We start from the raw sequence: 72089 nt of genomic DNA, 5'->3' as shown, positions 1-72089 counted from the left end.
ACGTGGCGGGGGCACCGGACATGTCCGGTGTGCACCGGACTGTCCGGTGCGCCATCGAACAGACAGCCTCCCAACGGCCACTTTTGGTGGTTGGGGCTATAAATACCCCAACCACCCCACCATTCATTGCATCCAAGTTTTCACTTCTCAACCACTTACAAGAGCTAGGCATTCAATTCTAGACACACCAAAGAGATCAAATCCTCTCCAACTCCACAAAAGGCTTTAGTGATTAGCGAGAGAGATTTGCCGTGTTCTTTTGAGCTCTTGCGCTTGGATTGCTTCTTTTCTTTCTCACTTGTTCTTGTGATCAAAACTCCATTGTAATCAAGGCAAGAGGCACCAATTGTGTGGTGACCCTTGCGGGGAAGTTTTGTTCCCGGCTTTGATTTGAGAAGAGAAGCTCACACGGTCGGAAGGACCGTTTGAGAGAGGGAAGGGTTGAAAGAGACCTGGCCTTTGTGGCCTCCTCAACGGGGAGTAGGTTTGCGAGAACCGAACCTCGGTAAAACAAATCCACGTGTCACACTCTTTATTTGCTTGCGATTTGTTTTGCACCCTCTCTCGCGGACTCGCTTATATTTCTAACTCTAACTCGGCTTGTAGTTGTGTTTATATTTGTAAATTTCAGTTTCGCCCTATTCACCCCCCTCTAGGCGACTATCAATCATGCCTTTTTATTACTGTTGAATGTTTATGACTTATTTATGATACATGTTAATATCATTTTGTTAATTGGAACATGGAGCTCAACTTGAGACAACAGTGCTACCACAAGTGATGAGGACATCACTTCTATACATACAATGAATGGACCGATAACACGATCGCGTGCACGACAGCTAAATCTCCAGGTACATTCTACCCTAGTCAATTGTGTTTTAGAGCTTACGCTTGGGGCCATGGATGTTTTGAGGATTAGGAACCTTGTAGAGGACCATCAAGGACTTGGGAAAGGCCTAGGTGTTGAGGAGGAGCAGCAAGGGCGTCCACAACAGGAAGGAGATCAAGTTCGAGTCAGCTGTGACTCCATCTCGGGTTTCAGGACCAGTCTGCACTAAAATGGACGCCCAAGATGCATCCGGACTCCGATTGCGACGGACTAGATATGGTTGGAAAGATAACGAGATTATCTAACCAACCCAATTGGTTCCACCCTAAAATTCATCCGGAGTCAACAGGAATCGTCGAAACAAGTCAGCATCCAGATTCTGTTTTGGTGCTGCGACACCGTCTGTTGGGCCGTTGGGCCGTGTATCGCGTCGGAGCCCATTAGGGGCGAGTCCAGGGGTCACGCACGCCCTAATACTCTATTTATTCAGTAGCCGCCGCCGCATTTAGGTTCGGGTTTTGCTTAGATCAATTCTTTCATCGAACAGTGTCGCTGTCATCGGCTTGTGAGACCCCATCCCGTAATAAATACAATTTTGGGTTGCGTTTCTTTCCTGTTCTTGCTTGTGTTCTTGATTGCGCTTGCAGGGATAAGCCTTCATGGCGAGGTCATTCGTGTGTCACGGGTGATAACCAACGGAGCCGTGGTGTAGTGATTGCGAGAAACCGTTCGCTCGGAGCCTTGGATCATCAACGTCGAGATCTCCACTCAATCAAGTTATCATATCTCACGGAAGATCGGGCCACGTCTACTATCAATTGGTATCAGAGCTCCAGGTTGCCCGTGAGGTATAATTCTACCTTTAGATTAGTTTTGTTTCGTCCCATAGTCCACAAAAAGCCAAAAAAATTTACGATCAGTTTATTCCGACCTAAAACCATCGCCTTAGCCTTTGCACAATTCAGTTTTAGAGTCCGCAGTTTAGAGTTTGTGTTCTAGTTGAGTTTGGTTGCTGGATTACATTTGTTTTGGGCCAGTTTGATTGTGTCCATCCGCTTCCATCCTACAAAACCGACTCTATCCACAAAACAGATCCTATCTCAAAAACCGACCCTATCCACAAAATAGATTATATCTCTAAAACCGACCATATCCACAAAACAGATCCTATCTCTAAAACCGACCATATCCACAAACCAAATCCTATCTCTAAAACCGACCATATCCACAAAATAGATCCTATCTCTACAACCGACCTTATCCACAAAACAAATCCTATCTCTAAAACCGACCCTATCCACAAAACCGAACTCTCACCCTTCCAACACCTCGCCAGAAACCCTGATTTGGAGTCCAAACTTAAAACAGCCGTAACTTTCGCCTCGGAACTCGAATCGGTCCCATTTTTTTTCAAATCGCACAGAATTAAATTTTGCATCCGATTCTTTCCGGCTATGCCGGATTTGCTGTTTTTAAAATTCCCAAATTCGGCTGGGAAATAGGACTTTTCATTTTTCAAACATTTATTCCGATTTTAGGAAAAACTTGCAGAAATTCTAGAGGACGCGTCATTGCACAAAAAAAACTGAAACTTGGTGTGTTATCTTCTTATGTGCTGCTGCAAAATAGAAAAATATAAAAAAAATTTGAAAAAAAGAAAATCGCAAAAAAAAGAAGGGTAGCACATAACCAGAAATGCGAGTGTTCTGTGCACCTCTGTGATTATTTTGCCCCAAGCCTGTTTTCTTGCTGCACCCATATACTTGTACTCCTTTCTTGTGCCTTGGTCCAACTGTTCTATTACATTTTCTAGGCCAGCAACTAGGACGAGTACTTGGAACACTTATTCAGCATTGCTATCTGTTACTGACTTGTGTGCCACATATATATATTTAGTCAGCCTTCCTAGAACTCCAGCTTTCTCTCGAGCAGAACAGGTACTCCTTTGCAATCACACCCACGCTCGTTGGACAGTCACACCGGTCACTGTTTGCCACCTGCAGTGCTGGTAAGAACGTTGTAAGAGCGGGGTAAGACGCTTCATAATTTGTATTCCACCACCAGCACCACCACCCTGAGAGATAGTTGTAGGGTTCACATTGTTTGTTGCCTTTTTGTCTCTGTTTTGTGCTAACAATGACAGGACCAATGAATCAAATAGACAAGGACAAGGGGCCTAAGCTTAACGACGATGAGTGTGTCTCTTAGCTGGAATTGAAGGAGATGATGCGCGCGATGACTGAAGCTTTTAAAAAATACCAGGACTCTGCGGCGACATCCTATGAGCAGCTTGATCGACGAGTTGATAAACTTGTTACACGCATGGACGTACTGGAGGCTCGTCCCCCACCAACAACTCCAGCCCCATCTCACTCTCTTGTGGACGACGACAACGATGACAACAATGTTTATGCACCGCTGCCACAACGCTTCGCACGTAATCGACAAGGTATGGGAGGTAATGGTAGACGTCGTCATCGTAATCCTGAACCAGACCATGATCCATTTGCTAAGATTAAGTTTTCTATTCCACCGTTCATGGGTTCTTATGATGCTGAAGCTTACTTAGACTGAGAGATGACAGTAGAACAAAAATTTAATTCCCATCTTGTTCCTGAGCAGCATAGGGTTAGACAAGCCACTAGAGAATTTAAAGATTTTGTTATCATTTGGTGGAATGAACTTGTTAACACACGTGTTGCACCACAAACATGGAATGCGTTAAAAGAGGAGATGCGAGCTCGCTTTGTTCCCCCTTCTTATAGACGTGATCTTCAAAAAAAATTGCAACGCTTAGATCAGGGAGATATGTTGGTACAGGAATACTACCAAGAACTTCAGAAAGGTATGCTACGATGTGGGGTAGTTGAGGATCCAGAGGATCAAATGGTTAGGTTTTATCGGGGATTGTGGCGGGAGATTTAGGATATTATTGATTATAAAGAATATCATTCTATACAACGCTTGTTCCATCTTTCTATGTTGGCAGAAAAAGAATTGCAGGGTCGTCAACAACGGAGGAGCAGCACTTTCGCTCCACGCCAGCCACCGGCGCTAGCCAAGGCGTCATCATCTTCGGGCGTACGGACGTCCACATCTTCCACTGTACCTTCGGGTGTTGCAGCAAAACCTGCTACGACCACCTCTTCCACAGGCCGCTCCTCCGACATCAAGTGCCACCGCTGCCAGGGACTTGGTCATATTCAGCGAGATTGCCCCATCAAACGGGCATACATTGCTACTGGTGATGGTGGGTATGTTAGTGCTTCTGATGTTGAAGATGAAGATACTGTTGGAGCTAACATTGCAGAGACTTATGATGCTGATGAAGACGTTCTTGGTACAACAGCGACCAAGACCTATAAGGCCTTGATTGTGCAACGAGCTTTGAGTACCACGGCTAGTGACGACGACAACAGACAGCGCCACAACCTTTTCAACATGTTCCTCATCGTCAAGGACTACCGTGTACATACCATCATTGACGGTGGTAGCTGCAACAACTTGGTGAACATTGAGGTGGTCAAGAATCTTGGCTTGACCACACAAGAGTATCCCTACCCTTATCACATTCAATGGTTTAACAACAGCAGTAAGTTCAAGGTAACAAAAACAGCAAGGGTGCATTTTTCTATTGGCTCTTACCATGACTTTGCTGATTTCGATGTGGTGACTATGGATGCTTGCTCTCTTTTACTGGGACATCCTTGGGAGTTTGATATTGATGCTATTCACCATGGTAGATCTAATAAATATACTTTCATGCATAAGTGAAAGAAAATTGTGTTGCTTCCTATGACTCCCACTGAAATTGTCCACTTTGAACATGAGAAAAAGACTAATGCTAAGCAAAAAGATGTTTTGAACTCTGAAAATCAGCAACCTATTAAGTTAAAAACTCCTACTTTGCTAGCCACTAGATCTGATCTTGATGAGTTACATGCCTCTTTTGGACTTTGCTATGCCTTAGTGTGCAAAAATGCTTTCTATTCCATTGATGATAAGTCTATTACTTTGGCACCGGCTATTGCTAACCCTTTGCAACAGTATATGGATGTGTTTCCCTCTGAGATACCCCCTGGATTACCACCTGAGTTGCCTCTAGATTTTCGGGTTAGTCACACCTTTAACATTTCAGATTTGAAGCCATATATGGGTGACAAAGATGAGATCGAGTCGAGGACGACTCCAATTCAAGAGGAGGATGATGAGGACATCACTTCTATACATACAATGAATGGACCGATAACACGATCGCGTGCACGACAGCTAAATCTCCAGGTACATTCTACCCTAGTCAATTGTGTTTTAGAGCTTACGCTTGGAGCCATGGATGTTTTGAGGATTAGGAACCTTGTAGAGGACCATCAAGGACTTGGGAAAGGCCTAGGTGTTGAGGAGGAGCAGCAAGGGCGTCCACAACAGGAAGGAGATCAAGTTCAAGTCAGCTGTGACTCCATCTCGAGTTCCAAGACTAGTCTGCACTAAAATGGACGCCCAAGATGCATCCGGACTCCGATTGCAACGGACTAGATATGGTTGGAAAGATAACGAGATTATCTAACCAACCCAACTGGTTCCACCCTAAAATTCATCCGGAGTCAACGGGAATCGTCGAAACAAGTCAGCGTCCAGATTCTGTTTTGGTGCTGCGACACCATCTGTTGGGCCGTTGGGCCGTGTATCGCGTCGGAGCCCATTAGGGGCGAGTCTAGGGGTCACGCACGCCCTAATACTCTATTTATTCAGTAGCCGCCGCCACATTTAGGTTCGGGTTTTGCTTAGATCAATTCTGTCATCGAACAGTGTCGCCGTCATCGGCTTGTGAGACCCCATCCCGTAATCAATACAATTTTGGGTTGCGTTTCTTTCCTGTTCTTGCTTGTGTTCTTGATTGCGCTTGCAGGGATAAGCCTTCGTGGTGAGGTCATTCATGTGTCAAGGGTGAAAACCAACGGAGCCGTGGTGTAGTGATTGCGAGGAACCGTTCGCTCGGTGCCTTGGATCATCAACGTCGAGATCTCCACTCAATTAAGTTATCATATCTCACGGAAAATCGGGTCGCGTCTACTATCAACAAGGGTGGAATGCCCTTGGCTAATTAATTAGGGAAGCTAGTATGTGAAGGCCTTACCCGAAAGGGCAAGCGGGGAGGAGTTGCGCAAGTATAGGTAGGTCCTCAGGTTGATCTGTCTGTGATAGCTTTTTGGACGAGGGATTCCTATACCCCCTCTGCCTGAATCCATAGCGGGTTTTCTCATACTAGTGGGCCTTTGTAAAGGCCTCGTAGTGCTCGCGGTCAAGAGCAACTTAGGACTCTCGCATGATTAAATGATGGAACTAAACTTAACTTGACATGCATTGTATTGCACCGTGGGATTTATTATTCATTATGGTCAATTATTTAATTGGGTTGGTATCAACTTACACTTAATAATTGCTACTAAAAATTTGACCAACTTAATTAAAATCAATGCTTAACCTTAATCATTTTCCTTGGTAAGACTTACACTACATATAAGCCCCACCGTAAGTGAGCTCATACGCATTATTCCCTACACGTGCTGAGCGATAACAGTATGGGAGCTCAGCCTTGCTATAATCACACCACATCAAGAACAGGTACCACCGTAGGAGCTTGAAGGATGCTACAATGAGTTCGGAGAGGTCTAGGTCGTTGTCTCCCAGACAAGTATGGTTGCGGAGGATCGTTGTCGTCATATGATGTAATTTATTTAGTTATTTTGTACAAAACTTCTATTATATAATAAATATGTGACATTGATTTCTGTACCATGAGTCATCATTGTGTGAGACTTGATCCTGACACACATTTGAGATGCATCTAGATTTGTTCTTAAATTCTGGTGTTACACTAGCAAACTTGTCGAGGGTTGTATCACGCGCGAGGTGGCCGGAGCTGCTCTGACCACAAGCGCGGGCGGAGGAGCTCGCCGGAGTTGGTGAACCGACCGTTCTATGTGGTAGAGTACCAGGGAGGGGCTCAGGAATTCCGTGAAAATGTTGGGAAGCTGTCTATGGGTCGGGATTGGATGGAGGATGGCGGGAGAGTGCTAGTCATAGGAGCCGATCACTAGAGTATGGTGTTGGGCGGTGGCGAGGGCAGAGGAGGGCGGTAGTGTTAGCGCAGAGGGGTGGAATCGAACGGTGAGAGCACGGAGAAGGCCACAGCGTGCTCGCGCTTGATTAAATAGGTGTTGGCACCGGGGAACGACCGACCACGATGCGACGGTTGTGCGGGCGCGCCCAGTGCGTGCGCAGGAGCGAAGCATGCCACCGAACACATGGTGTAGTGCTTACTTCTGCCCGTGTTCAAACGACTATGGGCGCCAGAAGTGTGCATATTTGGCCAATGCCTATGTACAAAAGATGTTCTAGGATCTCCACTCTTTCAATATTGTTTAAGTCCCAAGCACATATGGGATTAGGATTTAGAGATATGGAAGGATGAAGTTTGATCTATCAGTAGGGCCAAAATCTAGAAACAAATCTAGGTAAAGCTATATCTCTCGATTAGGTTTTGCTCCCAACTTTCTTAAGGGCACATGTATGTTAGTCAGGAACATTTTTCATTGGTAGTGCTAAGTGATTTGGTTATCAGAGGTTAGTGAATAAAGAGGGGTTTAGTACTAGGGATAGGTTTTTGACATAGAAAATTTTGATTTTCCTTTTGGATTTCACTTTGGGTTAGGAATTTGAGCAACTTCCACTCTTTTTCATGCCTTGAACCTATTGTAACTTTTGTTCCTCACTTCATTATCCATACCTTTTTATTAAGGGTCCAACCCTAGTTAAGTCTTTTAGGCTAGTTTCTTCAATTGTCTTTGTTTTGCACTCTTTTGAAATTATGGATGGGATTAAGGTCTAGGGCCACATTCATTCATTTCCTCTACATGGAATGGGTGTGTTAGGAACTCTCTAGCATTTTTAACTTGTTTGTAATGCTTACTCATAGTTTTGGTATTGTTTTCTCTACTTAAGATGCATGTGATAATAGAATCACCTGGTGTGGTGTTAAGGGGGAAACACTTGCTTAACACCTAGGGTGTTACAGCCTACCCCCCCCCTTAAAAATAATCTTGTTCTCAAAATTGGAATAGACTAAGTGGGGTAGAGGTAACACTTTTAGGTAGGAACTCTGCGAAGTTCTTATTTAGATAGTCCTCGGTTTCCCAGGTTGATTCTTACTCCGTGTGATTACTCCATTGCACCTTGAACATTTTCACTAGCTCACTACCTTCCTCATGGTAGCCCTTTCTTTATGATCCAGGATTTTAATAGGATGATCCTCATAGGTTAGATTTTGATCTGCAGTGATATCCTCATTGGTTAGATCTGGCTCCTTCTGCAGAGCTTCCAATGTAAGTGGTCCGTGTGCCAGGCCACCAAAGACGTTCTACAAAGCCCTCTATGAACAAGGTCTGGTGCGCCACTAGACAACTGAACTTTGACTCTTTTTGGATTTTCTTCTCCAACTTAATTTGACTATTCTTGAGAGCTTTCCTATGACTTAGAAAAACTTATTTATAGTATGTCCAACTGGTCTAAGCCATAGATTCTTACCTTTTGCTCATCTCTAACTTAGATTCCTTGTTTAGACTTCAAGTATTGCCATGATATCATAGGGTTTAATATAGTGCACTTATCGCTTTGTAAACACATTAGGCATGCTTATGGTTTAATTATTGTAAGAATTTTTAGACAAACTCAATCCACCCCCTCCCTTGGGCATCATTATCCTTTTAAAGCGGAAGGTTGATGGCTCTCTAGAGAGGTACAAGGCTTGCTAGGTTCTTAGGGATCCACTCATGGTCCTGGTATTGACTTTGATGAGACATTTAAGCCATTGGTGATTCTTGCTACTATTCGCACTATTATATCCCTATCACTATCCCATTCTTAGAAGTCCATTAGCTAGACATCAAAAATGTATTTCTCCATGGCACTCTTATTGAGACGAAATATTTGCAGCCAACCAATCAGATTTGGTTTGTCTGCAAACTCAACAAGTCACTCTATGGTCTAAAACATGCATCCAGATTTTGGTACAATCAGATTCCTTCCTACTTTGTCTTGTTGGATTTTATCGAGTCCAAGTCGAATACCTCCATATAACCCTATTCATCTACCAACGTGGTAGAATAGTGCACCTCCTTCCTGTACCACTACGTTGATGACATTTTCCACATTGTCTCCACTATGGTTCTCTTGCATTGGATGATTACTATACTCCAACATCAGTTCATGATGAAGGATTTGGGTCTACATCACCACTTCCTAGGTATTCCTACAGAGCACCACCGGAACGATATGTTCCTTCAATAGCATTTGCACACTCTAGATATCCTAGAGCGTGCTAGCATGGTGGACTACAAGTCGTGTCCTATTTTGGTGAACACACATGCGAAGGTACCACTATGTTGATGTTATTGTCCCCATTGTCTCAGTTGTGGTTCTCTTGCATTGGATGATTAATGTACTCCGACATGAGTTCATGATGAAGGATTTAGGTCTGCTTCACTTCCTTGCTATAAAGCATCGCCAGAACGATATGTTCCTTCAGTTGCATTAATACACTAGATATTCTAAAGTGCGCTAGCATGATGGACTGTAAGTCGTGTCCTATTCTAGTGTAGGGAACAAATAACGAGTCGAGCCCAGCTCGGCTCGCTATAATACCCAACTTGTGGATAATAAAAGAGAAAAATTAATCTCCTTATATGTATTGCCCTCTATTCATTAGAACATATGAATAATCATATTTAAAGTGAATAAATTAACTAATGAAACATAAATTACCTATGCATCATGTTGGAGGTTATTTATTTGTGCACTTAATGATAATAATAATAATAATAATAATAATAATAATAATATATTGATGCTGAAATTGGGGTTTAACCTAATTTGAAATCTAGAATTTGAAAATGAAATAGAAAAGAATAAAAGAAGAATAAAAGGAAAACAATATGCACTATAAGGAAAAATTTATAATATAATGAAAATATTTCCTCATGCTGGTATTTCTACTTGTGCATTTAATCTATGTGTAAAACTCACAACAAATTTGAATTCAATTACTAGGTTTGAAGTTGGGAGAGAATTCAAAACAGAAATTATAGAAGAAAACGAGAAGAAAATGCCTTTTGGGCCGAAACACCCACGCTTGGCCCACCTATTTCCCACACACGGCCCAGCTCCTGCTTTTGTTGTGAACCGGCGGCGACAGGCGGGCCCGGTCCGTCAGCCTCCCACTCATGTGCGCGTGCATTGTTGCCTATTGCTGACGTGAGGGACCACCTCATCAGCACCTTCTTCTCGTGCTGGGCAACAGAACGTGTGGACACCAGCGCTGGAATCGCAAATCGCGGGGGAATCCCGGGGTTGTTGCGACCACTTTGACCCTCCTCGCTGTGTATAAGGTACCGACGCCAATCCTCTCCTTCTCACCCCTGTTAAACTAGCGCCTATAACCAAACCCCCCTACCGACATAAGCGAAGGGTTTGAGCCACCGTCGTGCGTCTTCACCGTCCGTGTCAACAGGTGACCGTGATCGGGCCAAAGTTACATGCAACACCTTGGGGAACGTGCACATGTGGGTAATCACGTGCGGGGTTAGCTGGATCATAGGAATTGCTCATCGGAGAAGGGGCCACGTCGCTGTCCGCCCCATGCCGTGGACAAGGGCTATCGCGGCATTAACACTGGTACGTCTGCTCCTACCAAGTTCATCATTTTCCGTACTTCGTGTAGCTTCCTCCGGATTAGTGTTGGGTCGCCAGGGGCCGAATGCCAGAGTCTCCGACGAGTGCTCTATCGCAAGCCGGCCGGCACCACCGCCTGCGTGCCTAGAAGGAGGGAAACACGTCTCGACCGTTGGATCCTAGGGTAGCGACCGGGATTAGAAGTTGCAGACCCCTTTTCGTCTGATGGCTTGTGCACCGTCGATCTTTGAATCGGGCGGGTGAGAAGCGATCTCCGTTATTTAAATCTCCATCGTTGCTCTATGATATTACGGTCACAGGTTTGGGGGGATCAGATCTAATTGTGGCCGTCTGCGGTTGATCCTGCGGCCCAACTAGGCCCATACATCTTCAGCCTGCGAACTTTGCAAAAGAGACCTTACCTTTTAGGGCAATCAAACCGCCATCCACACTAGTAGAAAATAATTAGAACGGAGTCCCGATATTTACGAATAGAACCACGTACTTCCTAGAATTAATGCGCGCAACCCAGAAAGTAAATAAATCAAATAAAATGGTATAGAAAATGATTTCTAGTATAGAAATAATTTTAGGAACTTGTTAAATTCATAATTAATCCATTTTAACTCATGTTGCATTAAACTCATGTTAATATTGTCCATTCTAGTTGCATTAAACTCATGTTAATATTGTTTATCATCTAGTAACCTTATATTACTATGAAATCTATGATTAAAATCATGTACTTAATTAGTTTTAAATTAAACACTTAAACCTTCGGAAAATCATAACTTTATAACTGTAACTCCGAATTTAGTGATTTTCGAACCTACGACCTCGTAGCAGCGCGTAGAATATTCTTACGTTGTTTGTTCTCATGTTTGGTGTACTGTTATATTATTGTACTCCTTGCCTATTTGTATGTATTGCTACGAGTAGCAGTGAGGTCACGAGAAACTTGAAGATTAACTTGGAGAAGTACCTGGGTATCTCGAGTCTAAGGCAAGTTGTGTCGTTGATCACTTTTCTCTTTACCTAATAATGTTCCGATTAATCACTGTGACATGCTCAGGTTAATTTGATGGGACCTAGTAGGTTTCCCTAGTATTTTTTATCCCGCATCTTGCAAACATATGAACTATTGGGTAGATTCGCTATTGCTCTACCTGGTTTTAGGAAACTAATGTTATATTATGATCATGTTCCAATTTTGTTGTTGTTTTAATTATTGTTCATGATAAGATCATCATGTTAATTGGAACATGGACAACCACTCGGGAAAATAGTGCTTACCACAAGGGTGGAATGGGACGCCCTTGGTCAAGTAATTAGGAAAGGTAGGGAGAGATTACCTTACCCGAAAGGGGCAAGCGGGGAGGCGTCAGTGCAGATTATAGGGAGGTCCTCGGGTCAAACTGTTGTGATGGCATTTCGGACGAGGGATTCCTATGCTTCCTTCTTCCTGAATCTGCAGTGGGTTTTCTCGAACTAGTGGAACTTTGGAAAGGTCTCGTAGTGCTACCCTGCCTCGCTTCCTCGGTAGAGGTGTATGGGGTCCGTATAACCCCATGGCAAATGGGTAACACGACTTGTGGGTAAAGATGCACAACCTCTGCAGAGTGTAAAACTGGTATATCAGTCATGCTCACGATCATGAGCGACTCGGACACTCACATTATTAACTTATGGAATTAAACTTAATTTGTCATTTGCATTGCATTGTGGGTGTTATTATTAATTGTGATCTCTTATTTATTCGGGTTGGTATCTATTTATACTTAGTAACTGCTAATAAAACTTGACCAAATTTAAAAGTAATGCTCAGCTTTAACCATCTCCTTTGGTAAGCCTTACACTTCACATGAGCCCCATTGTAAGTGAGCCCATGCACATTATTCCCCACAACTTGTTGAGCGATGAACGTATATGAGCTCACCCTTTCTGTACTCACATCGCTCCTAGGTCAAGAGCAGGTACCGACAAGATGAGGAGCATGAAGGATGTCGCGATGAGTTCGTGAGAGGTCTAGGCCGTCGTCTCCTAGTCAACTATGGTTGGTGGGTCGTTGTCTTCTTATGATGTAATTATATAGCTATTTTGTACAGAACTCTTATTATATAGTAATGATGTGACATTCGTTTCTGTACCATGAGTCATCATATGTGTGAGACTTGATCCTAGCACACATTTGATTTGTGCCCAGGGTTGGCCCTTAAATCCGAGTGTGACACTCGCTTCTCTAGCGAGCCTGAAAAGTTGGCTCGGCTCGGCTCGCTGTCGGATCATAAGCGTGAATTCGCTCTCCAAAATAAAATATAAAGTCTCAAAAAAATTAAGTGACATATTTTATATTAGTAAAATAAATATAATACTAATTGTCGTTGTTTGGACCATGGGTCCTTGACCAACCAGTAACTGTGTCGCGTGGCCGGCTCTAGATGGTGTCTGAGATGACACAAGCGATTATCCTGGTTCGGGCTACTCTAAGCCCTACTTCCAGCAGAGAGGATGAGGCTTATATTACTCACACTGTGGTGCCTGTAGCAGGGGTTTACAAGCACAACGGGAGAGGGGAAGTCCCCATGACCCAAGAGATGATTGAGGCAAGTGCCAATATCTAAGACAGGGTGAGAAAGCGAGAGTTCGTCTACGTGTGTCCTCCTGTCCCATGGAGGGACCACTGCCCAATTTATACACCAAGGGGAGCGTCCGTAGTGAAACTGAGTCTTTTATTCGAAGGAGAGATGCCCTGGCGTCTGATGTGACGACGAACCATGCAGTAGATTCGTGCCTGCTGACTTCACATAGAGAGCCGAAGCTGAGGGGTTGTTCTTACGCCCGACCCCTGAGGGAGAGGCCGTCATGCCGTAGTGGTTGTAAACAGTATCGGGGTATAGGCCAACGACTGCTTACGGGGCGCGTCATCGTCCTGGCGTGTGATGACGTCGAGATTCCCTGCAACGCTCATCGAGATCAGAGTCCCTGCTTTTGTTGATGCAGAAGTCTTCCTGAGGCACTAGCCGAACCGTCTCTCGACGCGCGCTACTGTTGGGGACTTGTTCTCAAATGCTATGAATCAAGAACAAGGCAACATAAAATGTTAAATATTAATGTCCTTCGTCCTTCGAAGCATTATTTCCCCAAGGGTATAATAATCTTTGGACGAAGGGCATGAAGGGCATACCTTCATCATGTCGACATATACATACATATATATATATATATATATATATATATATATATATATATATATATATATATATATATATATATATATATATATATATATTTATATGTGTTCGTTTATTAACAACAAATGAAGCATGTAAAGCATAAGGAATAATGTGAATAACAACAATATTATTATATATTTCTCATTATATATATGCGAACCAACATAAGAACAATATCGAATTACATTTGATACTTTTGACTTGATAGATAGCAAAGATACGAGCGTGACGCAAAAGCAAATGCCAAGTCAGCGTGAACAGTACGGGAGCACTGTTCATCTATTTATAGGCACGGGACGCAGCCCATGTAAAATTACACCCATGCCCTTTACATTTGCTACTGACTCTATAGTGATCCATCAAGGTCTAAATAGTCTTTTGCCTTTTAAGTCGGTTCCCTTTTCTGCTATCATGCCGAAGCTCCCTTGCGCATAGCTTTGGCTCTGCGTCATCCTTCGTATTCTTTGTGCTTCTCATACTGTGGTTCTGATCCGAGTCCGAAGGTACCTGTTCATGTATTACACTCCAGAAACATTGTCAAATCATGTTTTTGAGGACCTTCGGAAGACGAAGGCCCCCCAACAGTAGCCCCTCGCAATATTAATTTGTTAAAATAACGAATTCAGATTGCGATATGGACAAAGGCCCTAAGCCGAAGGTCCGAAAAAACACCTTCCCTTTGCTAGAATAGCAACAATCAATGACAGACGGGCCCTCCAATTTGGAGCGCACTGGATGTATAAATAAGAACCCACCCCGAGCACATTTGGTACGCTACTTGCCGCCTGCTTTGCTTGCTCAATTTTTTAGCTCTTGTCTACCAACGGTTGCTTGGTTTTTTAGACTTTCTAAGCTTCGGCTTTTAGGACACATTTTCACCATTTCCGAAGAGAAGATGTCTCAAGACAGAAAAGCTGTTGCTGAGACGAAGCTGAGCGAAGAGGAGAAGCTCCTTGAGGAGAAGACTGTCGGATTTATTGAATCAATAGCAAAGACAAATACAAAAAAGATCACTAAGGAAATTCTAGAAGGCTTATCTGAAGATACTGATGACAGCGACAATTATGATGCGGAAAGTGGAGGCGAAGACTCTGAAGATCGGCCCTGGCGACCAAGTCATGCAGTCTTCGGGAAATCGACTATCAAACAGAGTCATCTTGATAATATGAGAGGAAGGTATTTTCGAGATATGTCTATTGTGAGGGCTGACACAGACAGGGTTGTTCCTGCCCCCGAAGAAAACAAAGTTGTGATCTACCGAAGCTTCTTCAAAGCTACGCTTCGGTTCCCGTTGAGCAGATTTGTTGTTGAAGTTTTAAAGACATATCAGATTTTCCTTCACCAGATCACTCCTGAAGTAATTATTAGAATGGGGATCTTCGTCTGGGCTGTGAGAAGTCAAGGTCTGGAGCCAAGTGCAAAATGTTTTTGCAGCATGCATGAACTTTCGTATGAGATGAAGACATGGGGTAAGGAACAATATCATAACAATTTTGGTTGTTATGGCTTCGTTGCTCGTTCTGGCTCAAGCTGCCCAGTGCCAACTTTTTGGACGAGGTGGCCCGGGGCCTGTATGGAAGAGTGGTTTTATGTAAAAATGATTTGAAGGCGAGAGAAGATATTAAAGAGATTATCATGCGACCAATCTGGTCCCGCTTCGGCCTCCACAAACCGAAGGTAGAGATTGATGGGGCAGCCAAAGCATGCCAAAGGGCCTTCAGCACAGTTTGCGCTTTTATCGGGACGAGAGATTTAGTTCAAGAACATGTAGCCTACATGATATGGCCACTGATAGATAGCTAGAAAATGCCAAAGAAAACCATCACTAACCCTAGCGAAGGTGGTTTGGTTCGATTGAATTATACCTTCAGGTTTGGAGACCAATTTATCGAACCAGACGATGACTGGTTGAAGTGTGTTGAAAATACTAGTGATGACCTACTTGGAGCATACTCCAAGTCTGAAGATAATGCACTATCTGCGGCCTTCGGGAGCCGAAAAAAGAAAAGGCTAAATAGAGTCTTTGATGCTATTGGATTTATGTACCCTAACTATCGCTACCCGCTGCGGGGGCAGAAAAGAAAGGGTGCAACTTCTGGGAAGACCGCTGCTTCGGCTGCATCAAGCGAGCCCGCACCGAAGAGGAAAAAGTTGAAGGTCCTTACTCACCGACCGCGCTACATTGAACCGGCCACAGTGCCTGAATTTGGCGGTGAGACTTCTTCAGCTATTGAAGCCAAAGGACCTGCTCTTATGCAGAGGATTGAAGAGCTGGCTGCAATGCCGAAGACTGACAAAATTGAAGAACTGAGAACCGAAGGGACAAAAACATTAGAAGTTCTAAGCCCTTCAGCAGGAGTGGAGGTGCCGAAGACACAAAAAGGTCTAGCAGCAACCCCTAAGAGAAAAAGGATGGCTAGTGTATTAGATGTGTTGGAGACGATAAAAGCTTCAAGCTCTACTCCCGAAAAAATTGCCAAGGCTTCGAAAACACAGATTGAAACCGAGACAAAGCTGACTGAAGCCAAAGCTATACTGAGCCAGGCTGACGCCGAAGTTGGGCCTTCAGTGCCCGCCAAGGAGAAATCCTCGGAAACTGGAGAAAAGGCAGCGGAAGAAGAAGGTATAGAACAGATTTTGTCTGAAAAAGCTGCCGCTCCTGCTCTCGAAGCATCTTCCGAAGTCCTTGATTATATTATTCGACATGCTTCGGGAAAAAGATTATCTGAAGAAGAAATTTTTGAAGCTAAACACTATGCCCGAGAACTGAAATACCCGAAAGGAGCCTCAATGTTTAATGGCACAGACGAAGATGACTTCTTATATTGCCTCCTAGACAACAAAGAATTATCTGTCTGTCGGGAGACGGCCAGAAGTATGAGGTTTCTGAAGCTTGAAGCTGGCCTCTGCGCCATGACGAAGGACGATCTTGCGGATAGCCTTACATATAACAGTCTGAAGGTACAAAAATTGTGTATTTGGAAGTTTATGGATTTTGAATTATTCGTTTGTTCTTATATTAACCCATTCATTCTTTTCATATAGGGTTTAATACTTAGCAACGCCTTAAGGGCGCAAAAGAATGCTGAAGACGAGAGTTGCACTATTGCTCTCAAAAACCTTCGAACGGAGCTTATCAAACTAAGGAACGAAGCTTTGGAAAAAGACAAAATTCTACTTACAATGGTGGACAAAGTAAAGGGGGATGAAGCTAACTTCAAGGCTCAATCTAAAATCCAAAGGAATGAGATTGAAAATCTTCAAAAACAACTGGCCGAAGCCAAATTGAAATGTGCTATTGCCGAAGCTGACCGAGATGCTAGTGATTACTTTAAAAAATTATTTTGAAAAAACAGTTGCAGAGCTCCGCTCATCAAAAGAAAGATGTTTTGAAAAATCTGTAGAATGCGTCAAAAAGATAAAAACTAGCTTCGCCAACGTGGGCGCGTATTCGAGTGAAGACAACTTCATAAGAGGCGATCCTGAGGGCCCAATTGAGTGGATAGCAGCAAAGCCGAAGCTTTTGAGGAAATTTTGAGTGACCGTGGGGACGTCTGTGCCTTCTCTGGTGCGAGGGGAATTGCAGCTATTTTGGAGTCAGGTTGTGAGCATGTTAAAACCTTGGCTCAGGCCGAAGCTGCCCTCTGCATTGATGATACGAAGGACCCCTCGGCCGAAGCAAGCTTAATAGGTGGAAAAATTTTCACTGACATATGGGAAAATGGCGGTCGAGGAATGGCCCATGAAATAATAAAGAAAAACAAAAAAGATATTCATGACACTCGAGAGTCAATAAAAGCAGCTGAAAAGGCTGCGGAGCTTGAGAGACGAATAGGTATTATTTAATGGTTTTTAACTTTGTTGCTTATTTTTGTGACTTCGAACTGATTTACGTTTTCTACCGCAGTTGAACTATCTCCTCCCCCAGAGCCCTTCGAGTCAGTGGCCGACCCAGAAGCAAAGGAATCAACAGAAATTATTAACATGGCCGAAGCTATTGTAGACGAAGTCGTTACCCAACTGCTGATCGAAGCTGCAGATAAAGTTTTGAAAGAAGAATAGCTATTGTAAAAACATTGCTAGAATATTAATGTAACATTTGCTGGACTATGCTTGTAATATTTGGTGCTCATGGGTTTTGAATGTAATATATAAATGGTTTTGTAATTCATTTCTTTGCGATGCATGAAACTTTTATGTACATACCATTTTTGAGCCTTCGGCGAAAAAACACCTTCCCTTCTTTTCATGCTTCGTAAAGAAGAGCTTTTATGCTTCGTAAAAAAATCCTCCAAGCATCGCAAAAACATTAATGCTTCGTCAACAATAGATTTTTTCCTCCACATCAGAACTGATGAAGCTGTATTTCTTCAAAACTTATTTTGTGCCATAGCACAATTTCACTTTTTTGAAGCATTTTCCGAAGGTTAACATTGCATCCCCTTCTTGTGCCATTGATGCAAATGATGTATGATGTTATGTTATGCGAAATGATGTGATGATGTTATGTTATGCAAAATGATATTTATGCCGAAGACACACACTCACACCCCCATAGTGGAATACACAATCTCTTTGCCGCTTATTTTTCGGCTTCACCGCTTATTTTTCGGTGTATCAGCGCTGACTTTTCGCTGTAAGTTCTGCATTCCCTTAGGAACGTCTTTTGAACTTCTTCGCCTTCTATTTCGGCGGTATTCGCGTTGACTTTTTGCTTTATATTTCGGCGATATTTGGCTCTGCATTCCCTTTGGAACGACTTTTGATCAGAAAACTTACACTGCGCTCCCTTAGGAACGACTTTTTGTATCTTCGGTAAACTTACGCTGAGTTCCGTAGAATGACTTTTTGTAGCTTCGGAGATACTTGTAATGTGATTTTTAGCCGCGCGTTCCCTTAGGAACGACTTTTGTGCTTTAGCGGCTTTTTTTGGACTTCGTGAGTCTATGGAGAAAATATATTTCACTTATGGCAAAAACGAAACTATTATAAGAAATTGAAAATGACAAGAAAACTAGGTTTTCAATAATTGTTCCTTAGTAAAAAGGAACTGACAATGAATGTAAAAACTGTTTCAGGGGTAGGATATCTCTCAATAGATATGCTTCGATTCTGGCACAGTACTGTTGACTGTGCGAGCTTCGGACTCCTCCCTGAAATCTCGCTGCTGATGGGTCTGTTGGCTCCCTTCTGGCTGCTGGCCTCGTGAATATACAGGTTGTAGTGGTGGCGGAGGTGGGGGCTGTGGCCAGGATGCCTGTGGCTGACTAGTCGAAGCAACAGACGCTGCAGGATGGTTACCCACATACTCTGGTATGTAGGGTGAGTGATACGAAGCAGTATGCATGACCTGCTTCGGCTGGTTCTGCTGAGCTGCGACTTCTGCTATTTCCTTTTGTTTCTAAATAGTGACATGGCACATCCTTATAGTATGGCCCTTGTCTTCACCATAGAATAAGCAATAAATTTTTCTAGGCTGATCCCCAAACCTTCCTCCGAAGCCCTGGCACCTCTGCCTCTTGGAGCTGGCGGCCGGAAAGAGCTTTGTTGTTGCCCCGAAGCTTGTGAGGAATATTGTGGCCTCTGTTGTTGACTTCCTCTATCGTCACTCTGAGTGGAATGGATTGACCTGACATGCCTTTGGTAGATTCTTCCTCCGAAGCCCCTGGTCATCTCAGAGAACCTGTAGGCTTCCTCCCTTCTTTGGCGAAAGTCATTGTCAGCCCAGATGTATTCATCCATCTTTTGAAGCAGTTTCTCCAAAGTTTGTGGAGGCTTTCTAGCAAAATACTAGGCAGTAGGTCCTGGACGAAGCCCCTTGATCATGGCCTCAATGACAATTTCATTGGGCACTGTAGGCGCTTGTGCTCTCAAACGCAAGAACCTTCGGATGTATGCCTGGAGATACTCCTCATGATCTTGCGTGCATTGAAACAAAGCCTGAGCTGTGACTGGCTTCGTCTGAAAGCCCTGGAAACTTGTCACTAACATATCTTTGAGCTTCTGCCATGAAGTAATAGTTCCTGGCCGAAGAGAAGAATACCACGTTTGGGCCACATTCTTAACTGCCATGACGAAGGACTTGGCCATGACAGCTGCGTTTCCTCCATATGAAGATATGGTTGCTTCATAACTCATCAAAAACTGCTTCGGGTCTGAATGTCCATCATACATTGGAAGCTGAGGTGGCTTATATGATGGGGGCCATGGGATAGCCTGCAGTTCTGCTGCCAAGGGAGAAGCATCGTCAAAAGTAAAGGTACCATGATTAAAATCATCATACCATCCATCATCGTCGAACGAGCCTTCTTGATGAAGCTTCCTGTGCTGGGGCCTTCGTTCTTGTTCATCTTGAGCAAGATGACGTACTTCTTCAGTGGCTTCGTCAATCTGCCTTTGAAGATCAGCTAGTCGAGCCATCTTCTCCTTCTTCCTTTGTACTTGTTGATGAAGCATCTCCATGTTTCTGATTTCTTGGTCCAACTCCTCCTGGAGTGTTGGACTAGTGGCCTTCCTCTTCTGGCTTCGGGCCTCTCGAAGAGAAAGGGTCTCCTGATTTGGGTGCAGTGGCTGTAGAGCGGCAGCCCCTATCGCTGAAGCTTTCTTCGGTGGCATGACGAAGGTCAGTGCTTGCCGAAGGTGGTCGAAAAGGATTCACCGGAGGTGGGCGCCAATGTTGGAGACTTGTTCTCAAATGCTTTGAATCAAGAACAAGGCAACATAAAATATTAAATATTAATGCCCTTCGTCCTTCGAAGCATTATTTCCCCAAGGGTATAATAATCTTCGGACGAAGAGCATGAAGGGCATACCTTCGTCATGTCGACATATATATATATATATATATATATATATATATATATATATATATATATATATATATATATATATATATATATATATATATATATATATATATATATATGTCCGTTTATTAACAACAAATGAAGCATGTAAAGCATAAGGAATAATGTGAATAACAACAATATTATTATATATTTCTCATTATATATATGCGAACCAACATAAGAACAATATCGAATTACATTTGATACCTTTGACTTGATAGATAGCAAAGGTACGAGCGTGACGCAAAAGCAAATATCAAGTCAGCACGAACAGTACGGGAGCACTGTTCATCTATTTATAGGCACGGGACGCAGCCCATGTAAAATTACACTCATGCCCTTTACATTTGCTACTGACTCTATAGTGATCCATCAAGGTCTAAATAGCATTTTCCCTTTTAAGTCGGTTCCCTTTTCTGCTATCATACCGAAGCTCCCTTGCGCATAGCTTCGGCTCTGCGTCAACCTTCGTATTCTTTGTGCTTCTCACACTGTGGTTCTGATCCGAGTCCGAAGGTACCTGTTCATGTATTACACTCCAGAAACATTGTTAAATCATGTTTTTGAGGATCTTCGGAAGACGAAGGCCCCCAACAGCTACAGTCGGGGCGAAGCAGCTGTCTGCAGGGTTCGCGGCATGGTCGGTGGCCGAGGCGGAGCTCGGGCGAGGTAGAGAACTGGCCCGAGGGCTGAGCCTAGGGTGGGGCGAGGTGGAGCAGTTGCGCCCGAAGGCTCGTCCGCTCGGCTTGTCGCGTTAGGCGTCCCATCGGAGGGTGTCAGACAGCGTGCACACACTGTGATGTAGGCGTAATCATACCGCTGCGCCGGACATGATTGTTGTCTTGTCTGCCACTGTGCTCCACTGCCACAGCGCAGGTTGGCACACGCATTAAATGTGAGTGTCTCTCGCCTGTTTTCGAGTGCTCTTGTCCTATTCGCTTGAGGCTGGCTCGGGCGAGACGGGTTGGGCTGAGGCGGCTTCAGGCGAGGCAGAGCGAATGGGTCGACCTCGGGTGAGGTGGAGCCCTGCTCGAGGTGGGAGACCCTCGGGGGCGTCTCGGTTTTGTTATAGGTGGCTCGGCTATCACCCTTCGGGAGTTTGGTCCTTATTTCTCTGAATGCGTTTGTTAGGGGATAATCAGGGTGTCCCTAATTACTGCTCCCGACACTAATATAATATAGAAAATAGGTTATTTTTGTACCGTAATTTCAAAAAAAAACATAAACTAATCGTCTATTTAGTACCGACAATATATGCTAATTATGATTTTATATAACAAATTGTTGGTGGATTGAGCCAGAGCCAGCTCACGAGTCGAGTTGAGCTGGCTCGCTCTTTTCTCAAGCCAGAAAAATAGGCTTAGCTCGGGCTTGTTATAAGCACTAAGCCCCGTCAAGCCGCCGCGAGCTCGAGCCTTTTTCGAGCTCGAGCCTTTTTCCAACCCTATTCTGGTGAACACATATGTGAAGGTCTTTGTCGATGGCAAGCCTTGCAAACGCTCTTCAGTACCTCACCTTCTCTAGACCCAACATCTTTTATGTTATCCAGCACGTATGTCTCCATATGTATGATCCACGAAAGACACTTGGATCTCTATGGAGAACTTGGAGAAGTAGAAAACAAACATAATAACGAAGATTGCATGAATAAATAGGGTGTTTGGTTTGAGAAATAAGTTAGTACATCATCTTCTCACTCTTCAATTTTTTGTTTAGTTTGTAAATTAGAATGTATTGATCTATCACTTATTAACTTAGTATTAATATGAGGAATAAGATCATCACACCATATTTAAGTAATAGACTCATAATACATCACATCACATCAAATTGGATAGAGTAATTACTCAAACCAAAATTTCAGGTGCTACGAGCGCTAAAGACACAAGTCACATATTCTGTGCTGACATACTTGAGCGATTGCATTCCAAACCTCCACAAGACTGGGCTGCTGGAAGAGAAGGAAATGGTCCAGCTAGATGATGCTCTGCAGGTAGCTGAAATACTATTTAACTTACTATTTGTTGCTCTATATTTTCCACTCTTCACAATTCACTGAATAAAAAAACAGAATTCTCCTTAACACGATGCAGAAAATACGATGCAAAAGCCACATTACAGACTCGTTTTATTGTATCTGGGGGATCTGACGGGTACGTTACGGCTCATCAGTAGTGTCTGCACCCGCCTTTCCCGATTAACTTACGAGACCAACCCTAGAATCAAGTTCGGGCACATACATCGGAATTCATCCCCTTTCCAATTTCCATGGGTTACGACAAGGCAAATGCCTTGTGGCTCATGCTGGTAGCAGCTGATAAAAAACTCAAAATATACATCAAACAACAGCTAGGTCAGCAACGGACGATGTTAGGCCACGGTTCGCCCATAGCATATCCCAGCAAGGTAGAGATTCTTGGCCCACTTGTCCTGGACAGCCAAGAGGAACAGAGGTAAGGAATGGTTAAGCTAAAGCAGGAGAGACCCATGGCTCTTGTGCCCTACCTTGACATGTTGACTGGGAAACTGTGTAGTCCGCAGAGTCTCTTGTGTCTCGTCTCTTGGGCGACGCCTTGGCTTGCTTAGGATCAGCGCAGACTGATCCATCGTGGCAGCCATTGCAGTAATACGGAAGCCATTGTCCCAGCGTCTATGGATGCCCTCGCTCGGGTACAAGAAGTCCAACTCCACAACCTGCAAGAATTGCTATGCTTTAAGTCCATCAAGGTCAAGGCACCCTCATCTTACAGATCATCACGTAGTAGCACACTCCTCAACTTCAAGGCTTAATAAAATATCAGGCCCCTAACCACCACTGAAGGTACATCATCTTAGAAAATCACATTGCTATAAAAAACACTTTATGACTCTAGGTACCACTAAGGTCATTTAATGACTCATGATTCATTAGTTTAGAACAAGAGGCAACAACAGTGGTAGATTAAGGTTGGTCGCACTCCAGTCATCCGGGTGGGTCATATGTGAAGCACTTTCATTTCCTATACAAACAGCCAAACAGTACAGCATGGAAGAAAATATTAAAACCTCTACCATAAAACACTTGGCTTTTAAATCTTTTTCTAACCATCCAAATGCTTAATAAAGAAAATGAGAAACATATACGACGTTATCTCTATTTGGAGTTCAGCATCGTTGCAAACCTGCTCAGAAAATCCAGCACTGCGGGACATGACTATAGCCCATCGATTGCCTGATGTTGCCATTGCAGTCACATGAAAACCTTCTTTCCATTTCTTGTTTATCCACTTAAATGGAAAGGAATCACTGACTTTATAAGATTGCTGTGTATATGGTGTGCCTGGCCATCAAACATACTATATCAGAGGACCAACAAAAAAACTAATCTGTCAAAGACGCACAATCGTGACAGGGTCTACATTCGGAAAAGAAAAAGGACCAAGCAAGTGACATGTATTTCTGATGACAGGTGCATATCAAGGGTGTTTGAGCAGATACTGGTCCTGCTGTCAGGCAACTGGTGGGACACTTGGGTTTTCCTTTTTGTTGTTCAGATTTACTTTTAAGGCTTAATCAAGAGGGTACATTATAAACTACTCCCTCTGTCCCAAAATAGTATCCGTTTTAGCTCTTTGTTTTTATGTCTATATTCAAATTCAAGTGGATGATGATGAATCTAGACACATATATAAAACATATGCATCAAATATTGTATGAACCCATTAATTAACTAAAATGAATTTGAATTTGGAACAGATGGAGCATTAAATATAGAATAGTCACGGATATACTGCATCTGTAGGGAAGATTGCTGAGTAATGAATGTATATGCAGCAATGCAGCAAGAGTGACAACACTGTTCTTGTCACAAGCAAGTGGGGATACAGTAAGGTAATGATACATGTCACAAGAAAAACATTTATACCTTTTGACATCACTACAATAGAACTTCCATTGTTGGAGCCAGCAACAGAACTGATGTAGAAACTTTTATCCCATTGTTCCATGATCCACTCCTGTGTTTTTGTTTTTGTTTTTTGCAAAATTGAGAACATCAAAAGAGAATGAACATGAGGTGCAGATGGGAAGGTCCTACCTTATGAAGAAAGTGTGAAGATAGCTCATAAACTTGAGCTGAGAAGCCAGTTCCTGCATCCATAATGATTGCCCAAAGATTTGCGCATGATGATATTGAACTTATCAACAAACCATCCTCATTTCCTTTCTCCACATGTTGCGCTAACCTTGCATCAGCCACATTATAGTGGTACCTATCAAGGGCAGAAGTCAATTATCCTTTTGCGGTGACGAAATACACAAAAAGAATATCGGTGCATTGATGAACCTAAAAAACTGCATAAGCATTATGGATTATCTTTGGTTCTCAAGGGATTAAAAAAGTTTTTCCTTTTAAATTTGGGTTAACCCAGTAGAAATTATGATCTACAAGCAGTATTGCCATGTCGTTAACTTGGTTCCTTTCAGTGAATGAATCAGATTTTTATACCAAATAGCAAAAAAATGGGAATTTACTTTTAAAAGAAAGAACGATACAGAACACACTACGATAATATAACTCTGGATGGATACTCGAAACAGGATATACAGTCTACAGGAAGAAATTAACTTGAGAAATAACATTAACCTCTGCTTCATAGGTTGCCTTGAATTGTATACTGAAATCCACTGTGTTGCAGGAGCACCCAGCCGAATCTTCTTTTTTACATGGTCGTCGTCATCATTAAGCAACCTGGCACGCTTCTGCCCTACCTGCAGGGTGAGCATGTCCACTAAATATATAACCCAGGTGTATCTAGATTTTAAAGGTGTGTTTCACTTGAACTCGCCAATGATATATCTGATGCCTGAAACAAACCTTTTGGGCTCCATCAGTATTGATTGGTCTAATGGAAGGGATTGGTCCAATTAAACTGTCAAACAATGAAATCAACTTGGAATAGTTTGGCTCTTCATCAAACTTCATGTTGACAACGGCCTCAAGAAACTCCTTGAAAGGTTGAGGACATATGCCGCAGAGGGCCTCAGGTGAGGTACTCATCTTTCTCTTGCACACCAAAAATGATTTATTATCACCCTGTAAACACAGGTCCCACAAAAAAATCAATGGTCAAACAAGACTACTCAAGAAAAAAATGGCTCCAAATGGAGAGAATAAGATTAAAAGATTATACAGTAAGATACCTGATATCCCTGCCATGGCAACCTGCCCCGGTGAAGGAATACTAGTGTATAGGCAAGTGACTCCAAATCATCTCTCCTGCTAGCGGTTCTTCCTAAATGTGCATGGACACTAGCATATCTGACTGTTCCTCTAGATTATGAAGGCAAGAGAGAAGTTTGGACATAGAACTAATGTCATAACTAGTAGACAGATATGAATATTATATGAAATATAGGAGACAAAGTGGCAAACCTAAAGGCATCAGGACGTTGATCATAACTAACATGCTGCCCATTAGCAGTATCTCTCCACTTTGTTGCTGGCAAGTGAAAATTAACAAAGAAGCTGTTAAGCTGATCAAAAGACCTAATGCTCTAGACCACCAGTAATCTAGCAGAAATAAGAAAGGGGGACAATTTCACAAAAAAATGCAAGTTAATTGGAACAGTCTTGTTTACCTAATCCAAGATCCACAAGATAAAGTTTCTTTTCATGAGGCGTTGAAGGCTGCCCCAGAAGAAAGTTCTCAGGTTTGACGTCTCCATGCACATATCTGAAAAGCAAATCACAGAAACATAAAAAAGGAGACTGATGAATTGAACATTAGCCATTAAGCATGCTTGAGATCTCCGCTTACCCTTTAGAATGCATGCTTTCCAAGATGGAAATGGACTCCATGGCAATGCAAGCCACCATTTCCGATGGCATGCTGGAAGTTTTGAGCACAAGTTATTATTACAAACAGAAAGGGGAGCAAAAAAAGGGTATGACAAAAAAAAATGGCAACCGCTGGGAGAGGTAATAGAGTTAAGGAACTCACGATTGGCCTAATGAATTCCATGAATCCCACAAACTAGGCCCCAGCATATCCATAATCTGGAGACAGAAAAGGAGTCAAATAAATTAGAAGTGATCCATCAGTAGCAAGAACCCCCAAAAAGATCCTCACTAAAATTCAGACCAGTCCCCCGTTCTCTCTATAAAGCGAGAGCACTGATCCCAGAAGAGTCAATTTCTCCATTAGCTAAACCCAGAAGGGTCATCCATTCGTCAAAGATTAGCAGGAGGAGAATGGTACCATGACATAGTAGTCACCCTGACGACCTTTATAATGCACCTTGGGCACGCCGTGTGTGCCTCCAAGAGCGCTGGTACATGATTAGAGGCAGCCACTTAGAACCACGGACACTAGTAATAACATAGTACTATCTGTTGGTGATAGTGGAAGATGAAAGACACAAACGATGAAGAGCCGCTTACGTGTAGATTTGCCATTCAGCTGGAGGGCCGTAGGTACAGCCCTTGCTGCTAGTGTGCTCAAACTTGATGGCAACCTCTTGGGCAGCGGACGCCGCGGAGCGTGCGGCGTGGGCGGCAGTCAGACGTCGGCCAAGAAAGACATGGCCGAAGCCACCTTTGCCAAGCTTCCTCTCGACCTTGTACTCGGGAGATCCTCCGACCTGGACCTGGAAGGCAAGGCAGTGGAGATCTGATTTGGGTGAGAATCCAGCCAGCAATCATCGGATTAGAGAGAATGAAAAGCGGACTGATGGAGTAGATAAAAACAAAGATGGGTTAAGATACGGACCGTGTCGGGGAAAGGCGCCGTGTTGGTGTCGTCGTCGTCGTTAGCGGCCGCGGCGTTGTCGGCGCTGATTCCGCCGCTATCGGCCATCCTGTTGCTCCGGTGGTGGTTGGTGCGCACGGGCCGCTTGTGTTTTGGCTATTATACTCTTCCAGCGGGGAACCGGGGTCGGAGTCAGGTTTGGGGTTTGGTCAAGACGTCGGGATACGAAGGTGGAGGGAGGTAGCCGGGGGTCATGGCGGCGGCGATCCCACACAGTCGCGGCGGAACATCGTCGAATCAATGGAATGGGCGTATGAACCCTATCTACTATCAGTCGATGCAGCGAATTGATCGATTCGATCTACAATAAGAATAGGCTTGAGAAGCAGCAGCAATATACTCAAAATCGTTGGGGGAGCGATACGGATTGGGGATTCCTAGCGCCGGCGGCTCCTCCCTCTGCGGCTCCGCCTGCCCCCGATGAGGAAGAGCAGAAGGCGAGGGCGAGGGGATGGATTGATCCGACGCGAGGCGAGGCGATGCCACCGTGGGGGGGGGCGGAGATGCGGATAGATGCGCCCTGCACAGCGCACAGCAACAGCGAGCGCTAGTAAAGGTTACTCTCATTCTCACCTTGCCAAGCCAAATCCAGCACTTTATAATCTGACAAAAAAAACAAAAAAAAAAGTAACAGCAGTTTAAGGGGCTGTTGGGTGCGTGGCCTAAGCCGCCACGGCGCGCCGTAGTTTTGCCGCCGCAGGTATGGCGGCCGATTCAGCCGCCGCGGCTTAGACGCGCCGCCGCACCAAACTGGCCCTAACTCCATTCATCTGGTGATCATCAGACATATGCAAAGCGGTCGAACTTGCCCTAACTCCATTCATCTGGTGATCATCAGACATATGCAAAGCGGTTTCTTCATCATTCGGCACATGGTTACAACAGCCAGCTGAGTCATTCATCATGCTGGTTATCATCAACTTGCCCAACACTGACAGAAACAGGGGGGAATATCAGGCAAACCATAAGCAACTCTTCAGTGCGTACATTTTACATCGTAAACAACCAGACCGACGGATATGTCGAACAAACAAACCAAAGAAGAAAAAGGAGCAACGCCTCACCAAACCTATACAGCACCAACAAAGATCATCAAACTGCCAAAAGAAAAGAAACAACAGCAATCACCACCGAATGACACGTCGTCAAAACAAAAGAAAAGAAAACACTAGCCGGAGATGTTAGACACAAAGTAGTTCATCCCTGCGACCACGAGATGTAGGCAGAAGAGGCTCTTCCGCTGATGCCATCTTCTCCAGGACAATGAGAGGTTCCTTCCCAGTCACCAGTCCTAATCCAAGTAAGGATCATCAAAGCCATATTCGGTCAATTCCTACATGCCTTCACATGTTGCGCGCCGAGCCGCTCCTAGGTAAAGTCCTGAGTAAAGATGCACGCAAATCTGGTCAATCACATACTACAGACTCTTCAACTCAAGGTAGCGAACTACTCCTACCTGCCAGGTGGGAGCTGCGAACTGCTGGCAGAACCGCTTGAACTACCAAAACGTCTTGCCCTGTTATCCTGCTCTTTCTCCAAGCGCACAGCTGCCAGCTCCTTCTCCATAGCAGCTAGCTCGCGCCTCGATTTCTTGGCATCTGACTCCATAGCTTTTGTCAAAGTATCTACTTTCTTTGCCAACATCTGTACAGCACATCACTTCATTACGAGGAAGCAATAGACAAATGAAGAGGACAGCGAGCCAGTCTCAAGGCTAGTCCTTACCTCAACTGCGTCGTCCTTGTCTTTCAGGCTCTGATCCTTTTCGTGGCACGCCTTCCTTAGAGAAATGACCTCCTTTTGCAACATATCATATAGAACACCTGACACCGAGTCCTCCGACTCAGCAGATGCAAACTCGTTACACTTCTCATCTGAGTTGTTTGAATCTTTATCTTCACTGGAATCGGTAGATACGTTCATACCATTCCCGTTTACATGGCCCTTATAGCGTTCAAGTGATCTACAGCCTCCGTCAAACGACTTGGACGCTCCTTTTGCATGGTTCACTAGAGTCGTTGTGGTAGACACTGGTGATCTCATCTGGAATGATGGGCGTTTTGACAGGAAGCCGTTGGCCTTAGACAAACCATCAGCACCACCAATAGACTGGCGGCGTGTGCCACTGACATTGGTTCTCGATGTAGACATTCTCAATCCTTCCTCGAGTACCTTAAGTCGTAGCTGGAACTTCTCCTGCATTAATTGATACAGGTCATAACGAAGAGACAGTGGAAAATACCTGGCAGGTTGAAATTAAGACTGGGTGAAAAGGTAGTCATGAGCAGCATGAAGAGCAAAGGTATACTTTCAGTTGAGCTTCTGATCTTGCAGCCCTTTCTGCAATAGCAAGTTTGTCCCGGAGTTGCTGCATTTCTCCCTGCAAAAAAAGACAATATTCAACAAATCAATAAAATTCACCGCTGAAGAACTTGTACAAATCTACCACGAGCAACTCGGTAGCAGCTTAAAACTAGAAGAAAAGATATATTTCACTTACTTGCAGAATCCTTCGCTCCTCGAGCCATCGTTTAACAGGCATTACTTTATCATCGCCATCTTTCCACTCATTTGCCACCACTACTGCAACCCTATTTGCTGAAACCTTTGCACGAGCTAGCTCACGATCAAGAGTTTTCATTTCCTCCTAAGAATAGGAAACGTTGTAAAACTTGCATTAGTCATGGTGCTCAAGTAGATATCCTAAAACGCATAATGCATTTCCAAGGACATCAGGATTCATGTATTACATTCATCTCCTGAACTTTCCGCTGGTAGTCTCTGACAGCATTTGCGGCTGCACCACCAGCAAGAACAGATTCTTCTAGCTCTCTGACAGTCTGCGTGAGCTTTTCAACCTCAGCAACTTTCTGGCGGTGCATTCTATCCAAGATTTTGTTCTCTTCCTGTTTGGTGCAACAGGAAAGCCTCATATACTGTTAGCTTATGGGCAAACAAGCTGGTAAAGTTACTAGTGTCAATGAATATCTCCACTGTCGCGTACCTGGCATATCTCAATCTGTTTCATCAACTCTTGGTTTTTGTTTTGCAGATCATCCACCAAGGAAGCTTTTGCCAGTGCCATCTGAACCGTCCTTTCCGCTTCAAGCAGAGCTGCTTCCTTAGACTTTGTAAGACGATCCAATGCCCTGTTGTCATCTTGTAATTTTGCAATCTGAGCAAGAAGACTAACACGTTAGCATTTTCGCAAGAAATGTGCATTCAATCATAATGAGGATACATAGGCAACAATTATCATGAAACGGACAGGTGGACATAAATACCAATGATAAAGGGCTTGTTTGGTTGTGACCTTGGCAAAGTTGTCTGGGCCAAGCAGCTCCCCAGGCCGTCGATTTCGAGCACCTGATGGAATGATCCATCTGCCCCACTGGCACTCCTAAGCCAGGTCACGAAACCAAACAAGCCCAAAATGTGCAGCCTATGCACCAATCCTATACCCTTAGCAAGTTGCAGAACAAGGTGTGCTGTACAGAACCTGTCAAGTGCTCAAGTGATAACTAGCAACATAGTAAAGCATACTAAGTGTCAAGAAAGAAATATAAAACAAGTAGGTATGTTCCAGAATCCTGTCATTTGTAGAGCTGGAATTCCTTTGGGGAATAATAAGAGCGTGGTAAGAGGCAATGAAAGAAAAAAAGATACATGATGTACATTGGTCGTGAGTGAAGAAAAGAGGAGCAAAGTGGCTTTGAGACGCTTGAATCAAGTACCTCTTGACGGGCCAGTTTCAGCTCAGCTTCCAGTGGTGCAAGGATGGCCTCAATAGGAGGCATGTCATCATCCTTCTGTGCCGCATGAACCCTTCGTAGTGTTGCCTCAGCTGCAAACTGTGCGGCAAGCGCTGCTTTTTTTTCGTCGTTGATTTTCTTTGCTTCAAGGTTCTGCAATCTTGCATATTATCAAAATCTGCTCTGCTCCTCCACAAGGAAAAAAAACAAAACAGGGAAATGGACAAGAGTGAAAAGGAAAGAGGTCCTCCATTACTTTGCTTTCAAGGAGAGACTCTGTGAGCTTCAGCTTCCCATCCACCTTTGCCAATTCTTCGGTAAGCTTACATTGATGCAGGAGGCGAAGTCAGAATTGTTTGTTGCAAAAATAAGTATTCGCGGGGATAGAGATGATGATAATGATGTATAGCCAGGAGTGTAGGTCACAGGCGAAATCAGTGAAATATTTGATTTTTTGTGCCCACCCCCTGCTATGGAAGCATAAGTAACTAGAGTGAAGGACTTGGTTTGTACACAACTCAGCGGAAGCAGATTTCAGTTTAACAGACAGGAGGCGGGACGCAGGACAGCTAGCTGGTTGTTGAAGACTGGCAGCAGAGTTACTACTAGTATAGCAGTAGCGGGATGAGGATTACTGACATCCTGTACGGCCTTCTCGCGCGCGCGGTCCGACAAGCGAAGAGCCTTGATCTCCGCCTGCGCATCGCCCAGCTCCTTCTCCTTGACTGCACCGCACGGAAAGCGCAGAAGCGGAAGAGGTGAGATCCAATCCAATTCCGGGAATCTGAGGGTGCGGGGGGGGGGGGGGGGGGGGGGGGGGGGGGGGGGAGGATGGTGATGGATCTGAGGAGGTGGCATACACTGCAGTTCGTTCTCGAGGCGGGTGAGCTCGACCCGGACTGGATCGGATCCGTGGAGGAGGTTGATGAGATCCTCCATCTCGATGGCGGGCTTGAGGCGGGGGCCAGGGCGCGGCTGCTGGTTCTGGCTCTGGCTCTTGAGTGATGGGCCCTTGCCGTCGCCGTACGAATCGGCCATGGCCGCCGCCCGCCGCAGCGCAATGCAGCTGCCCTGCCAGGCCCCCGAGCTGCTGCCGATCTCTCTCACTCCCTCGCCGTTGGGGGTGGTCCAGTGGTGGCGGGTGAGTGGAAGCCGAGAAAGAGGGGGAGGCCTGCAGTCGTCCCTGCTCGCCTGTATCAGGAACGGAACGAAATGATAGGAGCGAGAAAGAAAACAGCCCGGCCTCGAATCTGTTGTGGCTGTCCCTCTCGAGTCTCGATCTCCCCCGCAGCGACAGCAACCGTGACGGTGATGAGCTGGGGTGAGCTCAGGTCTCAGCTGACTAGAGTTTTTTTTTCTCACCAGAGTTTTCCTTTGAAGCAAGTTTCAACATAGTGTGTCAAACGCGTATTTTGATCTCTCTATGTCTCGCCTAACGAATAGGAAGGATGTAAACCCTGAATAATGTATTAAAAATTTTAGTTAGTTTTTTATTATTTTATAAAAATAATAGTAGGGATTTCTACGACTTTAGTTATTCAAGAAATAATATTAGAGTTATTTTTAGTATGTATTTATTAGGGACATATACCTTTTAAAATAAAGTGGACGGTGAATTAGGTTACCTAAATTATTTCTATTGGGTTATATAATAATGTGAGTCCTATGCTTATTGAGTTTCATATATGAAAATAACTAGTTTGAGAGAATAAGTAAACATAAAATATATTTGCATTCATGCTAGAATTTTAATTGTGCACTTTAAAATTTAAACCTTGAACAAAAATTGGAATTTGAATTTAAAAGATAGATATATGAAATCAAAACAAAAGAAAAAAAGAGAGAAAAAGGGGGAAATTCAAAACATAATAGAAAAAGAACCACACAACTCCTGGGCCGAAATATGCGGGTCCCCGACCCAACTAACCACCACCAACCCATTTAACTAGCTCGCCCCAGCTCGCGCTCAGCGCCGGCGGTGACAGGCGGGGCCCGCTGGGCAGCCACAGTCGCGCGCGTGAGCTATTACCTGAGAGCACCTAGAGGGGGTGAATAGGTGATCCTGTAAAAATCAACTTTAAATGCCACAAACTTGGTTTATGAAATGTTAGTGAAATCAAACCACGGCGTTATGACGAGAGAGGTGACTTCTTCATTTAATTGTTCTTCACAAAGTGAGTATTAAACTTAGAGCAATTATCAAGTGAGTAGAAGACCGCACAAAAATAGCAACAAGTGACACAACGATTTTTATCCCGTGGTTCGGCCAATTAGAACACTTGTCTACTTCCACGTTGTGTCGTGCCAATGGACGAGGGTTGCACTCAACCCCTTTCAAGCGATTCAATGATTCACTTGAATACCACGGTTTTCTTCCTTATAGTAGATGTTTCCTTTGTGAGGAATCTCCACAAGTTGGAGCCTCTCACCCTTACAAAATTGATCTCAATGAAAACCACAAGAATAAGGGAGGTTAAGAAACACACGTAAGAGCTAGAGTCGCAGCAATGACACGCACACAAGTCAAGACACGAGCACAAAAAACACAGCGCAACGTGTCTACAACTCAACAAGTGCTCAAATCTTAGTCGCAGTGATCCGGATGCGTGATTGCGGTGTCTAGGCATCTTAGGATCTTCAATGGAGGCTTGGTGGTGTGCTCCATGCGCCTAGGGGTCTCTTTTATAGCTCCAAGGCAGATAGGAGTCGTTGGATCTCCAATTGGTAGGCAATTCTTGCCTTCTATCGGTTGGCGCACCGGACAGTCCGGTGCACCACCGGACATGAACAGTGCCGAATTTCTTTTCTTCTCTGGCGATGCCGACTGTTGAGCCCTCGGTCCCCTTGGCACACCGGACAGTCTGGTGCGACCTAGTGACTGTTGGCTCTAGCCACACATCGCCCGCTGATCGCGCTGCCGACCGTTGGCGCGGGCGCTGTTGGCTCACCGGACAGTCCGGTGAATTTTAGCCACGACGTCCTTGGCGATTTTCGAGAGCAGCGAGTTCGTCGCTAAACAGCCTATGCACCGGACAGTGTCCGGTGCACCCGCAGCTGGTGCTTCACTTGCTGTTTCAGCTGTACTTCTTTTGCTCTTGACTTAATAGAGTTCCTAGCACTTAGACAAGCATGTTTAGCACATAAAACAATTGACTAAGTGCCTAGAACTTACCTTGATTCTTGATTTTCATCACCTTAAACATAATATGTGTTGGGCATCTAATCACCAAAACATTTATAGAAATTGCCCAAGGGCACATTTCCCTTTCAATCTGTCACACCCGGTTTTGGAAGGCAAACCGAATACGAACTATGTACGTGCCAGGATAAGAAACTCACGTACACAACGATTACATAATTGGACATCATCACACAATGCTTAAAGTAAATAGCGGAAAGGTACTTTATTACAATAAGATGTCCGAGACATCCATAGAGTCTAATACATAATCATAGTCTTCAACATTAATATCAAAGTGTGGAGAAACGAAGCGTAGAATATAAGCCTACACAGGCAGCTGACTGGGGGTTTGCCACTAAGATAAACTAGAACTCATCGTAGTCCTGGAACTCCTCAAAGTCCTCCATGTTGCCAACATCTCCTCCTGAGCACTGAGTACAATGGGGACAACCTGGGGTGGGGGTGGTTTATAAAGCAAGGGTGAGTACACATCAACGTACTCAGCAAATGTTCCGTTTGGCTAAAGTGGACTAGCTGTATGTGGGGTTGAGGTTAAGCATTTGCTTTTAGTTGGTCAAACATTTATTACTATTAGTAGAGCCAAGTTTTAGTAATAAACCCAATTTTTACCCGAAAGTACTCCCTCCAAGAGGAAATACCAGGGATCAGAATTATAACCAACATTCTTAACTATCATCATAAAGTAATCAGAGTTCTAATCAAAGAGGATCCCAAGGCTGCTCTTAACCGTGAGCTCGACTGATATACCAGTTTCTAACACTCTGCAGAGGTTGCACACTTTACCCACGAGTCGTGATCCCTTCCCAGCCTGGGTTGTACAGACCCGATCTTCACTACCGAGGTGAATGGCCAGGGATACACTACGTAGCTTTTACAATGACTCCCCTGGTGCATAGATGCTCGTTAGGTTTCGCCAGTCGTACAAACGCAGCACACCTCCCCAAGGTGGGTGACTAACAAAACCAAATCGAATGAACCTCTACACCCCCCCTTAGCAGAGCGAGCACTACACCCTAGCCCCCATTGACGGCCCTTAGACAAAGCCAACTACACCCCCAGGTTCATCTAATTAATCAGCTAAGGGCGTCACATTCCACCCTCATGGTTGCACTGTTATCCCGGGTGGTCACTCAACGAGCAGGTCCTTACGAAGAGGTACTCAGGAAAATGGCATGAGTCCCCTAGAGTATCACAATATCATTATCGGGATAACATCATCGTATCAGAAATAATCACATCATGTTCATTGATTAAGTTAAAGCAATAGCATAAGCTAACCATAATAACCCGAAAGGTAAACAAGGATAAGTAAATATAGACTAGTCAATCCTTAGGTTTTAATATTGTAATGCGGGACAGTGAATTACAAAGTAAATAGGATATAATGGGTCAGAGGACACTTGCCTTCACCAGGTTGTTGCTTAGGAAGATCTTCAACAGCACACTCAGGAACCACGGACTGCTCGTTGTATAAATAAAGCGATCATGCATTCAATACATTTGTTAAATGACAAATAAACAGCACATCAATCATGTACAAACATGGGAACACATCTCAAAAAGAAAAGTATAAATTCAAAAGGGAATTTAAATTATAGGGTGAACTAATTCTCATTAAGTAGTTGACTATTCTCTAAGTTTTGTCCATGATTACATAATCTGATTTAATTCCTTTTAATGAGACATACAAATTAAACCAGATATAAATTCATGTAATACACATTATTAATATCACAAGAATAAATATACTTTAACACTAGGGTTTTCCTTTTATTTACTGTATTAAATGAATAAATCAATACATATACTAGTTCCTAGTTAGCCATAAAAATTAGAGTGTGCAGATAGTGAATGTAACTAATTTATTTAAACAGAGAATATTCCTATAAACATTTTGCAATTTGAATCACTAAATTTGGAGTTCATATGCAAAAGATATGAAATAAACAAGTTTGGGAGTTTAAAATACGAAAATATGTCTAATTCTATAATTATTTAAAAGACTAGGGTTCAATCTGCAAGATTACAGGGGCCTGTGCGCGAAAACCAGGAACGGCGGGTTGATTCCCAACAAACAGAGGGTCTCTTTAACAAAATTACCGCGCGAAGGGGTATTGGGCTTTCTCGGCCGTCGGATCTGAGATCAACAGTTGAAAACAGATCCGTGGGCGAGAGCGCGAACGTGGGCGCGGGCACGCACTGACCAGTGGGCTAGGGCGGTCAGCGACCGAGGCGGGGAGGCAGACTAACTGGTCGGGCCCGGTGCCAGGGGCACAGGCGACTGACCGATGGGTCCGGACGTAGGGCGTGTGTGCGCGAAGCTATATCCCGTGATCTCGGTCGTGCGATCGGGATCAGACGGTGGAGATCAACACCGGGAGGGTTTAACGGCTATGAGCGGCGCCGCTCCTTCTCGTGGCGATGAGGTCACCGGAGTTGGGGCGGGTGCGAGCTACGGCAGTTCTGGGGTCATCGGGGTTGGCCAAAACTGAAGAGGAAGACTCGACGAACTCACTGGTGGGGTTGTGGCCACTAGACCGGGGTCAGAGAGGGGAGAACGGCTGGGGGAAGGCTCCGAGCGAGTCGGGGCAATTCCGTTGAGGAATTTCGACCACGGAGAGGGGCAATCGACTGCGATAGGGCTCGACTAGAACCGGCGGAGGTGGGGTAGTACTTGTGGCGGAACCGCCCGAATTATTCCAACTTAAGTGCCTAAGTCCCACCTTAAAGGCTAGACCACACTTAAATAGGAATAAAACACCAGTCCCTCGGATCTAGTCCGACGAGGCCACTAACAGGATCAAGTACCACATACTCACTCGAAGGTGAGGCACAGAGCAAATACAATAAATCATAAAACCATACATTAAGGAGTACTTAATTTATTACAACATCATCGGAGTTTATCAAAAGTAGTGATCATTGTTCGGATTGCAGCGGAATATAACTAACGCTAAATAAATGGAGAGATGGGGAAGCCTGGCCCATCACTCCTCATGCTCCTCCTCTGCCGAGGTAGGGTCCCACTCGACTATCCAACCCGGTGGCAAGATGGACGGCCAAGTCACTCCAGCAACCCTGTCCTCTAGAGAACCTGTAAAATTATGCCACAAGCAAGGCTGAGTATACTAATACTCAGCTAGACTTACCCGGTGTGAGGAGTCTACTCCTCTACCTCTAGACATGCAGCTGTTTTGCTGAGGGGTTTGGTTTGCCAAAAAGCACTAGCTGAGTCTAAAATCAAGTTTAGTTTTTCAAGTTTTAGTGTGACTCTCTTAAGACTAATTGTGAAGCTATCTAATCATACATGGTATTAAACATTTTATCAACCAACATCTTTTGCCAATCAACAAATTTCCACTTTTACTCAATGCAGTACAATGTATCAAGCAGTCTCATTAGCTGCGAGAAGCAGACGATTCAAATCGAGTTTTTATCCTTGCAAGGTAAACCTAAACACACGACGTGGCGAGGCACTCCGTCCCCACACACATCAACCGTCCCCATCGATTCCCCGTCAACAGATCAGGGCTCACCGCCTTGGCGTACAATGCCTCACTGACCCCGACTGCCGTCGTGCAGTGACCGCACTTGTACCCACCATAACCGGAATGGGAGACCACGTCTCAGGTCGCGTGAGGGGTAAAGTCTGCGGGCAGGTTCACTCAGGTACTAGGCTTACCGATTTACCATATTTCTCGGCATATGTTTAGTACGTTCAAACGCTTGACACAGGTATCCACACGTTAATCCTTATTCCAATTTCTCATCTCGTAGACAATGCATCCCCATGGATCCATGTCCACATACCATCATTATTCTGTTATCAAAGTGGATACAACCAATTCCTGACCTCGCGCGAGTGCTAGAAAAATCACTCGACTTCTACCGAGATCCCTAGTTATCAAAGCAGCTACTCGACCTAGCATACTAGTATCCATCACAAGGGAAAAGCTAGAGTTCATGCAACTAAGGTTTCAATCAACTCCTACACTTAAGTGCACAATACAAGCCTACAAACATTAAGTGCATTAAAATAGCATATAGAATTGGTTATGCATAAAACCGGGGATTGCCTTCCAAAGGTGGGGCAGGCAGATCCTCGATGGCAGACTCTGGTGCTGGCTCCTGGACTACCTCCTGAGCAACTCCTTGCTCCAGAACGAGAATGTACTCCCCGTCAGCGAGATTACAGTCTATCGAATGCAATGAATAAGATATATGCTTATTAATGACATGATAAATCGTAAAGGCTATGCATAGTAAAACAGTACTAAGTTTAGTGGTACTCCAAGGTTTCCTTTGGGTATACTTAAGGGTTTTATACCTTCCCCTTTGGAGTTTTTAATGAACTTACATTCTTTAATTATATTTTTGTGTTCCATGAGATCCTTGGAAAGTTTTGGTTGTACATTATTTAATTCTCCCAAAATTCCCTTTTTCTTTATATTGGGCTTCTTATTAAGCATTTTTGAACTATCTTGGCCAGTTAACATTTTCCAAAAATGTTATAAAAATTACAGTGGGTAAACAATTACCTATGTGGGTTAATCTAAAAATTTGAGGTTGAAATTAATTCAGGTACTACTTGTGCAAAATTAACAAAAGTAAGGGTAACAGGGCACTTTACTCTATAGCTCTAGTTTCTGTGGGGTTTCTGGTTCAACATTTATTTTTTCCAAGATTCCTAGGGAATAATAGGTCTTTATGTTAAATATCACAGAAAAAGGCCTATTGGATATTGAGTTGTGATTTTCTAAAGTTTACTGCCACAAAGGTACTTATAACTAACTTGCTATTTAAAAAATGTCAAACAACAGAACTTACATTTTTCCTAGGTTCTTAATAACATATTATGAGTTATCCCAAGGTTTGGGGTGGTTTTTCCTCAGGATTATTTTTCTAAGGTTTTTTTAAGTTTTCATTGTTTTCACAAAATAAAAGGTAGTGCATTTCTTTTGAACTAACAAGGGGTCTAACAAAATTTTCTAGTGAACTATGTTAGATAAGTGGGCTAGCAAAAATATGGTTGCCCCCTGGTTCTTATTTTAAACTACCTTTTCTATTTTCTTTAACTTTGGGCCAAAATGAGTTTAAATGGTAAACCCTTCCTTAATTTGGTGTACTAAGGGGTGTACTATTTTTAAATAGATTAGGGAATGGTTAAGTACTTCTCTGATTTTTATTAACCCTAGTCTAATAGTGTAGCTATTTTTCTCTCTTTTATTTAGCTTTTGGTCAGATTACTATTTAAATCCAAACTTTAAAATCTTCTGCAATACTTAGGGGTTTTGTATTTTTCCTAAGTAGTTCACATTATTTAAAACCTAGCAAAATTGGTTTGACTCAATTTGGTTGAATAAAACTGAAGTTATGAATTTTATAACCTCTGTTTACATTTAAATGAATAAGGTTTAAAAGGTTTTATGAAAAACCAGTTTACACCGAGGACCCTGGGCTTTTCCTAAAATAATCCTTTAACTTATACCCCTGCGCAACTATTCACCTGAGTCTCTGACCATTCAAAAACCCCTGACTTCTTTTCCTTCCTCCCCGAGGTCCCTCCCCCCTTTTAAACAGCACCCACGGAAGTAAACAGGGCGGCGCGGCTTACCGGCGTCGAGGGATGTCCGGCGAAGGGCAGGGTTAGCTCTGGGAAGTCCTTGCGGTCACGTCGAGGTACGACTCGTCGTCGGTGATTGTAACACCCGGTTTTAAAGGACAAAGCCGGGTGCACCTCATACATGCGCCAAGAAGACAACATATATAATAACAGAGTGTATAGAGATAAATGTCATAAATCATCAGAGTATTTATTACATAGCGGAAGTCTTATTACAAAATAAAGATAAATATAAAACGAACTAAGGATCGTCGGCGCCAATGTCGACTGAGAAACGCCACCTAGATCAGATCGAACTCCTCGGTGTTAGGCGGCTCCTCCTGAACCACCTGTTCTTCTCCTGTGGGGGGGGGGGTGTGAGACAGCAAGGGTGAGCTCACACATGATCATAGCTCAACAAGTTGTGGGGAATAATGTGGCATGAACTCACCAAAGGTGGGAGTTCATGAGGTGTAAGGCTGATCAATGGAATAAAGGCTGAGGCTGAGCATTGCTTTTATAAGTTGGTCAAAATTTTATTAGCAATTACTAAGTGTAAGTAAATACCAAACCTTAATAATAATAAAGAACAATAATAGTAAAATAATCCCAAATGCGATGCAAATGTCAAATTGAATTTAAGTTCCATATTTAATCATGTGAGGGTCCGAGCCGCTCATGACCGTGAGCACGGCTAGTATACTAGTTTTACACTCTGCAGAGGTTGCGCATCTTTACCCACAAGTCGTGTATCCCATGTCGCCTGGGTTTGCAAGGCCCTTAGACACTACCGAGGTGAATGGCTAGGGATCCACTACGAGGCCTTTACAAAGTTCCACTAGCTTCCGAAAACCCGCTACAGTTTATAGGAAGATCCAGTACAGGGTTCCTGGCTGACAGCCATCGCAGCAAAATCAACCAGGGACCTCCCCGCACTGACCTCTCCCCTACTGCCCTTGCCCCTTTCGGGTAAGGTAGTCTTCCACTAGCTTTCCTAATTAGTCAGCCAAGGGCGTCCCATTATACCCTTGTGGTAGCACTGTTTTCCCGGGTGGTCGCTCCATGTTCCCATTAATTTAATGATCTTAACATGAACAGCAACAATAACAAGATAATAACAGAATAATCATGAATAGTGTATCTCCATACCCAATCCACATAAAGCAATAGCAAGTACTACCCAAAAATATTTCAGGGGTGAACAAGGTATAGAGGTAATCAAAACTGGGGTAACATAAAGGCTCCCATCAAAATTAACCTATGCAGATCATTGAAATTAATAAGAACATGGCTAGGAAAGTAAGTGATCAAGGGCACAACTTGCCTTCAATGAGCTCCTGCTCAGCTACTTCAACCTGCTGCTCACCAGGATCCTCAGCAACGGGCTCTTCTACTCGCCACAATACAAACAAGCACAGTGTATATAGAGAAATTAACATTACACCAAACATATAAATAAAATGCACAGTAATAATCTACATATTAAAATAGAACCCTATGAACAGGAATCATAATTTTTGGAGTTATAGAATTTAAGTTATGCATTTTTAAAGGTTTAATGTGCTTTAAACAGGATTAAGTGATAAATAAATTCCTTACTGTTTTCATGACATAACAGAGGCTCTAGGTGATAGAGAATTAAATTACAAAATTTTAGGAACTGGAATGGACTAATTTGGAGTTAGTATGAATTTTCTATGAATTTACAAAGTTCTAGTAATTATTTTCATATTAAATATTCAATTTCTAATTCATTTATACACTTTATCCTGCCACTGGACTAGGCCTGAATTAATGTGAAACGCAGGGGGCTCGGGGTAAGTATCCAGAGACACAGTGCATAGTGACTAATGGATGGCGGGTTCTATTTCGAATAAACAGAGGGGTTCAAGTGTAAATCGCGCAGCCGAAGGGGTATGGAGCTCTGCTGGCCGCTGGATTAAACACCAAGCGCCCAGATTAAACCAGAAACTGTGCAAGCTGGTACTCATTGCAGACCCTAGGATCTGGATCCTACGGTTAAGGCGGGTCACGTGGTGGACTACACAGACTTCGGATCTGAGCCGTTCATCCCCAAATCAACGCCCCCGATTACAACCCGCGAAGGGGTACTATCCAGGTCTAATCGGAGCCGCACAAATCGCATCCAAGGGCCCACGGTGTTTCCCCCCCCTTCTAGCTCATCACGACGGCGCCGCCGCCCAAGGCAGCGGCGGATCCCCCCCACCGGCGTTGGTCAATCTCGTCCCTACGGTGCACCACCTCTAGCGCTACTGCCCTTAAAACGAAATTGGTACGACGGCGGGCTTTGGAGAAGATTTCATACCGACTATTGAAGGCCGAATGTCTCTGACCACGGCACGGCGCGGATCCAGGCGGAACTTGCCACGCCGATGAGAAATTGCGCGGTCACGGTGGCGTCGATGACGGAATTGGTGACGACCGAAGCTCCACGAGTGCACGGCGCAGCGATCGGATGCTCCACGGTGGTCCACGTGTCCGCGGTTCACGATTTCAACGGCGGTGGCGAGCTTTACCCGAGCGGAACCCGGCGGCGCTCCCTTTCTCACAACTATGAGTGGCGGTTTGGCGCGGGTCAGGAGAGACTCTGGAGGAGGGGTCGGTCCACATTTGTAGCCGAGACGAAGGGGTCATGAGTCCGGCTGGAGCTATGGCGAGAATCGCGGCATGGCGACTGGTTGTTGCGCCCGAGCGGAGAAGAAAACGCTGACGCGATGGGCCCACAGATCGGTGGCAGGGAAAATGAACACGCGCGGAGGGAGACAGACAAGCGGGGCCCGCATGACAGCCGAAGTAACCAGCGCGGGGCACGCTAAGGAGGCCTGCACTCGGGACCCGCGTGTCAGAGAGCCATCCGAGGCGCGCGCGGTGAAGGATAGAAGCTGGGCCGCGCGGATTGCTTCATCTGGTGGGCCAAATGTGGGTTCCGAGGCCCAGTTAGGTATTCTCCCCTTTTCTTTTTCTTTTTATGTTTCTATTCTTTCTATTTTGTCTTATTTTGAATTCCAAATTCAAACTTCAATTTAAATTCAAACTTTGTGGCACTTTTGTACACTGAATAATTATTTAGTTTGATCATACCTAAATTAAAATATTCGTAGGAACAAAATGTATTCCTTCATATATATATTTTCCTCTATTTTGTATAATCTCTTCATTCTCTCTTTTCTTAATTCTAGGATTACTTTAGGATTTAAATCCCCATCTGGATATTTAACATATTTTTTTTTACATTATCATAATATTGCCACAAAAATGCACACACAAATAAAATATTCAGCATGATGCAATGATTTAGTAGCATATCTTTTTATTAATTGTTCTTGGACATGGTGTTCTCATAGGATGATGCATGAAGATCAAACTCACACAAAGAGAAAATGTTTCTCCATTGGTATTATTTCTAGCAATTTACAAAGTGGGTGTTACAAATCCTACCCCCCTTAAAAATAATCTCGTCCTCGAGATTTAGGAAGATCTAGGGAAAAGGTGGGGAAAATCTATACGAAGTTCTTCTTCTCTTTCCCAAGTTGCTTCATCTTCACCGTGGTGACTCCATTGCACTTTGCACATCTTTATAACCTTATTCCTCGTAACTCGAGTCAAAGTATCCAAAATCCTGATGGGGTACTCAGCATAAGTCAAGTCTTCTTGAACACTAAGGTCTTCCATCGGTAACTGCTCTTCAGGCACCCTGAGACATTTCTTCAGCTGAGATACATGAAAGACATCATGAACATCCGCAAGATGATCCGGTAACTCTAATTGATATGCAACCTCACCCACTCGCTTTAAGATTAAGAAGGGTCCAATAAAGCGAGGGGACAATTTTCCTTTGACTTTAAACCTTCTCATACCCCGGAGTGGTGACACCTTCAAATAAACATAATCTCCCTCCTTAAATTCAAGTAGTCTTCTCCGGGTATCAGCATAGCTTTTCTGCCTGGATTGTGCAGTTCTCAAATTCTCCCTTATTTGCTGAACTTGTTCCTCTGCTTCCTGTATAATCTCAGGTCCAAACAACTGCCTTTCACCAGTTTGATTCCAATACAAGGGAGTCCTGCACTTTCTGCCATATAAAGCCTCAAACGGTGACATCTTCAAGCTGGCCTGATAGCTATTATTATATGAGAACTCCGCATACGGTAGACTCTTATCCCAACTACCACCATGCTTAAGAGCACAAGCTCTTAACATATCTTCCAGTACTTGGTTAGTCCTCTCAGTCTGCCCATCAGTCTGTGGATGGTAAGCCGAACTAAAATTCAATCTCGTATCCAATGACTCGTGCAACTTCTTCCAATATCGAGAGGTAAACTGTGGTCCCCGGTCTGACACAATCTTCTTTGGCACACCATGTAGGCAGACAATCCGTGCCATGTACAACTCTGCTAACTTGGCTCCTGAATACGTGGTCTTTACTGGAATAAAGTGGGCTACCTTGGTTAGCCTGTCCACAATCGCCCATATAGAATCATAACCAGCAGACGTGCGGGGTAATCCAACAATGAAGTCCATGCCAATCTCTTCCCATTTCCACTCAGGTATCTTTAGTGGGTGCAGTAGTCCGGCTGGCCTCTGGTGTTCAGCCTTAACTCTTCGACACACATCGCACATAGCCACATGTGCAGCCACATCTCTCTTTAGTCCATACCACCAATACTTTTGCTTTAAATCCTGATACATCTTAGTGCTCCCAGGGTGGATAGAATAAACTGAATCATGTGCCTCCTTCAATATGGTTTCCCGAAGACTATCGATATCGGGAACACAGATCCGATTCTTGAACCATATCGTGCCTTGCTCATCCTCTGTGAACTCTGGGCCTCTACCCTTTGTTATCAGATCCTTGATCTCCTGGATCTTGGCATCACCAACCTGACCTTTACGAATTTCTTGCTCCAAGGTAGGTTCCAATTCAATAGTAACTCCTTCCGTATGCGTAACAATCCCCAGGTTGAGTCTCTCAAAATCTTTAGCTAACTCATCGGGCAGTTGGACGACACAAGCAGAGTGAACATGCTCCTTCCGACTCAAGGCATCTGCAACCAAATTCGCCTTGCCTGGGTGATAGTGAATCTCCAAGTCATAATCCTTAATGAGCTCCAACCAACGGCGTTGCCTCAGGTTGAGATCCTTCTGAGTGAATATATACTTCAAACTCTTATGGTCCGTGTATACTTGGCACTTAGTTCCCATAATGTAGTGTCTCCAAATCTTAAGTGCATGCACAACGGCAGCCAACTCTAAGTCATGGGTGGGGTAGTTCAATTCATGCTTCCGCAACTGACGAGATGCATAGGCAATCACATGACCATCTTGCATAAGCACACATCCAAGTCCTTGGCCACATGCATCACAGTAAATATCAAATCCCTTCTGCAGATCTGGCATAATCAATACTGGAGGTGACATCAATCTCTCCTTCAATTGATCAAAACTCTCTTGGCATTTCTCATCCCACTTGAATTCTTTCCCTTTCTCCAAAAGCGATGTCATGGGCTTAGCAATCTTAGAAAATCCTTCAATAAATCTCCGATAATATCCTGCGAGTCCCAAGAAACTCCGAATCTCAGTAACTGTAGTGGGCACTCTCCACTCCATAATCTCCTTTACTTTAGCAGGATCCACAGCTATTCCTCCATTAGAAATAATATGACCAAGGAATGGCACCTTGTCAATCCAAAACTCACACTTGCTGAACTTAGCATAGAGTTGATTATCTCGTAACTTCTGTAGCACCAACCTTAGATGTTGTTCATGATCACTTTCATTCTTAGAATAGATAAGAATATCGTCGATGAATACCACGACGAACCTGTCCAAATACTCCATAAACACCTTATTCATCAAATTCATGAAATATGCTGGTGCATTGGTCAATCCAAACGACATAACAGTGAACTCATATAATCCATATCGAGTCGAGAAAGCCGTCTTGGGAATATCCGATGGTCTAATCCTCATCTGATGGTAACCGGATCGGAGATCAATCTTCGAGAATACTCTAGCACCTCGCATCTGATCAAATAAATCCTCAATACGGGGCAACGGATACTTGTTCTTTACCGTAACATCATTAAGAGATCTATAATCCACACACATTCTTTGTGATCCATCCTTCTTCTGCACAAATAAAACCGGCGCTCCCCAAGGTGAGGAACTCGGACGAATGTAACCGGCCTCTTGTAACTCCGTCAACTGCTTCTTCAGTTCCTTCAACTCCTCTACGGACATTCTATATGGCCGTTTAGAAATAGGGGCGGTTCCAGGTAAGAGATCAATAACAAACTCAACTTCTCTATCAGGTGGCATCCCTGGTAACTCCTCTGGAAAGACATCCGGAAAATCTCTGACCACCCGGATGTTGTCACCAACAAACTCCTCAGGCATAAAGAACATTGCACGCATGGATGAGGAGGTTACTGCAATATTAACTTGAAATCTTTCTCCTTTAGTGGTAGTGAGTTCTATGGTACCTCTACCACATGCTATAACGGCCTTTGCCTTTCTTAGCCACGACATACCAAGGATCAGATCTATACTGCTTGACTCTAATATTATAGCAGTAGCTCCAAAATCTCTACCCATAATGGTTAATGTCAATCTACGTGTCATTTGATTCGCCTCAACAGGCCCTTTAGGTGTAATTACTATCAGGGGTTTTCTCATATTTAGTAGTGGTATTTCGTTTGTGTTGGCATATCTAGCAGACATGAATGAATGTGTAGCACCAGAATCAAATAATATGGTTGCAGGAATTGCATTAACATAAAACATACCAATTACGAGGTCCCCACCATCAGGAGTGTCATCAACGCTGACTTGATTCACCCTGGCTATAGAATATCCCTTGCCAGGGGTCTGTTGCTTGTTCTGAGCTGGAGTAGTAGCAATCCTCTGTGGGCAGACATTTGCATAATGACCAATCTTCCCACACTTGAAACATTGAGTGCCTGGACTCTGTCCTGCAAACTTTGTCGGGGTGCCCGTGGGAGTAGCCTGTCGAGGAGGTGGAGTCCTCAGTGGTGATTGCTGAACTGGGCGTGGTCCTCCGGGTCGAGTCGGTGTACCCTGTGGTGAACTGTAGCGAGGACGAACACTGCTGCTACCCTGTCCTTGTGAGATAGCCTTCCTCTTCAAATCGCCCAGTTGTACACGCTTGTGTTCAATAGCAAGAGCCTTATCAAGTAGCCTCTGAAATGATGGAAAGGTGTGTGCAACCAGTGCATACTGCAAGGGTCCATTAAGCCCTTCAATGAAGTGCTCCTGTTTCCTCTCATCCTCAGCAACTTCCTCCGGAGCATATCTCGACAACTGAATGAATTTGTCTCTGTACTCGCTGACCGACATGTTGCCTTGCTTCAATGACAGAAACTCCTTCTTCTTGATCTTTATCATACCAGCTGGAATATGGTAGTTCCTGAATTGTGTGCTGAACTCTGCCCAGGTAATAGTATCCGCAGCATCATGGGCAGCAGTATAAGAATCCCACCAGTCAGCAGCAGGACCAGTCAGACGTCCAGAAGCATATAAGACCTTCTCCCGATCAGTGCATTGTGCAATATTCAGCATCTTCTCAATTGACTTCAGCCAATCATCCGCGTCCAGTGGATCAGGTGAGCTAGCGAATGTAGGTGGCTTATGACTCATGAACTCCCGGTGCTTATCACGAGGTGGAACTGGTGGTGGTGGTGGAGGCAGTGGCACTTGTTGCTGCTGTTGCTGTTGTTGCATTTGCTGTTGCAGCTGCTGCTGTTGCGCCCTCCTTTCTTGGCGTATCTCATCTCTCTCCTGGCGCAACTCCTGGCGTATGTCTTCTCTTTCCTGACGCATCTCTTGGCGTTCTTGCTGCATCTGAGCACGCATATCAGCCATAGTGTCCGCCATTTGCTGCATCACCGCCATCTGAGCAGCAACCAGTGGGTCAACTCCGCCTGGTGGAGGATTAGGAGGATTCATCTCTGCAGGCTGCGGCTGAGGTTGTCTATAAATTCTTCGAGTGTGTCGGTTAGGAGGCAAATCAATTCCACCACCCCTCCTGGTATTGACCATCTGAGTTAGATACATATGGTAAGAAAGAGCAGTAGACAAGGCAGTAATTACAATCGTGTTACTTTGGGGGATTTATTAGCTAAGCAGATTAATATTTCACCTACTATAGCTAATTCAATACCTTATGTTGGTACATGCTAAGATGTCCATCTATAATAATTCAATCAATCAAAGAAGCAAATCAGACATTTAGCATCAGCACAATCAACCAACATTTTTTTTTAGAAAATAGTTTTAACTTTTGTTTCGGGTTCCCTAACTCTTAAGAATGTCATAGGGGTAGGGATTCCAAGGTTTGAAATCCATCTTGTCTCAGAGTAGAAAAGGTAAGAATGATCAGAGTAGAACAGTAGAAGGTGAGATAGGATCAAGATAAGGTAAGTATGGAATGAATCAGAGTAAGATAAGTAGATAAGGGTTTTGTCCATTTCTATCTAGGTTTCGTCCTACAGTCAACATTTGCTCTGATACCACTTCTGTAACACCCGGTTTTAAAGGACAAAGCCGGGTGCACCTCATACATGCGCCAAGAAGAAAACATATATAATAACAGAGTGTATAGAGATAAATGTCATAAATCATCAGAGTATTTATTACATAGCGGAAGTCTTATTACAAAATAAAGATAAATATAAAACGAACTAAGGATCGTCGGCGCCAATGTCGACTGAGAAACGCCACCTAGATCAGATCGAACTCCTCGGTGTTAGGCGGCTCCTCCTGAACCACCTGTTCTTCTCCTGTGGGGGGGGGTGTGAGACAGCAAGGGTGAGCTCACACATGATCATAGCTCAACAAGTTGTGGGGAATAATGTGGCATGAACTCACCAAAGGTGGGAGTTCATGAGGTGTAAGGCTGATCAATGGAATAAAGGCTGAGGCTGAGCATTGCTTTTATAAGTTGGTCAAAATTTTATTAGCAATTACTAAGTGTAAGTAAATACCAAACCTTAATAATAATAAAGAACAATAATAGTAAAATAATCCCAAATGCGATGCAAATGTCAAATTGAATTTAAGTTCCATATTTAATCATGTGAGGGTCCGAGCCGCTCATGACCGTGAGCACGGCTAGTATACTAGTTTTACACTCTGCAGAGGTTGCGCATCTTTACCCACAAGTCGTGTATCCCATGTCGCCTGGGTTTGCAAGGCCCTTAGACACTACCGAGGTGAATGGCTAGGGATCCACTACGAGGCCTTTACAAAGTTCCACTAGCTTCCGAAAACCCGCTACAGTTTATAGGAAGATCCAGTACAGGGTTCCTGGCTGACAGCCATCGCAGCAAAATCAACCAGGGACCTCCCCGCACTGACCTCTCCCCTACTGCCCTTGCCCCTTTCGGGTAAGGTAGTCTTCCACTAGCTTTCCTAATTAGTCAGCCAAGGGCGTCCCATTATACCCTTGTGGTAGCACTGTTTTCCCGGGTGGTCGCTCCATGTTCCCATTAATTTAATGATCTTAACATGAACAGCAACAATAACAAGATAATAACAGAATAATCATGAATAGTGTATCTCCATACCCAATCCACATAAAGCAATAGCAAGTACTACCCAAAAATATTTCAGGGGTGAACAAGGTATAGAGGTAATCAAAACTGGGGTAACATAAAGGCTCCCATCAAAATTAACATATGCAGATCATTGAAATTAATAAGAACATGGCTAGGAAAGTAAGTGATCAAGGGCACAACTTGCCTTCAATGAGCTCCTGCTCAGCTACTTCAACCTGCTGCTCACCAGGATCCTCAGCAACGGGCTCTTCTACTCGCCACAATACAAACAAGCACAGTGTATATAGAGAAATTAACATTACACCAAACATATAAATAAAATGCACAGTAATAATCTACATATTAAAATAGAACCCTATGAACAGGAATCATAATTTTTGGAGTTATAGAATTTAAGTTATGCATTTTTAAAGGTTTAATGTGCTTTAAACATGATTAAGTGATAAATAAATTCCTTACTGTTTTCATGACATAACAGAGGCTCTAGGTGATAGAGAATTAAATTACAAAATTTTAGGAACTGGAATGGACTAATTTGGAGTTAGTATGAATTTTCTATGAATTTACAAAGTTCTAGTAATTATTTTCATATTAAATATTCAATTTCTAATTCATTTATACACTTTATCCTGCCACTGGACTAGGCCTGAATTAATGTGAAACGCAGGGGGCTCGGGGTAAGTATCCAGAGACACAGTGCATAGTGACTAATGGATGGCGGGTTCTATTTCGAATAAACAGAGGGGTTCAAGTGTAAATCGCGCAGCCGAAGGGGTATGGAGCTCTGCTGGCCGCTGGATTAAACACCAAGCGCCCAGATTAAACCAGAAACTGTGCAAGCTGGTACTCATTGCAGACCCTAGGATCTGGATCCTACGGTTAAGGCGGGTCACGTGGTGGACTACACAGACTTCGGATCTGAGCCGTTCATCCCCAAATCAACGCCCCCGATTACAACCCGCGAAGGGGTACTATCCAGGTCTAATCGGAGCCGCACAAATCGCATCCAAGGGCCCACGGTGTTTCCCCCCCCCCTTCTAGCTCATCACGACGGCGCCGCCGCCCAAGGCAGCGGCGGATCCCCCCCACCGGCGTTGGTCAATCTCGTCCCTACGGTGCACCACCTCTAGCGCTACTGCCCTTAAAACGAAATTGGTACGACGGCGGGCTTTGGAGAAGATTTCATACCGACTATTGAAGGCCGAATGTCTCTGACCACGGCACGGCGCGGATCCAGGTGGAACTTGCCACGCCGATGAGAAATTGCGCGGTCACGGTGGCGTCGATGACGGAATTGGTGACGACCGAAGCTCCACGAGTGCACGGCGCAGCGATCGGATGCTCCACGGTGGTCCACGTGTCCGCGGTTCACGAGTTCAACGGCGGTGGCGAGCTTTACCCGAGCGGAACCCGGCGGCGCTCCCTTTCTCACAACTATGAGTGGCGGTTTGGCGCGGGTCAGGAGAGACTCTGGAGGAGGGGTCGGTCCACATTTGTAGCCGAGACGAAGGGGTCATGAGTCCGGCTGGAGCTATGGCGAGAATCGCGGCATGGCGACTGGTTGTTGCGCCCGAGCGGAGAAGAAAACGCTGACGCGATGGGCCCACAGATCGGTGGCAGGGAAAATGAACACGCGCGGAGGGAGACAGACAAGCGGGGCCCGCATGACAGCCGAAGTAACCAGCGCGGGGCACGCTAAGGAGGTCTGCACTCGGGACCCGCGTGTCAGAGAGCCATCCGAGGCGCGCGCGGTGAAGGATAGAAGCTGGGCCGCGCGGATTGCTTCATCTGGTGGGCCAAATGTGGGTTCCGAGGCCCAGTTAGGTATTCTCCCCTTTTCTTTTTCTTTTTATGTTTCTATTCTTCCTATTTTGTCTTATTTTGAATTCCAAATTCAAACTTCAATTTAAATTCAAACTTTGTGGCACTTTTGTACACTGAATAATTATTTAGTTTGATCATACCTAAATTAAAATATTCGTAGGAACAAAATGTATTCCTTCATATATATATTTTCCTCTATTTTGTATAATCTCTTCATTCTCTCTTTTCTTAATTCTAGGATTACTTTAGGATTTAAATCCCCATCTGGATATTTAACATATTTTTTTTTACATTATTATAATATTGCCACAAAAATGCACACACAAATAAAATATTCAGCATGATGCAATGATTTAGTAGCATATCTTTTTATTAATTGTTCTTGGACATGGTGTTCTCATAGGATGATGCATGAAGTTCAAACTCACACAAAGAGAAAATGTTTCTCCATTGGTATTATTTCTAGCAATTTACAAAGTGGGTGTTACAGTGATGGCCGAAATCGGTCGAGCCACGTGCGCGGGCGGTCGGGCTCGTCGGCAGCGTGTGCTCCGGCCTGCTCACGGTGGTACAGTTCAATCCAAGGGCACGGGGAGCTTCACGGGGTGCTAAGGAGTCTACCCGTGCAAGGAATCGAAGAAAGACTCATCGTGGAGCTCGGTCTACGTTCGCCGGCGATCGGGCGAAGTCCGGCAACGCTGATCCGGTGTCTCCGGCGAGGCAGAGCTCGATTCCTAGCTCTAAGAGCTTCACCAAGACACGAGGAGACTCACTCGAGGGTCGGACGGGGCGGGGAATGGCTCGGTTGGCCGGTCTATGGTGGTCGGGTCTCGGGTGGCCGCTGGCACGCCGTGCGCAGAGCAAACACCCGTGATCTGGCGCTCCGGTGAGGTTGAGGGCGAGCGGGGCGTACGGTTGAAGCCTCAGCTGGCTTTATAGGCGCGGGCGGGGGCACGGGTTTGGCTTGGCGCGGCGTGGTGTGCGCGGGGTCGGGCGCCGGGGCGTGCTCTGGCGATGCCAGGGCGCATCGAACACGTGGAGGTTTGTTTCTGCCCTTGTTCAAACGTCTGCAAGGATCGCAAGCGTGCGAATCTTACCATGAATCCTGCGCAGACCTCTTCCTGGCACCTATGGCTATCTCTTATATGTGAGTTCCAATGGAAGATACACCCTAGATTAGAAGATATGCGGACACCAAATCGGGGTTGTCACACTGTTCACCCCGAGACAAAAGGGATGTCAAATCATGTCAAATGGTTTTGGCTCGGGTTCAAATTTTTCCAGTGGGTTCCTTAGGTAGTTTGGCTCCTTTTTGATATTCAGACCAAGTGGTTTTGACGCCATTAACTAGGTGAACACTTCTGATCTTTAGATTAGGGTTAATTTTTGACTTAGAGAAAATTGGAGAGCTCTAGTGTGCCCTCTACTTAATGAATGAATTTGGGGTCTTTAAGGGGCCTTTTTGTAATGTTTCCTTTACTGTTTTTGTAGATACATTAGTGTACTTAAACTTTGGTTAAGGGTTAACTCATGACTTGTGCATTTGCTTAACCTTTCCCTTAATCCAGGGTTTTGGGAGCTAAGGGCTCAAGAAGGGTTTAGGGTTTAATCTTCTCTTGCCCAAGGTGATAATTGCCCAAAATTCTTGGGGATTGCTTTTGTCATGAACATTTCTTAGTTAATCCATGTTGTCCAAAGTTGTGGTGCTCTTCCTCCTTTACTTAAACACATGTGATAACAATTCATAAGTGTATGCATGGAGTTAGGGCCTTGGGTAACACCTGGGGTGTTACAGCCCTCCCACCTTAAAGGAATCTCGTCCCGAGATTTGGGTAGGGATCCTTTAGAGGGGTACCAAGAAGGTGTGTCTGTGTGTTGTAGTTTCTTTTGACCAAGTTGTTCTAATTAACTGCTCTTCGAATGTCATTCTCTTTGCAACTTCAGAAGGAAGTCCTTTTTGATTTCTTTCCACAACTTACTCTACTCTTAACAACTAGGTTTTTCTTATATTTAGATTCAAAGGGCAGGTGGGGGTGGGGTTCTGGGTTACATACCGACTCCTTTGGGCAGAAAGTCGGGGAAGCGAGAACGTAGAAAATCCTCAGTCTCCCAAGTAGCCTCTTCTACTGAATGGTGGCTCCACTGAACCTTATACATCTTGATCGACCTTGCCCGAGTTGATCTCTCCTTTTGATCCAATACCTTAACGGGGTGCTCTTGATAAGACAAGTCTGGTTCGATCTCCAATTCTGGTTCCGGTAGCACTTCTGTGGGTAAGCGGACACACTACCGTAACTGAGATACGTGGAATACATCATGAACTACTGACAGATGAGGTGGCAACTTCAATTGATATGCTACAGGTCCACAATTCTCTTTGATCTCATAGGGCCCAATGTAGCGAGGAGCTAACTTGCCCTTGATTCCAAATCTCTGAACACCTTTTGTGGGTGACACCTTAAGATAAACATGATCTCCCACTTCAAATTGTAAAGGCTTCCTTCTCTTGTCATGATAACTCTTTTGTCTGGCCTGAGCAGCTTCTAGGTTCTTCTTAATGACTCTGACTTTCTCCTCGGATTCAAGTACCAGGTCAGGTCCAAATATTTCCCTCTCTCTAGCTTATGACCAATTTAGCGGTGTCCTACACCTTCTCCCATACAAGGCCTCAAAAGGTGCCATCTTTAAGTTGGACTGGTAGCTGTTGTTATATGAGAACTCTGCCAAAGAAAGGCACTTGTCCCAATTTTTACCATAGCGTAGCACACAGGCTCGCAACATGTCCTCGAGAATTTGATTCACTCTCTCTGTCTGACCATCTGTCTGAGGATGGTACGCTGAACTTCTAATCACTGTGGTTCCAAGTGACTTTTGAAGTTGCTCCCAAAAACATGCTACAAATAGTGCTCCTCTGTCAGATACAATAGTCTTCGGAATTCCATGCAAACGCACTATTTGATCAATATAGATCTCTGCATATTTCTCTGTCTTGTGGGTGGTATGCACTGTAAAGAAATGAGTTTTCTTGGTTAATCTATCCACAATGACCCAAATAGAACCGTGGTGCCGGGAGGTGTTGGGTAAACCCACGATAAAATCCATGCAGATATCCTCCCCTTTCCAAGATGGTATGGGAAGGGGCTGTAAGGTACCGGCTACCCTCAAGTGACTAGCTTTGACTCTCTGGCAAGTGTCGCATTCCGATACATACCTAGCAATTTCCCTCTTCATTCTGGTCCACCACTACAAGGATCTAAGATCCTGATACATCTTGTTACTGCCGGGGTGCATGGATAATTTGGAAAGGTGAGCTTCATCCAATATTTTCTTTCTGAGCTCGGGATTTTTAGGAACAACCAATCGATCTCCAAACCATAGGATTCCCTTGCTGCCTGACGGAAGCATTTATATTTGTCCACCTTCTGTTTGATCATTTCCTTAATGACTTGTACACCCTTGTCACCAATCTGTTCCATGACTATCTGCTCATGTAAAGTGGGCTCCACTGAAATATAACTCAAGGCACCTGAGGAAATAACTTCTATGTTCAGCTTGCATAACTCGTCACACAGAGTGGCGATCTTGGAATCCATACTCACACAGTTGCACTGGGCCTTCCGGCTTAAGGCATCTGCCACAACATTGGCCTTGCCAGGATGGTAATGCACTTCCAAATCACAGTCCTTGATTAATTCCAACCATCTTCTCTGTCTCATATTAAGATTCGCCTGAGTGAAAATATACTTGAGACTCTTGTGATCGGTATAGATATTACAATGAGCTCCCATCAAATAATGTTTCCATATCTTCAGAGCATGAACTATGGCTACTAACTCTAGATCATGAGTGGGGTAGTTCTGCTCGTGAGGCCTAAGTGCTCTGGATGCATAGGCAATAACTCGGTTGTCTTGCATCAGGACACATCCCAATCCAGTACCTGAAGCATCGCAATAAACCTCAAAAGATTTGGTGTTGTCAGGCTGTGCTAGCACGAGTGCGGTGGTCAGATGCTGCCTCAATGTATGAAAGGCATCCTCACATTTCTGACTCCATTCATACTTTACTCCTTTCTTCAACAATTCAGTCATTGGCTTTGCAATCCTGGAGAAATCCGGAATAAATCGCTGATAATACCCTGCCAATCCTAGAAAACTCTGAATCTGCCTTACAGTGGTAGGAGGCTTCCAATCCATCACTTCTTGTACTTTCTTAGGATCAACTGATACCCCATCCTGAGAAATGGTGTGACCCAAAAATTTTATTTCCTTCAGCCAGAAATCACATTTGGACAACTTAGCATAAAGACGATGATCGTGCAGTCTCTGAAGTACTGTATGCAAGTGCATAGTATGCTCCTGTTCATTCCTTGAATATACCAGAATGTCATCAATGAAAACCACCACAAACTTATCCAGTTCTGGCATAAATACTGAGTTCATCAAATACATGAAATATGCCGGGGCATTGGTCAGACCGAAAGACATCACCAAGTACTCATAAAGCCCATATCTGGTAGAGAAAGCCGTCTTCGAAATATCACTGGCCCTGATCTTAATCTGATGGTAGCCAGAGCAAAGGTCTATCTTAGAAAATACCTTGGCTCCCACCAACTGATCAAACAATACATCAATGCGGGGCAATGGATACTTATTTTTGATGGTTACCGCATTGAGAGGGCGGTAATCAACACACAATCTTAGACTCTCGTCCTTCTTCTTCACGAACAAGGCTGGACATCCCCATGGAGAAGTACTTGGGCGAATGAATCCCTTGTCCAGCAATTCTTGTAACTGCTTTTTCAATTCTGCCAATTCTGCTGGAGGCATCCTATAGGGTCTCTTGGATATAGGTGCAGTCCCGGATTGCAACTCAATTGCAAACTCTATGTCTCTGTTGGGTGGCATCCCTGGTAATTCATCCGGAAAAACATCTGGGTATTCACAGACCATTGGAATCCTTTCGACGGGTGACTCTATCAGGGTGAAGGCACAAGAACGGGTACAACCCTGGTTAGGTAAATATAATGTAGTCTCACCACAAGTAGGGGAGTGTATCTCAATGGCCCTTGCTGCAATATCAATTACTGCCTGATGCCTTGATAACCAGTCAGTTCCTAATATGATATCCACACTATCCAATCCCAAAATGAGGAGGGTGGTTTTAATTATCAGACTACCAAACTTCATAGGCACATGCCTGTTGATTTAATAGGTGGCAACCCTGCCTCCTGGTGTTGAGATTGTAATACCCCCATTGGTGTGATGGAAAGGTAACCGGCATTTGGCACTAAATTTTGCATTGATAAAACTGTGTGATGCACCAGAATAAAAAAATGATTGTAGGATAATTCAAAACGGAAAAGATACCAGTCATGACGGGTGCTCCCTCTGGAATGTCAGCCATGGTGGTGAAGTTCAGCCTGCCTTGTCTCACTTGCACCTTCTGCCTCTTGCCTTGATTCTGATTGGAATTCTGTCTCTGTCTCTGCTAGTTCCTGGGGCAATTCTTGACATAGTGTCCAGTGTTACCACAAGTGAAACATCTGTTGTCATTGGCCTGACGGTACGACTGCTGTGGCTGATTGTTCCTCTGAACTGGGGGCTGAGAGCGGTTGGGTGCCTGCTGCTGCTGCTGTGGTCGGATCACCCAACGTCCTTGCTGTTGCTGAGGTCCCCTGTTCTGAGTGTCAGATACAATCCTGAAGCGCTGAGGCTGAGCTGACGGTCCTGCCATAGGGGTCTTTCTCTTCTTTTCTGCCTAGCGGGCTGTGATGCAGTCTTCCTGGGAAATGGCCATGTTGACTAACTCATTGTAGCTGTTGGCTCTGACTGTATTGAGACGGTCGCGGAGCTTAGTACTGAGGCCCCTCCTGAACCTGTCCCTCTTCTTCTCATCAGTGTCTGCATGATAGCCTGCATACTGACACAGGTCGTTGAAGGCCTGAGCGTACTACAACACAGTACAGTTCCCCTAAGTGAGTGTCAGAAACTCATTAAGTTTGCGGTCCATAATGCCTGCCGGTATGTGATGTCCTATGAATGCTGCCTTGAACTCTCTCCATTCCACCACGTGGTCAACTGGCTACATAGTGAGGAAGTGATCCCACCAGGTCCGCGCGGGTCCGCGAAGCTGCTGGGTGGCGAACCGGACCTTAGCCACATCTGAACAAACTCCATTAAGCAGTGGGAATTTGGATTCCACTACCCTGAGCCATACATCAGCATCAAGTGGATCCTCCGCCTGAGTGAACAACAACGACTGAGTGCTGAGGAACTCTTGATAAGTGGCCGCTGCTGGGGGATGCTGATGGTGATCACCACCACCATAGTGCTGAGGTGGCGGTTGACACTGAGCCAACTGTCGCAGAATCTCATTCTGCTGAGCCATCAGTTCTTGCATGGTAGGAGGCGGTGGCGGAGGTGGAGGAATGCGCTCATTCTGTCCACGGCGCGCTCTTCCTGCCATCTAAAAATTTAGGATGCTCTTAATATCATACTTCTGATGTTAGGGTTCATACGTGGTGAAAGATTCAAAAGGACAAGATTTGCAAAATGCCAACATTTCCTTGCATATTTCATAAAAGATACCACATGACATAAAACTTCCTTCATAATTAAAAGTTGACATCATCCACCATCCATAATTCCAAAAGAGTTTGTTACGATTACATCAGTGATCAAAAGACTCAACTCTGTCTAGCCTAGTACCCCAAGGGTGCAAAAGCTAAGCTAGCTTCGAGGAGTTCTACCGCTACATATTTCTAACCCTATCCCTACAACCTAATGAGCAAATGAGGCAACACTTGACTCGGGGGAAGGGGGTCTCCCTAAGCCAGCAGTGTCCAAGCTGGATGCAGGCTCCGGCTCCACTCCTCCCTCGATGTCAACATCCTCGTCGGCCTCCATGTCCTGAATCTTCTGATGGTGCATATCCAAGTGCCGGTTAGCTTCCTCAAGTTGCTGCTGAGTGTTTATAGGCTGATCCTCGAGAACTTCGATGGTGTTCTCCCTGGCTCCCACTAGCTCCTCAAGCTCTTGGATCTAGGTGGCCATCTGCTCCACGTGGAGGTCCTTTTCCACCATTTCAGTGGATAGGTCTACCATAAGTTCCTCCCTGTTATCCAGTGTGATCTTGGTAGCCTCCAACAAGCCCATTAGCTGAGACATTGCCTCTCCTCGCACCGCTTGCAGGCGGTACAGCGCATTCATGCATCGCACCATCAGGTGAGCAGTCTGCCCTGGGTATAGAGCCCACACATCCTTAGCATGCTCTACTCGATATTTTCACATTGGGTCGTCCTCCTTTTCAGCGGGGAACAAACCAATGGGGTGAGTGGACAGCTCCAAGGGGTGAAAGCCACAAAAGGTCGTCAGCCCGTGGAGAGCAATGGCCTCGATAGTGTCCTCAGCCCGGTATCCGAAAGACTCAGAGTCCAACGAACGTCAGCCTGGCTGCAAGGGATGAGGCTCCAAGGTCATCCTCACCCTACAGCGGGGTACCCGGTGCTCCTCAAACAGCTGCACCGCGTACTGGGGAGGCATCGTATAACCGGCTCCCTGAAGTACCTCCCACAAGATGCGGGGAAAACCCTCTCGTGCAAGTCCGTCCGGGAATGTGCGTTCCCTCCTTCCGAGGAATCATGAGAAGTCATCTGTGTAAGGGTAAGCGTAAGTGAAAAAGAAAAGGAATTATAAAAATAAAAGGGGATTTACGCTCGGCCTTTCGAAGGTTACGCTAAGGTCATGGGATGTACTTAATCTTTCGTTATCATGCCTCCTAGCATTTAAAGTTCTTAACCAATTACCAAGTAGTTTGAATAAATTATGCATGCATGCTCGTCCTAAATGACCTCACATCAACTTAGAGGGAATAGGGAAAATCCCCATCCCTTACAGTAGCCGGTAGGGCTCACTCAATTAGCCACCTAGCTACCCTTCTATTATCCTAAGGCTTCACGCTCTATGTTCATCCTTATCGCCTTACCGATCTATCCAGCATGGGTTTCTAACATGTTTTACTTTTCAAAAAGGATGGTAATTACAGTTTATTGATTCCTCTGTGGTGGTACAAGCTCCGATACCAGCTGTGGCGGAACCGCCCGAATTTTTCCAACTTAAGTGCCTAAGTCCCACCTTAAAGGCTAGACCACACTTAAATAGGAATAAAACGTCAGTCCCTCGGATCTAGTCCGACGAGGCCACTAACAGGATCAAGTACCGCATACTCACTCGAAGGTGAGGCACAAAGCAAATACAATAAATCATAAAACCATACATTAAGGAGTACTTAATTTATTACAACATCATCGGAGTTTATCAAAAGTAGTGATCATTGTTCGGATTGCAGCGGAATATAACTAACGGTAAATAAACAGAGAGATGGGGAAGCCTGGCCCATCACTCCTCATGCTCCTCCTCTGCCGAGGTAGGGTCCCACTCGACTGTCCAACCCGATGGCAAGATGGATGGCCAAGTCACTCCAGCAACCATGTCCTCCAGAGAACCTGTAAAATTATGCCACAAGCAAGGCTGAGTATACTAATACTCAACTAGACTTACCCGGTGTGAGGAGTCTACTGCTCTACCTCTAGACATGCAGATGTTTGGCTGAGGGGCTTGGTTTGCCAAAAAGCACTAGCTGAGTCTAAAATCAAGTTTAGCTTTTCAAGTTTTAGTGTGACTCTCTTAAGACTAACTGTGAAGCTATCTAATCATACATGGTATCAAACATTTTATCAACCAACATCTTTTGCCAATCAACATATTTCCACTTTTTACTCAATGCAGTACAATGGATCAAGCAGTCTCATTAGCTGCGAGAAGCAGACGATTCGAATCGAGTTTTTATCCTTGCAAGGTAAACCTAAACACACGACGTGGCGAGGCACTCCGTCCCCACACACATCAACCGTCCCCATCGATTCCCCGTCAACAGACCAGGGCTCACTGCCTTGGTGTACAATGCCTCACTGACCCCAACTACCGTCGTGCAGTGACCGTACATGTACCCACCATAACCGGAATGGGAGACCACGTCTCAGGTCGTGTGAGGGGTAAAGTCTGCGAGCAGGTTCACTCAGGTACTAGGCTTACCGATTTACCATATTTCTCGGCATATGTTTAGTACGTTCAAACGCTTGACACAGGTATCCACACGTTAATCCTTATTCCAATTTCTCATCTCTTAGACAACGCATCCCCATGGATCCGTGTCCACAGACCATCATTATTCTGTTATCAAAGTGGATACAACCAATTCCTTACCTCGCGCGAATGCTAGAAAAATCACTCGACTTCTACCGAGATCCCTAGTTATCAAAGCAGCTACTCGACCTAGCATACTAGTATCCATCACAAGGGAAAAGCTAGAGTTCATGCAACTAAGGTTTCAATCAACTCCTACACTTAAGTGCACAATACAAGCCTACAAACATTAAGTGCATTAAAATAGCATATAGAATTGGTTATGCATAAAACCGGGGCTTGCCTTCCAAAGGTGGGGCAGGCAGATCCTTGATGGCAGACTCTGGTGCTGGCTCCTGGACTACCTCCTGAGCAACTCCTTGCTCCGGAACGAGGATGTACTCCCCGTCAGCGAGATTACAGTCTATCGAATGCAATAAATAAGATATATGCTTATTAATGACATGATAAATCGTAAAGGCTATGCATAGTAAAACAGTACTAAGTTTAGTGGTACTCTAGGGTTTCCTTTGGGTATACTTAAGGGTTTTATACCTTCCCCTTTGGAGTTTTTAATGAACTTACATTCTTTAATTATATTTTTGTGTTCCATGAGATCCTTGGAAAGTTTTGGTTGTACATTATTTAATTCTCCCAAAATTCCCTTTTTCTTTATATTGGGCTTCTTATTAAGCATTTTTGAACTATCATGGCCAGTTAACATTTTTTAAAAAATGTTATAAAAATTACAGTGGGTAAACAATTACCTCTGTGGGTTAATCTAAAAATTTGAGGTTGAAATTGTTGGGGACTTGTTCTCAAATGCTTCGGCTTCTAGAACAAGGCAACATAAAATGTTAAATATCAAAGTCCTTCGTCCTTCGAAGCATTATTTCCCTTTGGGTATAATGGATTTCGGACGAAGGTTATGAAGGTCACACCTTCATAATCATCATAATAAAAGATAAGAGAAATTTATACACAGAAACACGGAAAATAACATGATTACTTTGAACATTATTATTAATTTATTTCTATTTATTTTACTTATATAAACAACAACAAATTACAAATGTACCTTCGGCTTGAAGGAAAGTAGGGGTACAAGCGTGATGCTAATGCCAAGTCAGTGTGAACAGTACGGGAGTACTGTTCATCTATTTATAGGCACGGGACGCAGCCCGTGTAAAATTACATTAATGCCCTTTGCTTTTATCAATAACTCTATAGTAATTCTTCGAGGACTAATTTGACTTTTCATCTTTAAGTCGGTTCCCCTTTTCTGCTGTCATGCCGAAGCTTTTCTGCACATAGCTTCGTGATCGTTTCATCCTTCGTCATGATCGTCTTCCATTTCAGTCAAGCTTTGTCTTGACCATGCTCCTGTATACCCGCAACCTGATTCCGAAGATACCTGCTCGCATACTTGGAAAACATTGTCAAATTATGTTTTTGAGGACCTTCGGAAGCCGAAGGCCCCCAACAGTAGCCCCTCGCAATATTAATTTGCTGTAATGATGAATTCATATTGCGATATGGACGAAGGCCTTAAGCCGAAGGTCCGAAAAAACACCTTCTCTTTGCTAGAATAGCAACAGTCTTTGACAAGCGGGACCCTCCAGTTTTCAATGCACTAGGTGTATAAATAAGAGCTCATCACGGGTTTATTTGGCACGCTCTCTTGCCAACTGCTTTTACTCACCCAACTTTTAGCCTGCGCGCAACAACACTTGCTTGGCCTTTTGGATTTTTAAGCTTCGGTTTCGAGAGCACTTTCTCAGCGTTTGCAAGGATGTCTGAAGATAAAAAAGCTGTTGGTGATTCGAAGCTAAGTCTTTCTGAGGAGATGCATTTGGGCTTTCTTCAATCAATGTCGAAGACTAATACAGAGAAGATTACTAAAGAAATTTTGGAGGGTTTATCTGAAGATACTGGTGACAGTGACAGTTATGATGTGGATAGTGGTGGTGAAGACTCCGAAGATCGTCCTTGGCGACCAAGCCATGCGGTTTTTGGTAAATCAAGTATTAAAGAAAATCATCTTGTCAACATGAGGGGCAGATATTTCTGGGACTTGTCCGTTGTGAGGGCTGATGAAGGAGAGCAGACTTGTCCGACTCCTGAGGAAAATGAAGTCGTGGTATTCCGAAGCTTCTTGAAAGCTGGACTACGATTTCCCTTAAGCAGTTTTGTTGTAGAGGTACTGAAGATATTTGAAATCTACCTTCACCAACTTACCCCCGAAGCAATCATAAGGATGAATATCTTCGTGTGGGCCGTGAGAAGCCAAGGTTTGGAACCTAATGCGAAAAGTTTCTGCAACATACATGAATTATTGTACGAGACAAAACCCTGGGGTAAGGAACAGTATCACAACAATTTTGGCTGCTACATCTTTGGCTCCCGGTCTGGGTCAAGCTGCCCCGTGCCGACCTTTCGAAAGAGGTGGCCTGGCGACTGGATGATGGAATGGTTTTACGTGAAGAATGACTTGAAATCTCGGGAAGATATAAAAAGGATCATTATGCGCCCCATCTGGCAACGCTTCGGCCTACGGAGGCCGAAGGTGGAAATGAATGAAGCAGCCGAAGAATGCCAGAGAGCCTTCGGTGTTGTTTGCTCTTTTATTGGGACAAGGGATTTGGTCCAAAAACACATTGCCTTCAGAGTATGGCCACTTGTGGAAAAATGGGAAATGCCGAAGGAGACCATTAAAGAAACTGACGAAGGTGGACTAGTCAGACTGAAATACACATTTAAATATGGAGATAAATTCGTTGAGCCAGATGATGACTGGTTAAAAAGTATCAAGGCCATCAGTGATGAATTACTTGGTGTATACTCAAAGGCCGAAGATACTGCATTGTCGGCGGCCGAAAAAGGAAAAGGCTCAACCGAGTATTTGATGCAATTGGGTTTGTCTACCCCGACTACCATTATCCAGCACGGGGTGAAAAAAGAAAGAATACATCTTCTGCGAAGGAAACAGCTTCAGCCGCTCCTAGCGAGCCGGCGCCGAAGAGGAGAAGGGTAAAAGTTCTCACACACCGGCCACGTTTTATTGAACCGGCCACAGTACCTGCATTTGTCGATAGGACTCCTTCGGCCACTGAAGCTAAAGAGACAGCTCCCCTGCCAAATATTGAAGTGCTGGCCGAAGTGCCAGTGACTGAAAAAATAGAAGGAACGAAGGCTGAAGAAATGAGGGCTGAAGAAGTAAAGATATCAGAAATCTTGAGTCCTTCGGCAAAAGCTGAGGCAACAAAAAGCCAAAAGGGTCCAGCAGTGACCCCTAAAAGAAAAAGGATGGTTAATGTGCTAGATGTTTTAGAGACAATCAAATCTTCAAGCACAACTTCAAAGAAAATTGCTAAAACTTCCGAAGTGCACACTGAAACCTTTGATGCCGAAGCTTCAAAGCCACAGTCTGAAACCGAAGCCGGGCCTTCAGAGCCCGCCAAGGTGAAATCCTTGGAAGCTGAAAAAACAGAAATGGCAGAACAGATTTTGAGTGAAGAAACTGGCACTGCTGCACCCGAAGCATCTTCCAATATACATGATTATATTATACGACATGCTTCGGGGAAGAGATTATCCGAAGAAGAGATTTTTGAAGCTAATCACTATGCCCGAGAACTGAAATATCCGAAAGGGGCCTTAGTATTCAACGACACAGATGAAGATGACTTCTTATACTGCCTCCCAGACAATAAAGAATTATCTTTCTGCCGGGAGATGGCTAGAAGTATGGGGTTCCCGAAGCTTGAAGCTGGGCTCTGTGCTATGACGAAGGATGATCTTGCGGATAGCCTTGCATATAATAGTCTGAAGGTATGAGAATTGTATATTTGGAAATTTGTAATTTTTGAATCATTCTTTTATTCTTATACTAATTCTTTTTTCATATAGGGTTTAATACTGAGCAACGCTTTGAGAGCGCAAAAGAATGCCGAAGACGAGAGCTATAATATTGCTTTCAACAACCTACGAACAGAGGTTATTAAGCTGAGGAACGAAGCTTTGAAAAAGATAAAATTCTGCTTACACTGGTGGATAAAATAAAGGAAGACGAAGCTACCTCTAAGGCTCAAGCTGAAGCCCAAAAACGCGAAATTCAGGATCTTCGAAAACAGCTGGCCAGAGCTAAAGAAGAACGCATACTTGAAGAAACAAAACGAGAACTTAGTGATCAATGGGCAAATCATTTGGAAATAAATGTTGAAGAGCTTCGTGCTTCCAAGAAAAGGTGCTATGATAAATCCATAGAGTGTGTTAAGAAGATAAAATCCAGCTTCGCCAGCGTTGGCACATTCTCTAGCGAAGAAAATTTCTCTAGGGGGAATCCAGAAGGCCCGATTGAATGGATCAGTCACGAAGCTGAGGCCTTCGAGGAAATCTTAAATAGCCGCGGAGACATATGTGCTTTTTCAGGCGCCAGGGGGATTGCTACTGTTTTGGAAAGAAAAGGCTGTGATCATGTGAAATCTTTAGCTCAATCCGAAACTGCCTTGTCTTCCGAAGATATAAAGGACCCCTCGGCCGAAGCAAGCCTGGTTGGTGGAAAATTTTTCACCGACATCTGGGACAATGGCGGCCGAGAAATGGCTCAAGAAATCATTCAAAAAAGCGAAAAAGGCATCCATGATGCTAGGAAGGTAGCAGAGGCTGCTGAGAAAAGCGCAGAGCCCGAAGGGCAAATAGGTATTAACTAGTGGTTTTTATTCTGTTGTAATTTTTGATTTCAATCTTTGTTCGTGGTTTGTAATAGTAATATAGTCGTATCTTCTCCTCCCTCAGAACCTGCTGAGGCATCTCCGGGCCCCCACCCAAATGGGGACGACGAAATTAGAAAAATGGCCGAAGCCATCATGGACAAAGTTGTCGATCAGCTCCTGAACGAAGCTGCAGAAGTAGTTCTTAGGGAAGATTAAATGCTATTGTAAAAACATTTGGAATGTAACATGTGTAATACTTTGTAACATTGAATGTAATATATAATCTATTTATGGTTCAATTCTTTATGATGCATGAAATTTTGCATACATACCATTTTTTGAGCCTTCGGCGAAAAAACACCTTCCCTTCTTTTCATGCTTCGTGAAGAAAATCTTTTATATATCACAAGAATTTCCATACTTCTCTGATGAAAAATATCCAAGCTTCGTGAAAACGTTCTCCGAAGCTATAAAAAAGTTTTATGTTGTCTCTCTAATGAAGCTACACTTCTTCTCGATTTATCTTGTGCTTTAGCACGCTTTTCTATTTTTCAAAACATTCTCCGAAGATCAATACTATGTGTCGACGTTTCGAGACCGGGGGGTCCCTGGGCCGACGAGTGAATGTCGCCGCGTGCCCCAGCCCAGATGGGTCGGCGCGAGGCCGAGCGCGAAGGGGGGAAGTGAGGTGGCCGGAGACAGGCGTGAGAGAGGTGGAAATCCCGCGGCCTTCGTGTTCGTCCCGCGCCCAGATCGGGTGCGCTTGCAGTAGGGGGTTACAAGCGTCCACGCGTGAGAGGGAGCGAGCGGCTTCAAGCGAGCGCCTGTCTCGTCCTCGTCCCGCGCGGCCAACCTTCTCTAAGAGGGCCTGGGTCCTTCCTTTTATAGGTGTAAGGAGAGGATCCAGGTGTACAATGTGGGGTGTAGCAGAGTGCTACGTGTCTAGCGGAGGAGAGCTAGCGCCCTAAGTACACGCCATCGTGGCAGCCGGAGAGATTTTGGCGCCCGGTTTGTGTGATGTCGTGGCCGTCGGAGGAGCGCCGGAGCCTAGCGGAGGGACAGCTGTCGGGGCTGTCGAGTCCTTGCTGACGTCCTCTTGCTTCCGTAAGGGGGCCGAGAGCCGCCATCGTCAGGGAGCGTGCGGGGCGCCATCATTGCCTATCTGGCGGAGCGAGCCAGATGGGACGCCGGTCTTGTTCCCCGTAGCCTGAGTCGGCTTGGAGTAGGGTAATGATGGCGCCTCCCGTTGACGTGGCCGGCCTGCGCCCTAGGTTGGGCGATGTGGAGGCTCCTTCGAGGTCGAGGTCGAGTCCGTCTTCCGTGGCCGAGGTCGAGTCCGAGCCCCTAGGTCGGGCGAGGCAGAGGCCGTTGGCTGAGGCTAGGACGGAGTTCGAGTGCTGGGGTCGGGCGAAGAGGAGTTCGTCGTCTTCTGGGGCTGAGCCCAAGTCCGAGCCCTAGGTCGGGCGGAGCAGAATTCGTCGTCTTCTGGGGCTGAGCCCGAGTCCGAGCCCTGGGTCGGGCGGAGCGGAGTTCGCCGTCTTCCGGGGCTTAGCCCGAGTCCGAGCCCTGGGTCGGGCGGAGCGGAGCTTCCTATGGTGCCTGCGGCCGGGCCTGACTGCCTGTCAGCCTCACTCTATCAAGTGGCACCGCAGTCGGAGCGGCGCAGGCGGCGCTGTCTTTCTGTCAGACCGGTCAGTGGAGCGGCGAAGTGACGGCGGTCACTTCGGCTCTGTTGGCCGAGGGGCGCGCGTCAGGATAAAGGTGTCAGGCCACCTTTGCATTAAATGCTCCTGCGATTTGGTCGGTCGGTGCGGCGATTTGGTCAAGGTTGCTTCTTGGCGAAGACAGGGCCTCGGGCGAGCCGGAAATATGTTCGCCGCTGGAAGGGGGCCGCGGGCGAGGCGGAGATCCTCCGGGGGCGGCTGCCCTTGTCCGAGGCTAGGCTCGGGCGAGGCGTGATCGAGTCCCTCGAATGGACCTATCCCTGACTTAATCGCACCCATCAGGCCTTTGCAGCTTTATACAGATGGGGGTTACCAGCTGAGAATTAGGAGCCTTGAGGGTACCCCTAATTATGGTCCCCGACAGTAGCCCTCGAGCCTCAAAGGGAGTGTTAGCACTCGCTTGGAGGCTTTCGTCGCACTTTTTTGCAGGGGGACCGGCCTTTTTCGGTTGCGTTTTGTTTCGGTGGGTGTAGCCCCCGAGGCCTCGGAGGAGTGATTTGACTCCTCCGAGGTCTTAATGCCTCGCGCAATGCTTCGGCTGGTCTGGTCGTTCCCTCATGCGAGCTGGCCGTAGCCCGGGTGTACGGTCGGGTCCCAAGTTCTCGGGCTGGTATGTTGACGCTGTCAACGGTTTGGCCGGAGCCGGGTTTGCGAGAGCAGCCCCCGAGCCTCTGCACAGGGCGAGAGGGCGATCAGGGACAGACTCGACTTTTTTACATACGCCCCTGCGTCGCCTTTCCGCAAGGAGGAGGGGGGGAGAGCGCCATGTTGCCCTCGGTGGGCGCCGAATACGGTGTCTCCGGTGAGCTGCAGGCGGGTGATCCGAGCGGACGTCCGTGCCCCATTCGTTAGGGGTCGGCTAGAGGCCCAGAGGCGCGCCCAAAAGTACCTGCGGGTGATCTGCCAGACCCGGTCCCCTGGCGACGGGGTCCGAGGGCTCGATGCCTCCCTCTGATGGGATTCCGTTACAAGATCGTTCCCGCTGGTCTCGGAAATGTCCTAGGGTACCTCGGGAGCGCAGCCCGAGCCTTGGTTATGTATCAAACGTACCCATGGTCATCCCTCGCTCTGTGTCTGAGGCGACTGTGAACCCTTCGGGGGCCAGCCTTCGAACCCCTGATCAGTAGTGGGCGCGGAGCCCGAGTAGCCTGAGGCGGCCGTTGAACCCTTCCGAGGGGCCGGCCTTCGAACCTCTGACCAGTAGTGGGTGTGGAGCCCACGTGCTCTGAGGCGGCTGTTGAACCCTTCCGAGGGGCCAGCCTTCGAACCTCTGATCAGTAGGGAGGCTTGGAGCCTGGTTCCTTCACGGGGAAGGATCCTTTTCGGGGTATCCCCCTTTCTCGGTCCCTGTTGTAAGAGAGAGAAAGAGGAAAAAAGGAAAAGGATACGAAATCGAACGACGCGGCGTACCTTTTTTGACGCGGTCATTATGGCGAAGGCGAAGCGTCGCTCGCTTCTCCTGCCAGAGGCGCCGCCTGTCCCGCCGCGGAGTTAATGCGACGGGGCGAGTGGTTCGCGGGGCGGCCGTTGCGCGTGCGCGAGCCGTTCGAGGAACGGAACACGGGCGCGTCGTCTTCACGCCGTGAGAGAGGGTTCTCTCGCTGCCCCTGGATGGGATGTAAGCTTGGCTGACGACGTGACTGCTGCTCCTGCCCGCCTGCCACTGCCATTACTGCCGGCCCATTTTTGGCCGCATTGACCGTCGCGCCAGGCTGGCGCTACTGGGTCATGCGCTGGGTCGCCTCGAGTCGCGGTATTGGTTCCGCAGTCGAGGAGGCGCGATGGTGGCGCAAGTGGCGGTGCAGTTGCATGCACGAAGCATTCGGCGCGCCGGTTGCATGACGCGTGGGCCTGGGCCTCCATGCTGGGCGCGTTGGGAGTCGGAGAAGTGCGCCCACTTGGTGCGGTTGCATGCCGCCTGCATGGCTGCCTGCCCTTTCGCCCGCCGGTCTGGGCAAAAGTGGAGAGCCGCTTGTAACCGCTGGGCGGTTGCACGCACCGCGCACGGCGGTTTGGCTTCTTCTGCTCTGGGCCGGCTTGCATGACGTGTGGGACCCAGCCCCCGCGCCGCAGGGGGGGACCTTGGAGCGTGTTGGAGAAGACTCAGCCCACGACGGCTGGGGACGCAAGTAGGGAGAGTCGCTTTTAAAAGGAGGGTGACCCCCTTGGAAGGCGACCATGTCTTCGCGCTCCCTTATGCATCGTGTCTTTCCACCTTCCAAGCCCCCGGATGGGGGATACCCGCCGTCTTTCCACCTCGTCATTGGAGGAACGCAACTCCGTGGGAGTCGGTACCTTTCAGCCATCGTTCGGCTTCAAGGATTTTCATCATGCAGCCCGGCTGCACCCCTCCGCCGGCGGTCACCCAAGACGGTGACCTCTAGCCCCTGGATGGGGAGAGGTAAGCCGGGCTGTGATCTTGGTCCCGCCCTCAGCCTCAAGGACGTTCATCATCCTTGCTGGGGCAGAGAGCGAGGCGAGCCGGGGCTCTACCTCCCGCGCGGGCCGGCTGGCCACCTCTTCTTCCAACTTCTGGTGGTGGCAACCATCCTCCAGCTCTGCGGAGGAGGCGTCCTCCAGCCATGCCGGGGAAGGCGAACTGTTGCTGCCCAGCTAGGATGCAACATTCCGCCCTCTTCCTCGCTTTCGTGGCGAGGACAGGAACGAGGACCTGCCGGTGCGCTTTGGAGCGGCCCGCTCTTTGGCTTTGATGGCTGGTTTGCGTTCCTTAAGCGGGAACGCGAACGAGAGCCTTCCGGCGGCCACGTCTGTCCTAGGACCATGGCTGCTGCTGTAGAGGTCGCTGGCGGGTCACCCGGAGCTCGTCGCCCCGCAGGCTCCCCGGTGTGGAGGTTGTTCACACCTGTGGGGACGGAACCAGAGTTCCGTTTGTAATGGCACTTTGAATGCCAGTGTTTTTGTTCATTGTGGCTGTCGAGGCCTGAACATGTATGTAATTTTGGCACGGAGCCGTGTTTTTTCCTCATTTTCGAGCACTAAGACTCGCCTGTTGGTTGTCTGTACCGCTTCACCAAGCGTGAGTCGCCCCATGTAAAGGTGATGAGTGAGGTGTCCGTATCCCGGAGGCGTAGGAGTCCCTCGGCTCGGTCAGCCTTGTTGTCCTTGGCTTCCCTTGCTTAGTTAGAGGAACCCCTCGGCCGCTCTTCGATGAGCCGAGGCCAGGGGTAGCGGTGTCAGCGCGAACAGAGGCAGAGTTGGCTCGAAAAGAAGACCTGGTCGGCCGGAGCCTGGCCGGGTCGTCCGTTAGCGGGACCAACGCCGTAATTGACCTGCCGAGGCCTCGGGTCGGGCTGATGTCCTTGGAGGGCAGCTGGCCGAGGCCCTGGGGTGACCGGCCGAGCCGCCTGCTCGGGCCGGATTCTCGGAGAAGACCCTGGCGGCGATGGCCCGGGCTTGGTGATGACGTTGTCCTTCAGAGCGGAGACCCTTGGACCGCGTCGCCGTCCGAGGCTAGGTCGGACCTCGCTGAAGGTGTTGTCGGCGCCGAGGGTGCTGCTGCTCTCCTTAGCCGTCAAGATCCGAGCCTGCAGGATCAGATTATCTTGTAGCGTGTGTTTTCTGCGACCGCCGAGGCCAAAACACACCCTCGCCGTGTTGTAAAGCCGCGTCTCCTTTCCTCTTATTTCGAGTATCTGGACTTTTTTGTCGGTAACAGAATTGTTGTGCGAGCGAGAGTTGCTTCTCACGGAAGGTGATGAGTGAGGTATCCGTATCCCGGAGGCGTAGGAGTCCCTCGGCTCGGTCGGCCTTGCCGCTTACGCGCACTCTAACCCGTCCATGGGGTTCTGTCACCGACGCAGTCGAGAAGGCTCGAAGAATCGCTCCGGCAGAAGAGCTTCCGAACGTGAAGACCTGTTCGGTCCGCGGAATCACTTATCCAAACGTGAGTTACTTATCACAGAAGGTGATGAGTGAGGTATCCGTATCCCGGAGGCATAGGAGTCCCTCGGCTTGGTCAGCCTTGGCTGCTTACGTGTACTCCGTCGTTTTCAGGATCCACTTTCGAAGTAGTCGAAAAGCACGAAAGACATTCTGGCAGAAAAGATCTTTTTTCGAGGAAAATTTCGACGCAGAGGGGGTTCCCCCCTTTTAGCCCCCGAGGGAGGGTCGGGCTTTGCCGAGGCAAGGCTGACCCTTCCTTGATGACTAAACTTTGCGTGGGAGCAAGGTATATGAACAACTTGAAAACATCTTAAGGGTAGAAGCGACGTAGCTGTTGGATGTTCCAAGCGTTGCTGTAGACCTCGCCTTGACTGTTGGCCAGCTTATACGTACCGGGCTTCAGAACTTTGGCGATGACGAACGGCCCCTCCCAGGGGGGCGTGAGCTTGTGTCAACCTCGGGCGTCTTGTCGCAGCCGAAGCATCAGGTCGCCCACCTGGAGGTCTCGGGACCGGACCCCTCGGGCGTGGTAGCGTCGCATGGACTGCTGGTACCGCGCCGAGTGTAGTAAGGCCTTGTCCCGAGCCTCTTCCAGCTGGTCCAGCGAGTCTTCTCGACTAGCTTGGTTGCTTTGGTCGACATAGGCCCTCGTCCTCGGGGAACCGTATTCCAGGTCTGTGGGCAAGATGGCCTCGGCCCCATAGACTAGAAAGAACGGCGTGAAGCCCGTGGCTCGGCTCGGCGTTGTCCTCAGGCTCCAGACCACCGAGGGGAGTTCCTTCATCCATCGCTTGCCAAACTTGTTGAGGTCGTTGTAGATCCGAGGCTTGAGTCCTTGTAGAATCATGCCGTTGGCACGCTCTACTTGCCCATTCGTCAGGGGATGAGCCACGGCGGCCCAGTCCACCCGGATGTGGTGATCCTCGCAGAAGTCCAGGAACTTTCTGCCGGTGAACTAGGTGCCGTTGTCGGTGATGATGGAGTTCGGGACCCCGAAACGATGGATGATGTTGGTGAAGAACGCCACCGCCTGCTTGGACCTGATGCTGTTTAGGGGTCGGACCTCGATCCACTTGGAGAATTTGTCGATGGCGACCAACAGGTGCGTGTAGCCCCTGGGTGCCTTCTGCAAGGGGCCGACGAGGTCCAGACCCCACACAGCAAA

At 45.8% G+C, this 72089-nt stretch overlaps 2 protein-coding genes across 2 annotated transcripts; both read right to left on the bottom strand.

The window, feature by feature from the left end:
- Positions 1–22700: 22700 nt before the first annotated feature.
- Positions 22701–27896, bottom strand: LOC100273539 (uncharacterized). Its single transcript, NM_001320083.1, has 15 exons — positions 27389–27896; positions 27061–27266; positions 26879–26948; positions 26621–26676; positions 26438–26509; positions 26259–26353; positions 26053–26119; positions 25821–25950; positions 25495–25713; positions 25264–25388; positions 24715–24889; positions 24544–24634; positions 23801–23958; positions 23145–23333; positions 22701–23069 (listed from the first exon to the last, which is right to left on the bottom strand). The coding sequence occupies exons 1-15, from the start codon at positions 27473–27475 to the stop codon at positions 23010–23012; spliced, it is 1800 nt and encodes a 599-aa protein (NP_001307012.1). The 5' UTR covers positions 27476–27896; the 3' UTR covers positions 22701–23009.
- Positions 27897–28378: 482 nt separating this feature from the next.
- LOC103652066 (uncharacterized) lies at positions 28379–32444 on the bottom strand. The gene is made up of 11 exons (NM_001368680.1): positions 32040–32444; positions 31819–31904; positions 31436–31501; positions 31162–31332; positions 30432–30602; positions 30178–30333; positions 29928–30074; positions 29736–29807; positions 29153–29623; positions 28884–29071; positions 28379–28807 (listed from the first exon to the last, which is right to left on the bottom strand). Exons 1-11 carry the CDS (start codon positions 32215–32217, stop codon positions 28771–28773), a joined length of 1743 nt encoding a protein of 580 aa, NP_001355609.1. The 5' UTR covers positions 32218–32444; the 3' UTR covers positions 28379–28770.
- Between the last annotated feature and the right edge of the window lie 39645 nt (positions 32445–72089).

Source organism: Zea mays, chromosome 3 (assembly GCF_902167145.1).
Source record: "Zea mays cultivar B73 chromosome 3, Zm-B73-REFERENCE-NAM-5.0, whole genome shotgun sequence".
In the NCBI taxonomy this organism is placed as follows: Eukaryota; Viridiplantae; Streptophyta; class Magnoliopsida; order Poales; family Poaceae; genus Zea; species Zea mays.
Note: the sequence above shows the minus strand (reverse complement) of the source record. Positions and strands in the feature narration are given on the sequence as shown.

Excerpts from the sequence above, each read along its gene's own strand:
- LOC103652066 (NM_001368680.1), bottom strand. The coding sequence starts at position 32,217 with ATGGCCGATTCGTACGGCGACGGCAAGGGCCCATCACTCAAGAGCCAG. Across the intron at positions 31,502-31,818 it reads GCGAGAAGGCCGTACAGGAT|CTTACCGAAGAATTGGCAAA; the intron begins GTCAGTAATCCT and ends CATCAATGTAAG. Across the intron at positions 29,072-29,152 it reads ACAAGGACGACGCAGTTGAG|ATGTTGGCAAAGAAAGTAGA; the intron begins GTAAGGACTAGC and ends TGTGCTGTACAG.
- LOC100273539 (NM_001320083.1), bottom strand. The coding sequence starts at position 27,475 with ATGGCCGATAGCGGCGGAATCAGCGCCGACAACGCCGCGGCCGCTAAC. Across the intron at positions 26,354-26,437 it reads GAAAGCATGCATTCTAAAGG|ATATGTGCATGGAGACGTCA; the intron begins GTAAGCGGAGAT and ends TTTGCTTTTCAG. Across the intron at positions 25,389-25,494 it reads ATACTGATGGAGCCCAAAAG|GTAGGGCAGAAGCGTGCCAG; the intron begins GTTTGTTTCAGG and ends CTCACCCTGCAG.